The sequence below is a fragment of the Scyliorhinus canicula genome, chromosome 11 (genome assembly GCF_902713615.1).
Source record: "Scyliorhinus canicula chromosome 11, sScyCan1.1, whole genome shotgun sequence".
NCBI lineage: Eukaryota > Metazoa > Chordata > Chondrichthyes > Carcharhiniformes > Scyliorhinidae > Scyliorhinus > Scyliorhinus canicula.
The window spans coordinates 61,414,956-61,487,044 of NC_052156.1; the positions used below are offsets into that span (position 1 = coordinate 61,414,956).

General features: G+C 46.5%; 2 long non-coding RNA genes across 3 annotated transcripts; both read right to left on the minus strand.

The window, feature by feature from the left end:
• Positions 1 to 3,907: 3,907 nt before the first annotated feature.
• On the minus strand, positions 3,908 to 17,302 carry LOC119973110. Of its 2 annotated transcripts, XR_005462236.1 has the most exons (4): positions 16,625 to 17,302; positions 14,598 to 14,684; positions 5,639 to 5,722; positions 3,908 to 4,646 (listed from the first exon to the last, which is right to left on the minus strand). It is a non-coding gene; the product is annotated as an uncharacterized LOC119973110 (long non-coding RNA). The 2 variants fall into 2 exon arrangements; XR_005462237.1 differs by lacking the exon at positions 16,625 to 17,302 and having other exon boundaries at positions 5,639 to 5,688; positions 14,598 to 14,788.
• Positions 17,303 to 23,642: 6,340 nt separating this feature from the next.
• On the minus strand, positions 23,643 to 49,994 carry LOC119973694. The gene is made up of 3 exons (XR_005462377.1): positions 49,914 to 49,994; positions 49,325 to 49,502; positions 23,643 to 24,403 (listed from the first exon to the last, which is right to left on the minus strand). It is a non-coding gene; the product is annotated as an uncharacterized LOC119973694 (long non-coding RNA).
• Between the last annotated feature and the right edge of the window lie 22,095 nt (positions 49,995 to 72,089).

Below are 72,089 nucleotides of genomic sequence, written 5' to 3' on the forward strand. Positions count from 1 at the left end.
GATACTCAGTGACTTGGCCTCCACAGCCTTCTGCGGCAATGAGTTCCACAGATTCACCACCCTCTGGCTGAGGAAATTCCTCCTCATCTCAGTTTTAAAGGATTTTCCCCTCTGTCTGAGGCTATGCCCTTGGGTTCTAGTTTCTCCTACTCTTGGAAATATCTTCTCCACGTTCACACTCACTAGCCATGACCGGTTAACAATATGCTGCCAGACATATGGATGAAGTTGAGTCCATTCTGAAGCAGACATTTGCCCCTTTACAAATGCAAACAAAGGGCCCACTACCTACTTGAGGCTCCCCACTTCAAGACTGATATGTCCTGAGGCAGCCAGCACCACTGCATTCAGTAATACATTTTGTTACTACCTGCAACCTTACAGGAGAAGTTACTAAGCAGTTTGAGGTTGATTAGAAAAATATATTTTGGCCCACTGAAAAATAATTGGAAAAACTAAATTCAACATAAATAAACATACCCATATCTTCCTGGTTCCCCTGGTTCCCCAGTGTCACATTTAGGGGGTACCCTAATGATGCGCTGGGGAATCCCTATTGGAAGCTCCCATGTAAAGATTTACCTGGCAATTGCCCAGAAGTGTTAACTTCCTCTGCACAAGATTGGAAGGGTAATGGAAAAAGTGGTGCAGATTCACTGGGAAACCATCAGAGAGAGGGGTCACGGTTATGAAGAGAGATTTGAGAAATTCAGGTTTCTATTAGATCATAGATCATAGAATTTACAATGCAGCAGGAGGCCATTTGGCCCATCGAGTCTGCACCGCCCCTTACAAAGAGCACCCTACTCAAGCCCACGAATCCACTGATCCCCTCAACCCCCCACCCAACCTTTTTGGACACTAAGGGCAATTTAGCCTGGCTAATCCACCTAACCTGCACATCTTTGGACTGTGGGAGGAAACCGGAGCACCTGGAGGAAACCCACGCAGACATGGGGAGAACGTGCAGACTCCACACAGACAGTGACCCAACCGGGAATTGAACCTGAGACCCTGGAACTGTGAAGCAACTGTGCTAACCACTATGCCGCCGTGCACATTTGTGCTAACTGAGCTGTGAAGGTTATCATTACTAGGGACTATAAAAATGATGGGCTTCCAGGTGGAGATGAATGTCTAGAATTTTATAAAGAATTCCAGCAGCAAATTACTTACAGGAGATTAAAAAAAACTGTTGGAGTGAGTTTCCTCAGGGGTTCTTCCAATCGACGATGGAATCAATGGAAGATGGGCACAAATCCCTGATAAACCATGTAAACAGGAGTTATGCTAATCTTCCACCAAAGTTACAGGGATTAAGAGAACTAATCTTGGAGAAAATTCATGGTTATACTTCAAGATGATGATAGCTGTAAGCTTATGGAACACTGCATGCATGGACGGTCAAGAAAATTGAATCTGGATAGCAGACTGATGCTAGAGAAATAGAGGGAAGTGCGAGAATGGAAAAAAACTGCATGGGGTCCGGCTGGCCCCAACACTAATACTCCTCCATCAGCCATGCCTCAAAAGTCAAACTATTCATGCTGTTAGTCTCCACTCCTTCTTTAAGAAATAAATTCCTCACATTCACCATCTTCGAGATACAGAAGTTGAACCTAAAGTAGCTTTACAACTTCCTTCTTGTAAAAGTTATTGTTTCTTGGTTCAAAGGTTTTCTGTCATTCGCAATCATATTATCGGAGTTTGATTTATCTACTCTTTTGAGAATCTTGATTATATTAGCACTATCCACCCGTACCTTCCTTTTTCCTCGATTGTGTTCGGGAAAATTTTCCACAACATTAACTGTCCAGTCCAACAGGAAATGTTGGACTGGATCACTGTTGGACCGGATTCTTGGAAATGAGTTGGGCCAAGTAAATCAATGCGGCGGGGGGTACATTTAAGAGACAGTAATCAGCGTATCGTAGTGATGATAGGATAGGAGACTAGGGAATGCAGACTAAGAATAATTAACCGGGAGAAATCCAACTTCAATGGGGCAAGACTGGAGCCGGGGCAGATAGACTGGAACAAAAGGTTGGTGAGAAAAACTATAGCTGAACAATGGGCTACCTTTAAAAAAGAAATGGTTCATGCACAGTGAAGGTATATTCGCTCAAAAGGGAAAGGTGGGACAAACACATCCAGAGCTCCTTGGATGAAAATAGAAATAAAATAATTAAGATAAGGAAGAAAAGGTGTTGTTGTGATAGGTGTCTGGTAGGAAATACAGTTGAGAACTAAATTCAATACAGAAGGTTCAGAGGGAAAGTGAAAAAGCACATTAAAGAAGCAAAGAGGGATTATGAGAAAGCATTGGCAGCCAATGTGAAGGGGAATCCCAATGTCTTATATAAATGGTAAATGGGTGGTAAAATGAGGAATAGGGTCGATTATGAACCTAAATGGGAATTTACTTGAAGTTGCGGGCGTGGTTGAGGTGTTAAATGAATACTTTGCATCCATCTTTACCATGGAAGTAGATGCTCCTCACCCAATGGTGTCAAACAAGGAAATTCTGTCTCCAGAGAGTAACTTGCTGGAGTTTTTGAAGAGGTAACAGAAAGGGTCGATGAGGGTAATGCTGTTGATGAGGTAGGCATGGACTTTCAAAAGGCATTCGATACAGTCCCACACAACAGACTTGTGAGAAATAGTTCATGGAATTAAAGGAGCAGTAACAATGTGGATACAAAATTGGCTGGAAAATAGGAACCAGAGAGTAACAGTCAATGGATATTTTTCGGTTTGGAGGAATGTTTGTAGTGGTGTTCCCAAGAGTCAGTATTGGGACCTGTGCTTCCCCTAATATATATTAATAAGGGGGCGATTTCAAATTTTGTGGATAATAGGAAACTCGGAAGTATTGTAAACTGTGAAGAGGCCATGTAGAACATCAAAAGGAATGGATAAGTTTATGGAATGGGCAGATAGGTGGCAGATGAACTTCAATGCAGAGTAGTGTAAGATGATACATTTTGGCAAGAATACAGATGGTACAAAGTGAGGTGTAAAATTCTTAAAGGGGTTTAGGAACGGAGAGACCATGGTGTAAATGTGCAAAGATCATTGAAGATGGCAGGACAGCTGGAGAGAGCAGTTAGTAAAACTGATAGAGGTTGAGACTGTACTCTGTGGAGAGAAGACGATTAAGAGGAGTTTGATAGGAGTTTGAGGGGTCTGAACAGAGTTAACAGGGAGAAACTGTTCCCGTTCGTAAAAGGATCAAGAATGAGAGGACACAGATTTAAAGTGAATTGCAAAAGAAGCAAACGTAATGTGAAAAAACTTTTTTACAAAATGGATTGCACAGTGGCATAATGGCTAACGCTGCTGCCTTACAGCACCAGGGACCCGGGTTTAATTCCAGCCTCAGGTGACTGTCCGTGTGGAGTTTGCACTTTCTCCCCATATCTGTGTGGGTTTCCTCCGGGTACTCCAGTTTCCTCCACAGTCCAAAGATTAGGTGGGATTATGGGGATAGGGTGGGGAGTGAGACGAGGTGGAGTGCTCTTTCGGAGGGTCGGTGCACACTCAACGGGCCAAAAGGCCTTATTCTGCACTGTGGGAATTCTGAGTGGTTCTGATCTGGATTGCATTGCCTGGAAGTGTGATGGAGGCATTAATCGAAGTATTCAGGAGGGCAATAGGCGATTACTTCAATAGAAACAGTATGGAGGGGTACAGGGGAAAGGCAGGGAAACGGCATTAAGTCGTCATTTGGAGAGCCAATGCAGGTACGATAGGTCGAATGGCCTCTTTCTGCGCCATAACTATTCTGTGATTCTGTCAATAATCAGCCCCTCTTTAACTTCTCTGTACATTGCTGAGATGCTTGACTATGAAAGGAAAACTGTCAGATCAAGATAAATACATTTTTAAAAGCCCTCAGTCAGTGGTTTCTGGGCTTGAAATGCTGGATAGAACACATACAGAACATTAAGAGATCTGAAAAAGTAGAGAATCAGCAAAGCCAAAATATGCCATGGTCAGGCTTGAGCAAGCGGCTTAAAGAAATTGTCAGGAACTGTGCCAAGTGTGCAGTGGAGAGAACAAACTCGGTGAAACAATCATCCTACTGTCCTGCCAGCACTCTTGGCAGAAGTTCACTTTATAACATCTCAATTCTTTGCTCTATAGACATCAAATGGTTCTGCAAGAAATGGACATTACGCTGGTCATGTTCCCAAAGCAACAGTTAAAGACATACTCATTGTCCCTCAGATTAAAACTCCACATGACATGGATACAGAAAGCAAAGGAGACGAAAGCTGGATTGGATGCTGCTCTGTAACTCCGAGATAAAAGAAGCCATACAGGATAACAATTAACTTCACCGCTTGAGTGTGACCCTGGCAGAGTGAATCATCCTCCATTACAGAATCCACCTGATTCTTGCTCTCTTGATTTTCCCCTTCCCCTCCTTTCTTTGAAAGCTCAGAAGAAACAAGAGGATGCTGGTTTCATTGATACCTGCATATTTTCTAAATCAGGACAATCACAGCATTTAAATAAATGTTCACTCGCTCAAGAATGTTGCTCCTTTTTTCCAGACAGATATTCTACCAAGTTCCGTCCTAGTAACTATAGGAGTAATTTTCAACACTTGCTTGGGTGAAAACCTCTCAGGTCACGAGTCACTGTAAAAACAAAATGGATACAAACTGGTTTTAGGTGGTGTGTAGTGGGTTCACAGTAACTTCATCGCAGTGTTAATGTAAACCTACTTGTGACACGATTAAAGATTATTATTATTATATTTTCTTGGACTAATTGGAAGGTAGATCACATGGGCCCAGAACTTCGATGGGGTGGCAATCACCTTTGGATTGCCACTCTGTTCCTCTGCAGTGCAGCAGTACCTGGGAAATGAAGTCACACTGATAATAATAATCTTTTATTGTCCCAAGTGTGAAGTTACTGTGAAAAGTCTCTAGTCGCCACATTCTGGCGCCTGTTCGGGTAAGCTAGTACGGTAATTGAACCCGCGCTGCTGGCCTTGTTCTGCATCACAAACCAGCTGTCTAGCCCACCGAGCTAAACCAGCTCTTTTTACAGCACTATCACAGCCACTTTGACAGGAAAGAAGGTAAGGAGGTAGGATGGGCCAGTGGTGTTCAGGAGGGTGCTTTTGATGGCGGGGGGCGACGTGTGGTCAGATGTGGAATCAGCTGGTCATGCGGGTGGGGATTAGAGTGGTTTTGGGTGAGCCTCGCAGTTGATGGAGATGGGTAGCTGGGGAGTCAGTCGGGGGGGTGGGGGAGCTGTGAGATCAGTGGGAGGAGGTGGTTAGTACCATAGTTACTCAGGATTAATTGGTTGTAATCCTTCTAACTTTTTGGGTAACTATTCTGACGTAAGTAACAGAGCCATCCAAAGTCTTTCATTTAAATCAGAGTTCCCGATTTTTTCTCATGCAGGGTAATTGCCCATCGAAAGTTTAAATTTCAAGGGCAACTCCAGTGCGGTCCTTGTCTGAGGATTTCTGGTGGGAGGGGTGGGCTGCACATATTCTTGGATATCTCCCTGAAGAATGGAAGTTCTGGATCATGTTTCATGCATGGGAATCCATTGACACTCCATAAATATGAGCTGCTCTAATTAGCAGGTAAGGTAACAAGATGTCTCTTACCTGTACTTGAATCACATCTCCTGCTGTTAGACACTTGAGTAACAACAATGCTGACAACAGAAATGACAGAAATATAAGGGATGTCTATGAGGAAAAAAGTTCTTTTACTTATCTATCTAGAGTTGGCACATGACACAATCTGCCTCAATCACTGCTCCTTGACATTGTATGTGCATCACAAGATCTTCAGCTAATGTATCTGAGGATTGAGCCTAAATTTTAGTCTTTGTTAAAGGCATGCCATCTTCAAGATACTTTAATAATAATGAATATACATGCATAAATAATGCTCATAACTATCTTTTATGTTACAGACGAATATATTGAAAGAAAATACTCCCGGCTGCAAACTTAATTAAAAAGCAGAATTCATGAGGCAGATTGTTCGTGAAGGAAGTTATTTGATGACTTTACGCATTGTGTATCAATTTATATTCTTACATCTGTAGAACACATACAGGAGTTTAATGTTGGTGCCAAACACAAGTTTACAAAGATTAGTTGAACTTATATGGTGTCCTATAATGTAGAAAGATGCCGCAAAGCACTTCTCAAGAATGTCATTTGACAAAAATTGACACCGTGCCAAAGATGGAGATATGAGGACTTGTGACCAAAGGCTTTGTCAAAGAGGTAGGTTTCAGGGAGCATCTTAAATGAGGATCAAGAGTTGGAGGTCCAGAGGGGTCTAGAGAGGGGGTTCCAGGGTCTAGAACCTCGGGCAGCAAGATTACCCAGTGGTTAGCACTTCTGCCTCATAGCACCAGGGACTCGGGTTCAAGTTCAACCTTGGATCACTGTCTGTGTGAAGTTTGCAATTTCTTCCCGTATCTGTGTGGGTTTCCTCTAGGTGCTCCGGTTTCCTCCCACAGTCCAAAGAAGTGCAGGTTAGGGGGATAGGTCATGCTAAATTGTCCCTTAGTGTCCGGGGATGTGCATCTTAGGTAGGGTTACGGGGATGGGGTGGGCGAGTGGGCCTAGGTAAGATACTCTTTCAGAGGTTCAATTGGCCGAAAGGCCTCCTTCTGCATTGTAAGAATTCTATAGTTCTGGAGGCTGAAGGCACATTTGTCAATGGCATGGTGCTTAAAATCGGGGTACCTGATTGCCCCCTCCCCCAACAATACTCTCAAACCCGACGACTACTCATCACCGACCTGACCCAAATAATCCCCTGATCCAATCTGATTAGACCTGACAACCCCTCCCAAATAAAACCAACTACACCATCCATTTACCTACTCACCAACCTACGCATCTGCCAACCTACCCATCTGTTATCCTACCTCTCCACCCACCTGCCACCCCACTACCCCACTTCCCACCTGCCACCCTACCTCCCCATCCCTTCCACCCTACCACCCCACTGCCCTAACCACAAGCCACCCTACCCCCTGCCACTCTAACCCCGTACTCACCTGTCACCCTACTGCCCTTCCCACTTGCCACCCTATCCACTCGCTGCGCTACTCCACTTCCCACCTGGCACATTTTCCAACTCTCATCGTACCATCCTACCCAATTGCTACCCTACCCATTCACTAATATTTATACTGGACTTCAACACTTACCTTAAGGCAGCTAGTGCAGTGAAAAGAGGACATGTCTCCTGTGCTGCTCTCTGTGTGGACTCGTGCATTGAGGGAGTTTTCTTGGCTGCTGCACCAGAAGTTGGAACCTTCTAAATGTATCAAAGTAAGCGCACACACTGTTTTGTCTGATCAGAATCGGATGTAGCAGCTTTCCAATATTTCCCAAGAATTACTTTTCACTAAAAGAGAAACTATCTTTCTTCCTTTATGTATTCAATTCACCATGCACTCTGATAAAACACTACTCATAAACCTGAATTTATTTGGCCTCAAGGATGCTGAAGGAGCAGAACAAACTCTTTCTTTCTGCAAATTTGAGTTTTTTTTAACTCACCTGCTTTTCTATGACTGACCTCACAAGGCAAAGGAGTTGAATAGAAATGTTAATAACTGTTATCATTTTAAATTGTCTACAATAAGTCACTTTGGTAATGGTAAACTAGAATGTCAGGAATTACTCAGCTCTTTCTGTGTATATCTACATTAGCCTGGAATTTGCGGGCAGACATGAAACACCATTTGCCACTGACCTTGAATAAAGATGCTCACAAAGATCTAGCAATTTCTGGTACATGGATTTCACTTTTCTTCATGTTAACTTGAATCTGATGCCAATTTAAGGGGAACTCCAGGCAGCAGTGAAGTAATCAAACAGGGTAAGCTGCCAATCACACTAAAGTATTCTGACAGACAGCAAACCAGAAATTAAAATGCTCTGAATATCCTTCACTTTTCATATATTTTATGAAGAGCAAAATAAATCATTGCAGCTTGCATACTTGAAGTTGAAATTTAAAATGTTTTAATTACAGGTATGAAATTTTTATAAAAAATTGTTAGTTATCTGGGAACACATTCCTGCTGGTTCTGCATCATGTGATGGGTTGTGATATCAGCAGATTCTTTGCATGGGCTTTGAACAGATCACCATCTTGACTGTATGAGCAACACCCTTAATAAACCTCTCATCGTGTTTTTCCAGAATCCGGAGTGTGGGCATTAGAATTAGAATTAGAATTGTACAGCACTAAACAGGCCCTTCGGCCCTCAATGTTGTGCCGAGCAATGATCACCCTACTCAAGGCCGCGTATCCACCCGATACCAGTAACCCAACAACCCCAATTAACTTTATTATTTTTTAGGACACTAAGGGCAATTTAGCCTGGCCAATCCACCTAACCCGCACATCTTTGGACTGTGGGAGGAAACCGGAGCACCCGGAGGAAACCCACGCAGACACGGGGAGGACGTGCAGACTCCGCACAGACAGTGACCCAGCCGGGAATCGAACCTGGGACCCTGGAGCTGTGAAGCATTTATGCTAACCACCATGCTACCGTGCTGCCCGGCATCTCTATAACTTTTCTCATTGCAGCAAAAAAGAAATATAACAGGAGAGAAAACGGGCAACGAGGATTGAGGCTGAAAAAGTCACTGCAAGGAAGCTCATCGCTGATTAATTGGAAGATGGCATCGGGAACAATGGAAGATTCCCAGGACTGGACTAGCACAGGCATCAGGCAAAGCACTGCCGCTGTTGTGAAGGTATAAAAGTTGTTGACAGCAACTGTGAGTAAGAAGACTGACAATCAGGGAAGACATCTTTGCATTTAAGTGAGTAGGGTCTGGGCTGCAGGTATCGCTTGCACGGCGAAACTACACTGGCTGTGGGAAATGGGAATTTCAAAGTCTGCCCACTCTTCAAGGGCCGTTACTTGGGAGGAAAGTTGAAACACTCAGACATAAAAGTGCAAAGATTTCCTAGTTGTTTGTTCGATGGATTGTTTGTGACACACTTTCCAACACAGGAGGAAGGGAGGTAGTGTAGACTCGAGGAGCCAGGATCCAAAAATGACAGGAAAGATGGACGCCATAGACACATTTGATGAAGATTATAAAACATTGAATTCATATGGAGAAAGATGTTAATTGTTTTTAATGGCTAATCAATCACTGGTGGACCTAAAGGTCGCAATATTTCTCAGCTTAGATTGGCTATAAAATGTTTATGTTGCTCCAGAATTTTGTTCACCCATCTAAACCAGGAGACAAATTCTTTGGTGAATTAATTAAAATTTTATAGTGCCATTTCTCTCCTGAACCATTATTGTTTGCTGAAAGGTTCAGATTCCACCATCATAGTCAGGAAGAAAGTGAAACCATTTTACAGTTCATAGCATCTTTAAGAAGATTAGTTAAATATTGTGAATTTGGTACAACACTTGATGATACTCTTTGTAACAGGCTGGTTTGTGGGTTTTGCAGGAAAGCAATTCAGAGGAAGCTGCTTACTGTAAGTGATTTCATTCTAAAGGCTGCTTCAATGGAGCTTCCTACGAGAGAAACCTCATAGATAGGGGCTAGAGCGAAGAACCACAAAATGGATACCACAAGGAGCAAAGCTGCAAAGGTGCAACCATGTGACCATTTTACACAGGTTGGACACTTGGGGGGGGGGGGAAGCTGGAGTAAATCAAATACGTGCAAACACTGGTAAAAAGGGCTACATTGTGAAAGCGATTTGGGCTCAGAAAACTTCTTCTACACCAAGAAAGTGCAAGGAGAACAATACAAGTAAATAATCTAGTCATGTCTACAACTTAGTGGATGAAGCTCAAGGTCACTCATAAGACAGCGAAACTAAGCTACAGCACGAGCTAAAACAAAGTGTTTTGCCAATTCAGGGAAACCAACTATGTTTTTAGGCATGTCCAAAACCTGAAGGTCATGAAATTAAAATGGAAGTGTATAGGGGTGCAGCAGTATCGCTAATATTGTGCTACATGGGCAGCACGGTAGCACAAGTGGATAGCACTGTGGCTTCACAGCGCCAGGGTCCCAGGTTCGATTCCTCACTAGGTCACTGTCTGTGCGGAGTCTGCACATTCTCCCCGTGTCTGCGTGGGTTTCCTCCGGATGCTCCGGTTTCCTCCCACAGTCCAAAGATGTGCAGGTTAGGAGGATTGGCCATGATAAATTGCCCTTAGTGACCAATAAAAAGGTTAGGTGGGGTTATTGGGTTATGGGGATAGGGTGGACGTGAGGGCTTAGGTGGGTCGGTGCAGACTCGATTGGACCGAATAGCCTCCTTCTGCACTGTATGTTCTGTGTTCTATGTTCTAATACTTGAGACAATTTATCATCAAAAGCTGAGGCACCTGCTTCACAAAAATAAAACAGCCATAGATAAATAAAGAGGTTTGGGACAGCATAAAACTAAAAGAAAGGGCGTACAAAAATGCAAAACACAGTACAGATCTGGATGAATGGGAAAGATACAAAGACCAGCAAAGGGTCACAAAGCAACTTATAAGAGCTACTAAAAGGGATTATGAAAGGAAACATGCAATGGACATCAAAATCAAGAAGAAGAACTGTTATAGATATACAAAGGGAAAGTGGGTTGTCAAGAGCAATGTGGGCCCACTAAAAGCTGCAAATGGAGATTTTGGGAAAAAGTCTCCACCTCGCAATGCTGCAACTTGAACCACACTCGGGCGGAGAATCAGGCATCTGGCCAAAATTGAGATCCAGACCTGCCACTGATTCGGGGGCCATGCTCCAGTCCCTCGCTGGTGGGAATAACGACGTTTGCGCCCCATGCAGCGGCAGCATGCAAGACCGGAATTTGCATGCATTTAAATGATTTGCGTGTTTGATCTGCTATGATCCAGACCTCCACAATGCACCGCCCCTTGCAGACAGAAGTCACGCACGTGCGGTTTACTACAGATATTTACATACGGGACTAAGCTGCTGAGGGGGAGAGATAAGGTAAGCAAAGTTTTAAAAACTGTTAAAAAGTGTACCGTTTGCTGGGGTCGGCTGGCAGGGCCGGGAGAGTAATGCGGGACGACTTGGCTACTCCGCGGATTTGGGGTGCCCCCCTCAGGATCAGGGTGACCTGACTCAAACCGCCATTGGGTCACTGTCTTTGCGGAGTCTGCACGTTCGCCCCGTGTCTGCGTGGGTTTCCTCCGGGTGCTCCGGATTCCTCACACAAATCTCGGAAGACATGCTGGTTAGGTGAATTGGACATTCTGAATTCTCCCTCTGTGTACCTGAACAGGCACCGGAATGTGGGGACTAGGGGATTTTCACAGAAAGCCTATTTGTGACAATAAAGATTATCATTATAAAAAAAACACAGACGTCATGCTGCAGCAATACAAAACCCTGGTTGCACCTCAGTTGAAGTACTTTGATCAGTTCTGGGCACCGCACCTTATGGAGGATATATTGGCCTTGAATGAAAGATGAGTCATAGCCATTTCATTTTAACTGTCCTTTACCATTTCTTTCTTTCTTGTCTTTCTTAATATATATTAACCCCTCCCCCACCACCATCTTATGCACCTTTCCTGACCCTTTCTCCTCTTTCCTTCCCCCTTCCCCTCCCCAAATCTACATCTGTTACAGTTCACCTTCTGATGTTAGTTTCTCTGCTGTCTGGCCTTTCACATCTTTTGTTCTCTATGGGGACTGCCATTAGCACTCTTTCCCCTTGGTTTTTGTGGCCATTAGTACCCGGTTTCCCTGGGTTTCTGTGGCTATGACTCATCTTTCATTCTCCCTCCATAGTATAAATATTTCCCACTTTCTCTGTCTGTTAGCTTTGACAAAGAGTCATTGGACTCGAATCGTTAGCTCTTTTCTCTCCCTACAGATGCTACAAGACCTGCTGAGATTTTCCAGCATTTTCTCTTTTGTTACAGATTCTGCAGTAATTTGCTTTTATCCACTATTAACCCAGTCCTGTTCGTAGATCATTATCCACTGCCCCTTGCTGGGTTTTCTGGAGGACAGATTTCATTAAAATTGATCGTTCATCAGCATATCTGAAAATGAATGTGACTGCAAAATCACAGCCACTTCTCCCCATAGTGATGTACAAAGGTCTGTTCCATTATACACTTCCTTTGGAATCACATCTGCGTCTATCTTTTTCAAAGATCAATGGATCAAATTCGAAGTGGATTGAATGGAGTGCAATGTCATTTAGATGACCTCACCGTTCGGGTGAGCAGGAACACTTGACAAAGTTGGAAGCTACTCTGAAACAGTTACAGAGCCATAACCTGAGAGTTAAGAAGAAAAGGTGTGACTATTTCAAGTCACCCATAAATTACTTTGATCATGTTAAGGACAAAGATGGTTTACGTAAAGAGCCAAAGAAAATGTCAGCAACCTTAGAAGCACCAAGTTCTCAAAATGTGACTCAATTTAGCATTGATCCATTATTATGGTAAATTCTTGCTGAATTTAGCAACACGATTGAACCTTTTACACATGTTGCTTTTAAAAAAATAAATTTAGAGTACCCAATTATTATTTTTCCAATTAAGGCACAATTTAGCGTGGCCAATTCACCTAAACTGCGCTTGGGTTGTGGGGGTGAGACCCACTATGACACAGGGAGAATGTACAAACTCCACACAATCAGTGACCCGGGGCCAGGATCGAACGCAGGTCCTCAGCTCCATAGGCACCGTGCCACCCTTACACACGTTGCTATGTATCTGACAGGCATCACACTGGTCAGAAGAATGTGAAACTGCAAACAATGAAGTGAAGAAACTTTACTGAAGTTTGAGCTGTTGGTTCATTATAATCCCATGTTGAAGTTGCAATTATCTTGCAATGCCTCACCCCATGGGGTTGATGCAGGCTTCTCGTACATTATGCCTTCAGGAGAGGAATGGCCAATAGCATTTACTTCATGTTCTCTTGCTAGCGTAGAAAGGAATTACGCTCAGCTAGAAATAGAAGCTTTAAGCATCATTTACAGTGTATGAAGGTTCCACCCTTACCTTTATGGGCATCGTTTGACCTTTTTGACGGATCATCGACCCTTGATGACAATCTTTGGGCCGCATAAGGGTATACCTTCTTTGGCAGCTAGCAGATTGCAAAGATGGTCATGGATATTCATAGAATCATAGAATCTCTACAGTGCAAAAGGAGGCCATTTGACCCATCGGGTCTTCACCGGTGCTTAGCACCATTTCTAGAAAAACACTCCCACCCTATCCCCGTAACTCCACCTAACCTTTTGGGCACTAAAGGGCAATTTATCATGGCCAATCCATCTAACCTATGCATCTTTGGACTGTGGAAGGAAACCTGAGCACCCAAAGGAAACCCATGCAGACACAGGGAGAACGTATAAACTTCACACAGACACCCAAGGCTGAAACTGAAACCTGGTCCATGGCACTGTGAGGCAGCAGTGCTAACCACTGTGCCACCATGCTGCCCCATATTATCAGCACACACTTACGATATCCTGTATCGCAGGTCAGAGCAGCATGAGGTACAGTTCATCAATATTTTGTATTTCTTGCTCATGGATAATGTACCTGTAACTTCTTCTCAGGTTCAAAGATATATAAGAGTCAATCCAGTGATGGGGAAGGTGATAGATTTGGTCCAACAAGGCACGCTATCAGAAGTTCATCAAAAAAATCCAGACCTCAAACCTTACATCGCCCAAAATTTTGAGTTGACAGTAAAGAACAGAGCTTTACTATGGGGAATATGTGTTATTATTCCTCCGCATATTGTCTAGAGTCCTTGATCAACTGAACCAGGGACATCCTGGTGTGGTGAGGATGAAATAATTAGCACACAGTTATTTTTGGTGGCCAGGAATAGATGCTCAAATTGAAGAGAAAGTTGGGCAATGCCAATCTGGTGCAAAACTAAAGAACACTCCACCATTACTGCCATTAAATTCATGGGAATGCCTGACTCAGCCACAGCAGAGAATACACATTCATTACGCTGGTCCACTCAAGTGTCACGTGTTCTTAGTGATTGTGGACGTGCACTCAAAATGGCCAGAAGCCACAATAATTAAGTCAATGATGATTGAACAGAGAAACTGGATGGAATATTCAAAAGGTTCGAAACACTGGAGCAGATGGTCAGTGATAATGGTTCGCCGTTTATTTCAAAGGAGTTTGAGGACTGCTTGAAGGGAAACAGTATACACTGGAAACAAATCAGCTCCAGATAGTCCAGCAACGAATGGATTGGCTGAACATTTTCCACAATCATTAAAGCTTTCTATCAAAGCATTGAAGGACCAGGGAACATTATTAAGAAGAGCAAACAAATTTCTAATATCTTATCGGAGCATTCTACATTCTATTACTCAACGTTTACCTGCATTGCTGTTGTTCAAGAGGAAACTACAAGCACAGTTTGATTTGTTAACTCCATTGAAATTTCAGAGATTGTCAAATGAGAACAGCAAACAGAAATTGCGAGGAGAAAGAAAGGCGGGATTCTACAACCGCCTCGGCCATGCCAACCGGAGAATCCCGCCCGAGGTCAATGGAGTTCTCCATTACACGTGGCTCACCTGTGGCGTCCTTGCGGCAAGTGGTGCGGGAGAATCCAGCCCAAAACTCTAAAAGATGAATATTTAACGAGGGTGAGAGACCGTTAGCTAGGAGCAAACCAGCAACAAGAAATGGGTATTAGCAATGATCCGATCAAAGACAGGTCCAATACCATGCAACGTACAGATAGACAGCGAAAGAGTTTGGTAACGTCATGCTCATCATAAGAAGTCTTACAACACCAGGTTAAAGTCCAACAGGTTTGTTTCAAACACTAGCTATCGGAGCACTGCTCCTTCCTCATTCCTTTTTCCTTCACCTGAGGAAGCAGTGCTCCGAAAACTAGTGTTTGAAACAAACCTATTGGACTTTAACCTGGTGTTGTAAGACTTCTTACTGTGCCCACCCAGTCCAACGCCGGCATCATGTCATGCTCATCAGTTACTTGCTGCATGAAGTTAAGTTTGCAGGAACTTCTTAAGAGGTTCTGAGTGGGGTTTCATCACTACAGCCATTGAGGAGTGAAGGGATATGAATGGATCAAAGCTGCAAATGTTTTTTACGAGCTGTCAATTTTGGTACAGGGGGAGGGTCAGGGCCGATTTGCGGTGTGGAGGGGGTGGCCAGCCGCAGGACTCCTCTGTCAGGCCGCACACTCAAGGTGGTGACCCAATAGGCCTGATATCGGGATTCCCCCAGGAATCCCTCATCTTCCATGCCATGCATAAATTTGATGGTGTAACACTGAATTGCACCCTGCTTTATGACTGCAAGGGGATCATAAAACTAGTTCAATTCAGCTCCGGTGGGAGAACATAGGGCAGGACTCTACGTTCTACGACGTCGATTTTGTAAATTGCCGATCGGGCGGAGAATCCCTTTTTACAATGGAATCGGGGTGGCGCCGTTTTCACATGCTCCACCCTCTCCAAAACGGCGTCATTGAGGAGCACGCCACGTGCCGCATGCCATTGAGCCGGCCTCAACACATCACCTGAAGGCCCTCCCCCGATACTCAGCCCCCGATGAGCCGCGTTCAAAACTGCGCGGTTGACTCACGGTCTCAGCGATTGGGAATCCCGGCGTGGCAGCTGCGGACTGTGTCCTGCGCTGCCACAGTCTGGTGAAGCCGTGCTGACTGGTCGGTGGGGGGGGGGGGGGGGGGGGGGGGCTTCGGCGAGGGCTGGGGTTACTGTCGGGGAGTGGCCAGGGGGTGGCAAGGGGGTTTCCAGGGGGTCACTATCTGGCAGGATTAGGGCCGCCGAGTTATATGGCGTGAATGCTGCAGGTCGTCGCTGTGTGCATGCACGGCCATGGACACGTTGGAGAATCCAGCTCATAGTCTGAGAAATGGAGAATCCGCTGCTCTATCTTTAGAGCATTTGGAGAGCTATACTTTGGAATGGAGATCAGAGACAGTGACGAGTTCAGATAATGTTTCTGAGGACTTTTCAATCCCTATAGTGACAGATACTGAAATAACTATCCAAGAAGTACCATCTACAAAAAGGAATGAGGACACTTCCAAGATCGCCATTAGCCAAGTTCAAGGCCACTGAATTCCACCAAAATGGAATAGACATCCCCCACAGTCTTATTGAATTGTATATGTGTATAGAAAAAACATATCAGGGGATCTATTGTATAAATGTTAATTATTGTCATTGCAATAATGAAGTAAAGAGGGAGGGGTGTTATCTATCTGGGAATACATTCTTGCTGGTTCTGCGTTATGTGATGTGTAGTGATGTCAGTGTGGGCTTTGGACAGATCACCATCTTGATTGTATGAGCAACATCTTTATAAACCTCTCATTTGTGTTTTACAGGAATCCAAAGTGTGGGCACCTCCATGACGTTTCTCTTTGCGACAACAAAGAAATATAACAAAATGGAAAATAAATTAATAGCGCACAGGCAGGAACTTTGTTTTCCAAGATCAAAGGGCAAGTTCTCATCATTTCAGTGATTTCTAATTAATTGCAGAGTGCAGGACCTCAACAACACATCCCACATGGAGAGGCAAAGGACAGATTTTGATGGCCTACCTGCCGGTGGGATTTTCCAATCCCGTCAAAGTCAATGGACTTTTGAGCTGCTCACTGCCTTTTCCGGCCCACCATAACAGATCTGCAAAACTCTGCCGTTAGAATCACGGACAGCGACTTCCCCATTTCTTCATTTCACTGCACATGCGCAATGTCCAGGAATCACTCAGTTTCAGGGAAGGAATGGCAATGAACACTGGCTGTTTCACACGCATCAGTAGCAGAAAATCTAGGCCAATGTCTCAGGAATTCCTCAAGTCATAAATCTTTTGTTTGAACTTTACTTCTTTAATGAAACTCACTTATCATTTCTCTTCACTATCTATAAACGTACTTAAAACCATTGCACTTATCTTGAGGCATTCATTCTCCATCTTCCACACAGATTTCAGGGAACTGACTACATGCTGATGGATTCAGTGGATGATTACTAAATAACAGTGCATGCAGGCTTTTAGTCAAATATGATGGGAAGAATCCTAACCTGGATGAGCATGTGTGTTTCATGTCTATGTTCAGGGGTTAAATCGAGCAGAAATGCAAACCCACCGGGGAGCTGACTCCAATCCAAACACATCATGTTATTCTAATGTGTTTGGCTGGTTCACGCAATCCCCCCAGGAGAGGCAATTTGATCATTAAAATATGGTAATCCTTCAATTGAAGCAATATTTAAACACTGTTTTAAACTTAAGGTCACATCCATGGCTTCTCGGGTTCCTTGACGCTCCCCAGCAAAATAAGGATGGAAACATAATGGCAACTGAGATGGCTGATTAAACTCATGGAAATAATGACATAAATACGCAAGGTTCAAAGCTGCTTTCTTACTTATGAGTGGGAATCAATTTGTTCACTGTACTTTTGCTGACAGTGCACTGTGCACATTTTTCAGGTGTTCTGAAACAGAAGTGGATGAGTGACACTTTGGTTGTTTTAGATTGGGCTCAGACAACAAGCAATGTGATCAGCAGCAGTAACCAACTGATAGAGGCCTGTAGCTGTAATTATATGTAGTATATCATCTTTGTATGTGTAGTATATCATTGTTGCATATCTGAATGACCAAGCAGAATAATGTGTAATTCCAGCATCCAGTCACTAGATGGAGTAAGAGCACATCTCACAACTCACACGGTGGTCCATGTGATCTAGGAGTGAGATAGTAGAGAAGGTTGGAGACAGTCGTGTTTATCATATGTCTGTGTACTGTAATTATTTGATCTAATACTTAGCGTTTTCAGTATACTTAAGAATTCACAATTTATAGCAAAGGGTAAATAAATAAGCTTTGATTTAGTACAAAGTCTGCATGTTCTTTGTCGCAATATTACAACCTTAATAATATTAATTTAAACAAACAAAGAATGTCACATGGTACCAGGATGTGGATGTCAGAATGAAAGGAGTATTTAGATCTAGCAATTCAACAGAAAACATCGAAGAAAGAAAACGTGAGAACATCAAAAAATCCAAGGACCGACTGCGAAGAAAATAGCATACCAAGTGTCAGATAAAAGATGGAAGGCTTGAAGACTCCACAATAACTCTGCACATCAGGCAACAAAGGTGTGAACTGGCGTGTTTTAGGCAACAGTTCACGCGGTATGTACAGGCTCTTGGCTTACAAGATGCTTCGGCAAGAGAAGAGTTGCACTTTTTCTAACAGTAGCGGGTCCCAGGCAATTGAATTGTTTAACCCTTTTCAATTTGACACGGAGGAGGACAAAAAGAGCAAGAAGATGCTAATAGAGCAATTTTATCGTCATTGTAACCCTCAGACTAATGACACCTGCGAAAGGTATATATTTTGAATGCGTGTGCAGAAAATGGGTGAAACAATAGATAGCTTTGTTATAGATCTGAAGTTAAAAGCGCAGATCTGCAACCTTGCAGAGCTACATGCTTTCTTAGTCAGAGACCAGATCATGTATAGCCTCCAGAGCAATAAACTTTGTGAGTGTCTGTTAAGAGAATCCGAGTTAAAGCTCGCTGATGCGATTAAAACATGCAAAGCAAGTGAAGTAGCATTGAAAAGAATAACAGCGATTCATCTCCATGAAAATGGTGCAGAAATGGCAGCTGCCAGCGATGCCATTGATGCTGTGTCGCAGTTCAACCAAACACGTGTTCCAAGCGGGCAGTTTCGAAAAAATGTTGAAGACAACATTTCATGCAGCAGGTGTGGAAAGACCCGCTACAAAAATGTCCTGCATATGGAAAAATATGTGCCAAGTGTGGCAAAAAGAACCATTTTGTGCAACAATGCATGCCCAGTAAGATGCAGCAAGCGACAAAGGTTAATGAAATCCATAAAATGCAGAAGATAAGAGTGCATCAGTGATAGATAGATTAACTGAAAACAAGCAATATGTTGATGAAAATATGGCTATATTTTCCACACGGACAGTGACCCAGAGCTGGGATCGAACCTGGGACTTCGGCATCGTGAGGCAGCAGTGCTAACCACTGCACCACCGTGCAACCCCCCTTAATAATATTAATTGAAACAAACAACGCTCATCACAGTAGCTGGACAGCAGAGAGGGGTGAAGCAGCCGTTCAGAGGCCTGTAGCTGGACAGCAGATATGGGTGACGCTACCCATGATGCCATATCTACAGGCTGAGGCTGGGTTTCCTTGATGTTTTGGAATAGAATCCTTTAGGAGGCTCATGTTGTCACATTAGCTGATGGCAGAGATGTATAGCCTCCTAGAAGAAGAGTTGCTCCCAGCTGGGACCTAGTGACCATTTGTTAATACCAGCTGTCAGAGTCCTGCTGACCGCCTTCAACTTTTTTTGCCTCCTGAATTGTGGTCAATCATAAACTATAAATTGCACATTAAATGTCAGATACAACTGAGACAGGTCTCATGAATTGGCTCAGCTGTCCATTCTGGATGGACATCAATCTCTGTCACAAAAATCCATCAAAACTCTGTCTTCCTCACAAAGAAATTCTGCCCCTCTCGTTCTTGAAGTTAGTCAGATCTCTAGCCAATAGCAATGCCAACCGTCCTGACTGAATTCCATTGACACAGTCTTCATCAAAAATGGTACATATGGACAAGGAGCAGGAGTCAGCCATTCAGCCCCTCGAGCCTACTCCACCATTTAATAAGAGCATGACTGATCTGATAGTAACTTCAAATCTGCACACTGCCTACTGTTGATCTATCACCTGCTTCCTTACTAAGAATCTACCCTCCTCGGCCTTAAAAATCTTCAAAGACTCTGCTTCCACCACCTTTCTGGGAGAGTGTTCCAAAGACTCACAACTCTCTGAGAGAAAGAATTTTGCTTTATCTCCATTTTAAATGGAGGACCCCTTATTTTTAAATAGGAACTGCTCGTTCTAGATTCGCCCACAAGAGGAAACATCCCCTCCACATCCACCCTGTCAAAACCCCTCAGAATTGTACATGTTTTAAGTCTGCATACGTCTGCAGAATCTCCTCAACTCATTCTGGATGGTATAGATCAACCAATATTATTTTCAAGTAACAGAAACAGTTGCAGCTACTGTGTAAAATGAGCAAAAATGCTGCAGATGCTGGAATCTGAAACAGGAGCAGAGGACACTGGAAAAACTAAACAGGTCTGCAGCATCCATCAGGAGAGAAGCATATTTAACCTTTTGAGTCCATAGACTCTGGTTTCTAATTTCAGTTTCAGTTTTCCTTACAAATTGGGAGGATCAGTTTCTTTTCTCAGTTTCCCTTTTCAAGGAGAGTATGTCTCAAAAAAAATACAAGGGTCGGGATTCTCCCCTACCCGTCGTGACGGGGGGTCCCGGCGTAGGGGAGTGGCGCCAACCACTCCGGGGTCGGGCCTCCCCAAAGGTGGGGAATTCTTCCCACCTTTGGGGGCTAGCCCCGCGCCGGACCGGTTGGCACCAGAAGACTGGTGCAAAAAACCGGCGCCAGCGGCCTTTCAGGCCCGCCGCCCGGCAGCAGGGCTGGCCGAAAGGCTTTCGCCGGTCGGCGCATGCGCCGGCGGTGACGTCAGCGGCCAGCTGCCACTGACGTCCCCACCGGCACATGCGCGATGTGGGTTTCTCTTCCGCTTCCGCCATGGCAGAGGCCGTTGCGGCAGCGGACGAGAAAGAGTGCACCCAGGGCACTGGCCCGGGGCGAAATTCTCCGACCCCCAGCAGGGTCGGAGAATCTCCTGGGGCCGCCGGAAATCCCGCCCCCGCCAATTCCCGGGTGGCGGAGAATCTCTGCCACGGCGGGGGCGAGATTTTCGGCAGCCCCAGGCATTTCTCCGACCCTGCTGGGGGTCGGAGAATTTCGCCCAAGGTTTCATCACAATAGGAGCATACCATCATTCTCCATGGTTTTAGCTCGACCACTGGCCACAGCTGTATCTGTGACGCATCAGTGGTCCGCTCAATGGGGGTTAGGACCTGCAGCTGTCCATGTCTCCCTCTGATCAGGTCTGCTGCACCTGGCGGTGCGTCATCCTGCCTGCAAGAGAGGGGAAAGTGTAACAATGAGTATGATGCAATGGATGTAATTGTCCCAAAAGCTTTCGAAGCGTGTTCCCAGTGGGAACACGGAACGATTCCCACCAGGTGGGACGACACGATTCAGATCACAATCCATCACAATCCATCCACACTTACACAGTTTTTTGGAGGTTGGGGCAATTTTCATCGTGAATGAATTGTGCCGGACCTAAAGACGCTGGCAAAACGGGAACCTCAGAGACTGGGGCACCCTTTATCTCAAGTCAACCCTCCAGAATACGCCTCTCCCCCTCCACAATTTCCAGCAAAGAAATCCCTGCCCAATCGCTGTCACCAGGCACCACCACCACCCTCCCACCCCCTCCATTGAGGGACACCCTGCTATGGGGTCACCAAAGCCCTCTCTCATTCCCCCCTTCAGGCCCATCCCCCCATGGTAATGCCAATCAGGTGCAGTGCCAGGGCACTTTCAAGCCATGTCCCTGACCACCCAGGGACTTCAATGGTCTTCGAGCCTTCTGGCATTGTCATCACATCTGGTCTCTGTGGAGACTAGTCATGATTGCAAACGGCTTCATGTTGCGTCAGCCGGTAGGAGAACTGAAGAGACCTGGTGAATTTGGCTTAAAGCTGAATCTGAACATGTTAATGAATATTTAAATATGCTAATCTGGTTCATGCTCTTGCTGGACCAGATTACGTAGTGTGCCAGGGGTTGGGAGAATCTCAAAATGATAACAATCGCTTCATCCCTTACCTGAATGAGGGCGGCTGTCACTTTCTCACTGATGGCGGACACCATTTTGTTATGGAATTCCCTCATAACGCCAGGCGGCGGGCCTTTGCTTATTACTTACCACACTGCAGTACCTTGAATTTTTCTTCATCTTGTCAACTAAACAATCAAAACAAACTTTTGAAATTCAGATCATTGCAACACATTGAAAACAAATATATTATAGAAATGTATCACTTGCTGAGGGCAAGTTCCTGGGGGCAAATTGGATACCAAGAAAATGGGATGGAAGAAATTGCTGAGTGAGGAAAAAAAATGGCACTTAGAAGGAAGAGAGGAAAAGTCTGGAACATCATAATTAGACACTTCCTCGCCAACACTGCCTTCTGGTAATCTCCTGGGAGTGGCAAAAAAACAAATCACAGGAGCACAAATAAGGAGAAAAAAAAAATTGAAATTTTCTTTCCAACCTCACCTTAGGCAAAATGATAATTAAAAAAGTAGAACAGTCAGGTAATCGAATGTTTAACAATTCAGTAAGCAAGAGATAATGGAAACTAGTAAGGTCATAGAAAAAAGCTCCTAAATAAAGTACAATTGATATCATAAAAATGTATAACCTGTATTTTAATCACAATTGATACTTCAAAGGTCCCTATGCTTCACCAGTTATCCAATGCCAGTTTTCTACCAGACCTTGCAAAGCCACAAATGCTGAAACAAAGCAGTAATTGGACAAACCCAGATGCTGGAGTCACAATTGTTGCCACCAGAGCAAGCTCCTGCTGTTGGTATGTCAGTTCTGCCCTGTACTCAACACACAGTCCAGATTGTCACTTCCACACTTCACAATGCACATTTGGAGGGTGGCAGCTGCTATTCTGTCGAGTTGGCTCCAGAGATGTCACGGGTGCCACTAGCAGCTCACAGCTCCAGATGTCCTGGGCAACAATAGCTCACGTCATCTCATTTTTGTGAACTTTGTTTTGAACCAAATGGAGAAATGGATGAAAAATGGAGATGACAGAATTTAAAGTGTTGTCTGGTACCAACATTTATATCAACAGATGGAGGCTTAGGAGATGATTGGGGACAGCCAAATGCTAAGTCGTTGTCAAAAGTGCACAAGCTTGTCATGAAATCGCCTAATATTTGGATGATTTTTGGATAGTTTTCACATTGCAGTCACAGAGACAAAGTAGACAATAATTTCTCACACCCCATGACAGTGCCTGTCTCATTTGCATCTAGCCATTGAGCGCAATGCATAAATAAAACTGCAGTTTTCTGGTATACTCGCATCGCTCAATCCTGCCTTTTGTTCCTGCATCGGCATCATTGTAGTGGGTCTCTGCATCAGTCTGTGGCCTTCTCGATAGGCGTCATCAGCCACGATCGCAGTGGATAACCCCTGTCGCCAATTAGCCAACCCTTCACCCGGGGATGCACCTCAAAGGTATCAGGAACTGTCGAGTGTGTCAGGATGAAGGCATTGTGCACACTGCCCAGATATCGGGCGCAGACGTGCATAATGTGCGGCTCATGGTCACACATCAGTTGCACGTTCATTGAGTGAAACCCCTTTTGCTTTGTGAAGACCGACCTGTCATGGCTGTTGTTTGTAGGGGGACGTGTATCCCGTCGATCACTCCCTGGACCTGAGGCATCCCGGCGATGATGGCGAACTATAGTGATATGTATAATCTAAGGAGAGTAAAGGGTCGATGAGATGATGTTCATGTATATCAACATGGCTGCGTCTCTAGGCATTCTGGGAGAAGCTGATGAAGAAGGATAGTGTGAAGTTGAGTTTGAGTGTTGATTGTATTGGAGAGAGATAATTAATTACTGTATCATAGATTCAATACTATTATTTTATTAGCTGTTACTCAGTAAAGTGTGCAAACCAATTTAAGTCATGTAAAATAAACTAGTTTTGATTTAAATATCTAACTTTATGTTCTTTGTCAACACTACAACTTTGGCTATCTTGGAGAACAAGACAAGGAACATAACAGCGAATCTCAGAGCTCAGTCAACCTTGGTGGGTTCGGTCTACATTGAATTTGATATATTGTTCCAACTGGACATACAGGGTCTCCGTGACGATACTGATGCACTTGTGCACCGACGGCTGCAAGATCCCAGACAGGTCCGACTCAGCACCTGGCGTAAAAGTTCAGGGCGACCATCACCTTGACAGTCACCAGGAGCTGGTGTCCTCCGCCATACCACTGCGGTTCCAGGTGCGCCATGATCCTGCAGCTATGAGTGTGGTCCCTCTCCTCAGCTGGTGTCTTCGACGACATACCCGTTCCGGCAGGTCCCCGAATAACAGGTGTTGCCAGTACACATGAGGCCTCATGCGGCGCCTCCTTCCCATCTCCTCTTCGGCCTGTTATGCGGCCGGCCCAGAATCCTCACCAGCTGGATCATGTTCCTCTGGGGCAGGCTCTGCCGCTGCAGGGTTCTCCTTGAACAGCTCCTGCTCGTACAGCCTCAGTGCATCCTCCAGACTGTGGCGACCAGGATGAAGGCCACCATTCGTGGTTGGATTCCGATAGCCATTGTCTGCAGGGGTGAAAGATAGACATGTTAGCATGTTGCATACCCCCGTACCCAAGTAGGTCCACCAGGTTACACGGTGGGCCCAGCCTGCATTGCATGTTCCCTCCCCTATCACCACGCCCACCACCGGCCATTCCCCCAGCACTCTGCTCTCCACCCTGCACCCCTGGCCTTGTCAGTGCCCGTCAGGTCTACCAGTGGCTGGCCCTACCCATTCTAGCAGTACGCTCCACGGGCCCCATCCGGCGCCCTCCTGAAGGGGCTGTGGCCATTGTCCTTGGGTGGGCCATGTAATGCCCTGCCGGTGGGTGTTGCCAAATCTGGGGGGGGGGGGGGGGGGAGTGGAGTGCGGGGGAGGTTGGATGAGGGCACCCAAAAGACCACAAGTGAAACTCACTGCCGGTAATTCCTCCTGGCGGAGGTGGAGCATCGCGGAGGCCCCAGAGAATACCGAGTCAGGCCCGCTAATGATATGCCAACGCTGTTTACTGTACTTGTGTAGTCAGCACCGGTGCTTATTTGGGTACACAGAGTGGGAATTCAGAATGTCCAATTTAACTGACAAGCACGTCTTTCGGGATTTGTGGGAGGAAACCTGAGCACCCGGAGGAAACCCACGCAGACATGGGGAGAACGTGCAGACTCCGCACAGACTCAAGCCAGGAATCGAACCCAGGACCCTGGCGCTGTGAAGCAACTGTGCTGACCACTGTGCTACAGTGCTGCCCATGTAGCACCGGAGCAAGGCATTCCATTGGGCGCCCGGCGCCGGCCATCGTTTCTGCCTAACACATGATTCTCTGCCCAAGCCTGTTTCTGGCATCGCTGGACGGAGAATCCCACCCATTGTCTTCAGTCCCTTCTATTAAATCCACCCATCTCCCTGGCAACTGTTGGTCTGAGGCTGAAGTAGATTGTTCACAATCTTGATTTCATATCTGACCCCGAGATGAGCTTCTGACCATAATGTTTTTAACATATTTGTTTGCAGGATGTGGGCGTCGTTCGCTGGCCCTGCCTTTATTGTCCATCCCTAACTGCCTTCCATTGAAACTGGAGTCACATATAGGCCAGACCTGGTAAAGATGGCAGATTTCCTTCCCTAAAAGACATTAGTGAACCAGATGGGTTTTTGCGACAAACATTAATGGTTTCATGGTCATCATTAGACTTTCAATTCCAGATTCAAATTCTACCTTCTGCTGTGGTAAGATTTGTATACAGTTCCCCAGATCTTGCCCTGGGTCTCTGGATTACTAGTCCAATGACAATGCCACTACACCACCCAAACATAACTAAGACTACCTATTTCCACCTCAATAACTTGGCACAGGTCTGCCACTATCTCAGCCCATCTGATGCTCAAACACTCATCCACATCTTTGTCACCTCTGGACTTGATTCTTTTAATGCATTCTTAGCTGCCATCCCCCATTCTATCTCCAATACATTTGGAGGTCATCCAAAACTCTTCTGCACATGTCTTACTCACACAAGGTTCTATTCATCATTGGGGTGAAGTCTCCACCGGTGAGGTTCTCTGTTCCGCCAGCATCTCACTCCTGCCTGCGGGTTTGCAGGCGGTGTGTGGTGGCCACAGTGGGAAATCCAATTAGCCAGCAGCGGGAACTGAGAATCATGCTGCCGGCGACGGCGTGCCATCGAGGAACCTGTGGCTGAGGAGGTGGAGAAGTCACCCCATCAACTTTAAAATTCTCATCCTTGTTTTCAAATTCCTCCACAGCTTCAACTTTCCAATTCCCAGCCCAAAAATATCTGAGATGTCTGTGCTCATCTAATTCAGACTTTGAAGCATTCCTGATTTTCAATGCTTCACCATTCATTATTGTGGCCGCAATTCACCTGAAAAATTTCAGAGCTCAGTTTCGGGCGGGTTTGGCGGAATGTTTCTCAGCGGCTGCAGCGCCGAGAATGTGACCGCTATTCCATACTGGAGATATTTCCTGTACTGGGAAGCTGAGCTTGCCAGCAGGACCGGCTCCTCCGAGATCGGGGCGCCATGTTGAATGGCTGTCGTGATCTCTACAGCTCCCCCTTTCAGGACCCTCACCTCACCACGCCAACCTTTCCTTGGCCTCTCAGAACCCCCACCCCCCCCACACCCCCTTTCATGGGCATGGCCCCCTACCCTTAGCAGTGCCAACCTGGCACCTTGGCGCTGCCACCCTAGAAGTGCCCCTGGCACCTTGGCAGTGTCAGTTTGGCAGTACCCAACCCTGTCCCCGATGTTGAAGCCTCGCAGGCACAGCTGTTGACTACAGATTGCGCCGGGCTTAGCGAGTTGGGTGCAACGCGTTCGCTGAATTGTGTCCCATACTTTCAGCTCCTTAAGCCTGAAACTCTGGAATTTATTTCTTAAACCTCTCAGCATATTTACTTCTCTTATCTCTATGCTACTTAAGACCTCTCTGGCGAAGCTCTGGCCAATCTGATCCAATATCACTTTACGTGGATCAGCATCAAATTTTACTTCATCATGCTCCTGTGAAAAGTGCCTTGGGATGTTTTATTATATTAAAGGCGCCATATAAATACATGTTGTTGTATTGCTTGATTAGTTGAAGGTATCACTACATGAGGCTGCTCTGCCTTACTTATTGGTACTAGATACATTCTTTTTTGAACTAAGGTACGAAAATAAATTGGCCATTAAAATAACATGTAGACTGGAATATTTTTTTGGACACTAAGGGCAATTTATCATGTCCAATCTACCTAACCTGCATGTCTTTGGACTGTGGGAGGAAACTGGAGCACGTAGAGGAAACCCATGCAGACACGGAGAGAACGTGCAGACTCTGCACAGAGAGTAACCCAAGCCGGGAATTAAACCTGGGACCCTGGCGCTGTGAAGCTACATTGCTAACCACTATGCTACCGTGCTGCTTCTGAATGGATCAACGTCCATGAAGCAATGGAAACTTGAAGGCAGTAATAACATTACACTTCAGTCAAAGAATTTTGCTGTATTATAAAGCAAATCCAAAGCTTAAATAGTTTACAGAGGTTAGTAGAACATAGAGATTGAATTACAGCATTTGTCCCCATTCCAACTTCTGTTATTTGATGTAATATATTGCTTTGGACTGTTGAAATCTTTCCATTTGTGCTCGGTTATGCTTCTTGAGTTCATCATTTATCTAATTCTATTACTGACAGTTAAAGGGTAATCCCAATTGAAGACATCAAATGACTATGTGCTGAGGCCACAATACAGAGAACAAGCAGATGATGGGATATAATGCTTATCCTCTGCAATAAATACCAAATTAAGGAATACAGATTTATACATAGTAACACATAACTTGTGTATTGCTGGTAAATGACACATATATCGAAGTTTTTCATCTGAGACTCATCAGGACAGAATTGCAAGAATACTAAATCTCAAAGTCAACAACAATTTATACTTTATGAGAAGCGAGTCTGTTTGGCTAGCAAGTTAAATCTGATTGGTAGAGGTGTTGGTCATGGAGAATGCATCAATGAACCGGCAGCTGCCAAGCTTTATCAATCCTGGCCCTAAGTCACTGTCCATGTAGAGTTTTCACATTCTCCCCATGTCTGCATGAGTCTTACCCCCACAACCCAAAGAGATGTGTAGTGTAGCTGAATTAGCCATGCTAAATTGCACCTTAATTGGGAAAAAAAAGAATGGGGTATTCTAAATTTATTTTAAAACAAAATGCCAAGCTTCGATTTAAATTCAAACCAGGAACATTGGGCAGAAATCTCCGACTCCCCGCCGGGTCGGAGAATCGGTGGCGGGCCGCATGAATCGCGCCACGCCGCCCCGATGCTGGGACGCGATTCTCTGCAGATCGGCGCCACTGGGGCTGGCGTGGTCAGCATGGCATGGGTCGGGGTATGCAGCAACTCTCCGGCCCGGGCCGGCACGCTGATTCTCCGGCCCTAATGGGCCGAGCAGCTGTCACAAAAAGCTGAGTCCCCTTAGCGCCGTTCTAACATCCTCTGAGCTGGCGAGACCTCGGCGTTGAAGGGTCCAGCGGCGGCCTGGGGGAGGAGGGGTATCTGACCCTGGTGGGGGGCCTCCCTAGTGGCTTGGCCCGCAATCGGTGGGCCCGGTCTCTGTCGGGGGAGTCTCCTTTCCTCCACGCCGGCTCCTGTAGCCCTGCGCCATTTGGCATCGGGGCTGGCACAGGGAAGAAGGCCACCACGCATGTGCTAGTTGGCGCCGGCCCAACTGTGAATGCGTGGACCCCGCAGTGCTGGTCCACGCCGGGATTGGCAGCTGGAGCAGCGTGAGCCACACTGTGGCCCTGAGAAGCGGGCCTTGGAACGGGCGCAGTCGCTGGACTAATACACCCCCGTTTTTACGGCGTCGGCACTTAGCTGCCCAATGGGAGAATCGCGCCCATTGACTCTGATTTTTCGAGGCATAGTTCTGAGTAATGGACCAGAGAATGGCTGTCCCCAAAGCTTTATTTGGATGTCAATGATGCATTGCTTAGTCATGTTCTTCCAGCTTGCAAAGGTCATGGGCGAAATTCTCCCAAAACGGGAGAAATCGTAAAACTGCCGTAAAACACGGGCGGGTTTTACGGCAGCGCGCCCCTTCCCGACGGGGGACCGATTCTGGTCCCCCGTCGGGGCTAGCAGCCCGACGTCGGAGGCTCCGACAAGTCGGGCTTAACGAAAATCGTTAAGCCCGCTTGCCGGAGTTAGCGCCGGCTGACGCGTCATATGACGTCAGCCGCGCATGCGCAGGTGGGAAGACTCCACCCGCGCATGCGCGGGTGACGTCATCGCGTCTTTGCGCGAAACCCGCGCATGCGCGGGCCGGGTTGCCCCTCAGCCGCCCCGCGTATTGATACTGCGGGGCGGCGGAAGGACAAATAGTGCGCGGGCATCGGGCCCGCTGCCCGCGATCGGTGCCCATCGATCGCGGGCCCATGGCACCCTTGGCACGGCCGTGGTACTGCCGTGCCAATCGGTGCCATGGTTATTTTTTGCGAGTTTGTCACGACGTTTTTACGAACGGCAGGACTAGGTGTGTTTGCCGTTCGTAAAAAGGTCGTAAAGGGCTGGGACTTCGGCCCTTCTAACAGCTGAGAATCGCTGCCGGCCGTAAAAAAACGGCGGCAGCGATTCTTGTCGGGATTTCGGCGGGGGGGGGGGGAGAATAGCGGGAGGGCGTCAAAAAAGTCGGGAAGGCCCTCCCCCTATTCTCCCACCCGTCGTGGGGGGGGGAGAATTTCGCCCCATATATGTGAATATATGCAACTTCTAACACGCGTAAGTGTCCGGTATCTTCTGGTATCTGTTTTCTAATCTGCAGATATGCAATCAAAATTGTCTTGAGCTTGTGAGTTGAATTAGGATAGGGATGGAGGGAAATGCATACAACAGAAAGGTGTAGATAGGCAGGCCAGTGTACATACACAGATCGTGGGATAGTCAGCACAACCTACAGAGGAAAAGAAAGAAAAACAACATGCATTGAAATCAAGGGACAAATATGAACAAAGGAATAGAAACACACATAAAATAAGTGGCATGGTGGCCTAGTGGTTAGCACAACCGCCTCACGGCGCTCAGGTCCCAGATTCGATCCCGGCTCTGGGTCACTGTCTGTGTGGAGTTTGCACATTCTCCCCGTGTCTGTGTGGGTTTCGCCCCCACAACCCAAAAATGTGCAGAGTAGGTGGATTGGCCACGCTAAATTGCCCCTTAATTGGAAAAAATAATTGGCTAATCTAAATTTTTTTTTTAAATTAAAAAAATAAAATAAGTGGCACATTATAGAATGAGATATGTCAACAGATACAGAAAAACTTACTGATGCTGCCATTAGTTGTTGAACAACTTCAGTGAGGTTACTGTGGTGCAGCTGTCATCTCGAAAAATGTCAGCAACCACTGAGAATGCTGGCTTCCTTGATTTGCCTGAGCAACAGTATCAACTAGGCACAACATGAATTCTGCCTCCAGGGTTTCCCTGTTGAAAATCTATGTGTTACCTATGTTTGCCTTCTTTAGACCGTGAATTCTTAATTTGCTTAAAATTCCCCAACAACCATTCAAAATTCGAATGCCTCTCATTTAGAAATGCGGCACTAATTTATGGCCACAACATCTGGGTTTTCCTTCAGCTTTGATGTACTTTTTTTATTTTCTCTCCTCTCAGGCAATTGAAAGGGTGTTGTACACTCTGACAGGTAAAGCTACAAAGCTCATTCAATTACTTGTTTTCTTACGTCAGTGCCATTCTAGAATTGTCAGTTTGTGTGTGTTTGATATGTAAGACTGCCTCATGACTTGCCACTGCAAGAACTCTGATACAAACAACACAGGATTGCTGTCACTTCCTACAAACTGCTCAAATATTCCACATTGAAATCACCACTTAACACCGAAATAACTCCACAACATCATTTTTGTAATGTTCTTGTTGGGTGGTCCAATTTATATTACAAGAACACTTGTAGCTAAAGCTATAAATGATTTATTAACATTAACTGTGGGTCAACTACATACAAAATAACAGATGAATAACAGTATTAACATGCACAAGCAACCTCTCTCCCAGCTCTGCAGTCAGTCTGAGGTCACCTGACTCTAACATTCACTTATATACTAATGAGACTCCTCATGATCAGTTGGTGAATTACAACACAAGCATGTTATCACTACATCCCCTTTCCTTTGAAGGAATAAATTAATACATTATCATTAGTATATTTACATGTGATGTCATGAGTCTATGAGTCTAACAGTGTTATTTTTATTTCTTTAACATTTTTAAAACTGGTTTAACATATATATATACATATATATATATATATATATATATATATATATTCACACAAGAACAGCAAGCATAGTATGTACAAGTAGTCCAAATCTACAAATTGAGTCAATCAGGTTTTCTTCTGACTCTGGTTGATCTTCTCAAAGTTTGACCTTGCTGCTCAGAACTTGTAGATTCAATGTTCACCATGACATTCTCATGCTCAGGAACTGCTGAACTATCTAACTCTGCAGCTGGCGTTGATTCTGACGTAGATTCATCATCCATCACGTTGTTGTGAAATCTTCTCTGGTTTTCAAGAGTGCACAACGATTTCTTCTGAAACCCAGCCCTTCCTCTGTCTGTACATTGTAGGAATGAGAGGCTACTTCTTCAAGTACAATGGCTTTTCTCGGCCAATTGCCCAAATCTTCCACTCTCACAATGTCATCGCTACTCAAGAGATGGTAAAGTTCCAGACACTATATCATAGAACTGCTTTTGTTTTGCTTTAATGTTTTGCATTTTTTGCAGTACCACCGCATTCTCCTCCTTTGCCAAGTATGGAAGTGTGGTACGCAACCGTCTATTCATGAGGAACTCTGCTGGCTAGCTACCATGTAACAATGGTGACGCTCTGTAACTCAACAGTGTGAGATATGGATCAGATTGGCTGTCCATTGCTTTCTTCAACAATTGTTGAACAGTATATATCCCTTTTTTGGCTTTTCCTTTGGCTTGAGCTTACAACGGACTAGATGTGTTGTGATTGAAATCATACGTGACTGCGAAGTGTTGCCACACTTTACAGCTAACATAAGGACCGCTGTCATTCACGACGACTTGAGGAATTTGGTGTCTAGCAAAAACTAAATTGGTATGCAGTATTACACTGCTTGCCGTTACGCTTGACAATAGAGCCATTTTGGGATAGTGTGAAAAATAGTCTATGATCATTAAATAATCTTTTCCTCGTAGGTGAAAGAGATCCAGAGCTACTTTCTGCCATGGTGCCATAGGTAAATCAGAAATTTGCATTGGTTCTCTTGTTTGAGTGCAACTATGCCTCTGGCATGTGTTACAGCAACTGACCATCCTGTCAATATCCTGGTTTATACGTAGCCAGTAAACAGAGTCACGAGCTCTTCATTTACATTTTTCAATCCCGAGATGTCCTTCATGCATCCTCTTTAGTGCATCCTTGTGAAGAGATTGAGGTATAACTATCGTTTTCAAATGAAGTACCACTCCATTAATGATACTGAGTTCAGATCTTATATTGTAGAACTCCATACATTGACCTTTGGGCCAGTGTGAATTGATGTTCCTCATCACCTCTTGAAGAGTTTGATCCTTCCTGGTCTCTTAGATCTCACGTAGGTTTGTATCTGATACCTGTAGTAGTGTGGAAGTACGTTTGGCATGCAGATCTACATCTGCAGCAATTTCACTGCTAATATTCTGTATCTGCGTTCTCGATAATGTATCTGCTAAGAGCAAATATTTGCCTGGCGTGTAGATGAGATTGAAGTCATAGCGTTGTAACTTCATCGTCAACTTCTGAATGCATGAAAAACATCTGGTTGAGATTTTTTTTGATGACGTTAACCAAAGGATGATGATCTGTCTCAACTGTGAAAGTTGGAAGCCCATAGACGTAGTAATGGAATTTCTCCAAGCCTGCAACTAAACCTAGTCATTCTTTTTCAATTTGAGTGTACCTCTGCTCTGTTGTCATCATGGAGCGTGATGCATATGCAACTGGTTTCCAATCGTCATGCTCGAGTTGCAGAAGAACTGCCCCGAGACCATCTTTGGACACGTCTGTTGGCACTTTAATCTGCTTAGATGGGTCAAAAAATGTGAGAACTGGCGGTGTGGTGAGTGAAGTCTTGACCTTCTTCCACTCTTGCTCATGTTGCTCAGTCCAAGTGAAATCCATTATCTTGTGCAGGAGATCATATAGATATGTTGTTTTTGCTGTCAGGTTTGGAATGAATTTCCTGATACAATTGATGGACCTACCCATCCCCTTTAAGATGGCATTCATGTGGTTATGGCATGTTGCGAATTGCTTGGATTTTGTCCTTGTCAGGTTCAATGCCAGGAGGTAACAGCTTGTCATCTAGTATTGTGACCTCAGTTACTCCAAATTGGCACTTTTGCTTGTTGAGCTTCAGCCCATTTCTGCTGATGCTCGTTGGAACTTTAAGCAAACTCGTGTTGTCCTCTCCTATGGTTGAACCCAAAACAATGATATCATCCACATAAACGTGTACACATTCGATGCCTTCGATTATGTGATCCATGGCATGGTGAAAAATTTCTGATGCTGAAATTATGTCAAACGGCATTCTCAGAAAACAGTACGGTCCAAATGGCGTATTAAAAGTGCAGTATTTTATACTTTGTTCCTCCAGATTTAGTTGCCAGAAACCTTGAGATGCGACTCAAGTTTTGTAAAGAATTGTGCACCAACCATCTTAGATGTGATTTCCTGATCCTTTGGCATTTGGTAATATTCTCTTTCAATATTCTCATTAAGATCTTGAGTATATGCGAATATCGCCATTCTTTTTCTTTACACAAACCATGGAGTTTACCCAGTCGGTCAGTTCTTCTATCTTTCCGATTACTTTTAATTTTATCATTCTGTCTCGCTCTTTTTTGAGGCGATCCTGAAGAGGTGCAGGTACTTTTCTTGATGCCTGTATCACAGGTTTTGCATCCTCTTTGAGTTGTATCTTATAGGTGAATGGTAGTGTGCCAAACGCTGTGTACACATCACTAAAGTTGCTGATAATAGAACATAGAACATAGAACAGTACAGCACAGAACAGGCCCTTCGGCCCTCAATGTTGTGCTGAGCCATGATCACCCTACTCAAACCCACGTATCCACCCTATACCCGTAACCCAACAACCCCCCCTTAACCTTACTTTTATTAGGACACTACGGGCAATTTAGCATGGCCAATCCACCTAACCCGCACATCTTTGGACTGTGGGAGGAAACCGGAGCACCCGGAGGAAACCCACGCACACAGGGGGAGGACGTGCAGACTCCACACAGACAGTGACCCAGCCGGGAATCGAATCTGGGACCCTGGAGCTGTGAAGCATTTATGCTAACCACCATGCTACCCTGCTGCCCCCAAATGTTCTCAGAAGCATCGGAGTATTGATCCAATCCTCTGTGATGCTACATACTAACTGCACTAGACCTAATACTTCACAGGACTGATCCCCTAATAATGATTCCAAGCCCTTGTATACAATACAGAATGGGACGGAATAACTTTGTTCTTCACTACCACACTCAGGTCACAAGCAGCATAACATTTAACACTTGAACCATTATAAAAAATATTCTTCTGTGTCATTCCTCCAAAAAACAATGATGTTTCATCATAGGAGACTGTCTTCCATTGTGCTGACTGACCTGGGGTTGAGATTAGAGTGATAATTCTGAGAAAAGTGATTTTTTTTTCTTTGCATCTGGAACAGAACTTGCCAAACACTGGGCACTGCCTTAATTTGTACCGTTGACCACATCTTTTACACAGAAATACTTTCTCCTGATCTTTAATCTGTTTTTTGGTGTGTGAGGAGCTGCAGGAACTTTCCTGCCTTTTTTCAGAAGTTTCCCGCCTTTTTTCAAAAAAGGCGTCAACCGGAGTGCTTTCCTCCAATAAGACGCCACCATTACTGAGAAACATTTCAGATGCTGTACTGCTCGCTCGTGAGCCTGACAAACCTTAACTGTTTGTTTCAAAGAGAGCTCCGATTCCCTCAGCAACCGTTTACTCAGCTTATTTTTATTCACACCAAACACAATCTGGTCCCGAATCATGGAAGATTCCACCACAGAAAAATTACAGGTTTGAGCTTTTAACTTTAAATCAGTGATGAAATTATCTGTGGACCCGTCTGCCTTCTGTAAACGTGATCTAAACACAAAGCTTCATAAATTTCACTTTTTCTGGGGGTGCAATTTTCGTCAAATCTTCAAATTACTTCGTTAAAATTTTTGTTATCTTCATCCTTTGCAAATTTAAACATATCAAACACAGCAATTGCTTTGGGCCCTGACGCTGTTAGGAGCATCACTACCGTACGCAAATCTGAATGATCTCCTAAAAATTTACTGCAATAAGAAACAATTAAATTGTTGTTTAAACACATGCCAGTTGCTATCCACATTACCATGAAATCTGAGACTCATTGGTGGCATCAACGACTCTGTGTGGTCTATTCGTACAGTCTGCAAAACTTCAAATCTCTGTGAACCGCGGGCAGGCTGATTGTTTTTTTCTCAGTGTTTAATGCCAACCTCTCCTGGTACCATGTAATGTTCTGATTTATATTCCAAGAACACTTGTAGCTAAAGCTATAAATGATTTATTAACATTAACTATGGGTTAACTATATACAAAACAACAGATGAATGCCAGTGTTAACATGCACAAGCAACCTCTCGCTTCCAGCTCTGCAATCAGTCAGAAGTCACCTGACTCATACATTCATTTATATACGAATGAGACTCCTAGTGGTCAGTCAGTGAATTACAGCACGGCCATGACATCACTACAATTTTGAGTGTAAAATAATTGTGATCAACCTAAATAGAATTATGTTCTGCACATTAAGGCTTTGGGCTATACTATTGCAGCTAAAATAAGGCAGCTTAATACCTATGTGTACAGTAACATTTGCCTGAATTATTCTGATTAAATACTAGTCTGAACCTTGGCTGGGTTAATGAGCACATCAAATATTATTGACTTCCAGGTTAGCCGATAAGTCTATAATAATTTGGGGCTTGCATGGAGCTGAACTGAAGAATTTCACTTACATTGAAACTAATGCGTCAACATTAAATGGGCAGTATTGTCCTGCTGGGAATAGAAGGAGGAGAATAATTACAGAAATACTGTTAGCTGATTATAACAGCAACTATTTTGTCCAAAATGGTACAATAAGTGTAAAACAATTGTTTGTTGAAGCAATGGCATGTATGTATTCATTATCATTGTAATTACAGATGTTGGGTAGATCTGAGAATTTAAAGAAATAATATAATGTTTATATAATGCCACACTGCCAACTTCCCATTCATGAGTCAGTCCATAGAACCATAGGGTGGCACATTAGGACAGTGGTTACCACAATTGCTTCACAGAGCCAGGGACCCAGGTACGATTCCCAGCTTGGGTCACTGAGTGCTGAGTCTGCACATTCTCCTCATGTCTGCGTGGGTTTCCTCTGGGTGCTCTGGTTTCCTCCCACAAATCCCGAAAGAAATGGAAAAAATGAAAATGAAAATCGCTTATTGTCACAAGTAGGCTTCAATGAAGTTACTGTGAAAAGCCCCTAGTCGCCACATTCCGGCGCCTGTCCGGGGAGGCCGGTACGGGAATCAAACCGTGCTGCTGACCTGCTTGGTCTGCTTTAAAAGCCAGCGATTTAGCCGAGTGAGCTAAACCAACCAAAGACGTGTTTGTTAGGAAAATTGGACATTCAGAATTCTCCCTCAGTATACCCAAACAGGCGCCGAAGTGTGGTGACTAGGGGATTTTCACAGTAACGTCATTGCTGTGTTAATGTAAGCCTACTCGTGAAACTAATAAAGATTATTATTATAGAATTGCTAGGGTGCAGAAGGAGGCCATTTGAAAGAGCACCTAACATAAGCCCACCCACCCTATCCATCCCCATAACCTCACTTAACCAGCACAACCCTGGACACTAAGGGGCAATTTAATATGGCCAATCCACCTATCCTGCAAATCTTTGTAAGCCAATGAAAAGAGATCATTCATACTATATCCTAATAATAGAAGACAAACTACCAGAATGAGGGATAAATCCATAGAATCCACAGAATCCCTGCAGTGCAGAAGCAGGCCATTCAGCTCCTTGTGTCTGCATAGACTCTCTGAAAGAGCACCTTACAGAGGCCCACTCCCCCACCCTACCCCATAACCCTGTTACCCCACCAAACCAACACATCCTTGAATACGGAGGGGCAATTGTAGCATGGCCAATCCTTGGACTTTGGGAGGAAACTAACCAGACCAGCCAGAAGAAACCCATGCAGACACGGGGAGAATTTGTAAACCCCACACAGTCACCTAAGCTGGAATTCAACCCAAATCCCTTGTGCTGAGAGGCAGCAGTACTAACCACTGTTCCACCATGCCGCCCATTTGAAAGAATGGTCAAGGAAGGTACACGGTGTGGTGGAGTGGCGAGGCGTGTGGGGTGGGGAAAGGAGGAGTCATGGGAAACCCGGGGCAGTAGCATCAGGTGGAAATGTCTGGGAGCAGAGTTTCATCACCTTCTCAACTCCCCCTCGGGGGGGAAAGAAAGTCGAGGGTGGCCTTCACATCTTCACACCAATTGAGAATTAATCACCATTTAAACACATAACTACGTACAAACATACAAATTAGGAGCAGAAGTAGGTCATTCAGGTCCTTGAACCTTTGCTGCCATTTGACAAGACTATGACTGACCTGATGATGATCTCAACTCCACTTTCCTGTCTATCCCCAGGGCACAAGTCAGGAGTTTGATGGAGTACTTTTCACTTGCCTTGCTGAGTGCAGCTCCAAAACACTTTAAGAAGCTTGTCATCATCCAAGACAAAGCACTCTGCATTATTGGCACCTCATCAACAAACATTGCCTCCCTCCATTACCAATGCACAGTAGTAGCAGGAATTCACCAAAGCTCCTAAGATAACACCTGCCAATCCCACTAATGCTGCCATCTGGAAGGACAATGGAAGCAGACACATGGGAACATCACCACCTGGATGTTCCCCTGCAAGCCACACACCATTTTGACTTAGAAATATGCTGCCATTCCTTCACTATCGGTGGGTCAAAATCTTGGAAATCCTTCCCTAATAGCACTGTAGGGTCATTCAGCTTCCGACTCATTGCTGCTTTGGTCCAACATAGATAAAAAAGCTGAACTCAAAAGTTGAAGTGAAATTGACTGCCCTTGATGAAAAGACAGCACTTGACTGAGTGTGGCATCAAGGAGCCCTAGCAAAACTGGAGTCAATGGGAATCAGGGGAAAACTCTGGTGTCATACCTAGTAGAAAGGAAGGTGATTTTGGTTATTGGAGGCCATTCATCTCAGTCCTGAGTCATTACTGCTGGAATTGCTCATGGTAGTGTCCTAGACCCACCTATCTTCAGCTACTTCAGCAATGACCTTCCCTCCAGCATAAGGTGAGAGTTTGGATCTTCATTGATGCTTGCAAAGTGTTCTGTGCCAGTCGCAACACCTCAGATAATGAAGCAATCATTGTCCATATGCAGCAAACCCTCGATAACATTCAGGAGAGAATCCAAACACCTTTTCCTCTTGAGATTCAACAGCATTACCATAAACGTTCTAGGAGTTTCAACAGAAGTCCCCTTCTGACTGCGGAACCCTTCCCTTAAGGTCCAGTGACCTTTGGACCTCCTCCCCTCCACTCGACTAGCCTTTCCTCTGGGTCTCTAATCGCCCTTGGCAACCCTCCCCGCAGGTCGTCCATACCCTTCCTGCCCTGGGACCGCTTACATTTACCTTGTCCTCCAGCTCCAGCACTTAGTTTGAGTCAGGTTAGTGTTCCTCAACGCAGTTGGCACTGCAGAGACTGGAGAACTGCCGGCCAATCAGATGGGCCTGACAGCTCTCAAAGGCAGGACTTCCTCCCAGGCGAGGGGCAGATGTCCCGCTTGCAGCCAATCAATGCCCATCGGAGTGTAAATTCGCTGCCAGACAGTCAGAGATGGCAGGGATGTGTTCCAAACCCCTTAATCTGAAAAATTCAGGCTTACATGCTTAAGGATAGAACATAAAACGTTTAATCTTTTTTTTCTTATAAATCCACCTAACCTGCACATCTTCGCGTTGTGGGGGCGAAACCCATGAAAAACGGGGAGAATGTGCAAACTCCACACGGACAGTGACCCAGAGCCGGGATCGAACCTGGATTGGCCAAGCTAAATTGCCCCTTAATTGGAAAATATTAATTGGGTACTCTAAATTTATAAGAAAAAAGAGATTAAACATTTTATGTCCTATCCTTCAGTACGTAAACCTGAAGTTTTCGGATTAAGGGGTTTGGAACACATCGCTGCCCACTCTGACTGTCTGGCAGCGATTTTACACTCCGCTGGGCATTGATTGGCTGCAGGTGGGACATCCTGTCTGCCCCATAAAATATTTAACCTAGAGGTGCAATACAGTGTAATACTCTAGTTTACTCATCTGGTTTGTTTGTATAAACTCAATCTTGCATATGCCTTAAAGAGATTCCAAAAAATTAGCCTGTTACACCAGAGAAACCTAGTAGATGGTGTAACTGCAAGAGCCCCATTCAGAAAACCCCAACATAGTTGAGAATTAAATTATAAATTAGTTTTGCTATCATAATTTTGTCATAATGTGTATAAATTTGATGTGTATTTTGCAAATGTCAGTATTTAGTGCTAATTCCCCATACTATTTCTTAGTGATGAACTGTCAAAGAAAGCATTTTCAGGTCATTGATTTTTCAAATGATGATGATGGCATAATCATATGGCGATGCCAGATTAGGTTGTTGGGTCTTTGTCGGTAATACTTCGTACAACCATTGGGGAGAATATTGATCGTTACCATTCTTGCCATCATTTCTTTTTAACGACCCGGGGGTAGATTTTCCAACTGCCATCTAACTGTAAAACTCACTTTATGGATTGCGTGCCAATTATAGAACCACTCAATTTTCACATTCATTGGCCTAAATTCTTCCAGCTGCCTGGAAGCAACATTGGAGACAGGGACGCGGGGGAAATCAGAAAGGAACGCTCTCCAGCATGTTCTTCACTCCATGTACTTATTCCCTGAAGTGGGCTCTCAGCTGCCATGGTTATCCATCCAGCAGTGGCAGGTAGCCAATTAGGGTGCTTCAGACTTCAGTTCATCCTTATTTGACTAGTGCAGTGACATTTTATGAATCGTACAGATTCCATGCTGTGTCAGGAGCTCATGTGCTCCAAAGAGTCGAAACCACAAGTGGCAGTCATCATTACCATGAACTGAGAGTTCAGGTTAACAAGGGGTGAAATGATAAGATCAGGTCAAGGCCACATTGATCAGCAAATTAATCAGAACCAAAAAGTGGAATCATAATAAATATAATCCCCCAGTGAGGAAGATAACAGAGTTCACTGGGATGAATATAGAACATATAGAAACAGCAAAGGATGAACACAGGTTCAAAGAAGGACCTGTAAAAATTATCACTGGAGATATAAAACATAACAGCAAGTTATAATGCAATAGTACAAAGATAGGTGAATAGATGTAAACAAAGCAGAATCTAAGGGTGAGCCTAAGACAGTATAATAAATTATTCCTTTCCTTGTGAATACTACGAGAAAATAATGAGAACCACACTCTCCCTCAGTTGTGATAGTCCAACTTGAACCAACTTCAACACGAATCAGCCGTAAGTCTAAGACAGACCATGAGGGCTCAAAATAAGTGAATCGCCGTGGTTACATCATTTCTACAAATGCGGTGAGGCAGCCAACAAAGCAGGTTTGTGAAGCATTGACGGTCATTTTTAAGAGAGTCAATCATTTTTGGAGTGAAGGACACATTGTACTAGCCCCTTCAAACACAGCACTATCAGTGGATCTGCTGGCCTGACCTTTCACCCGCCACCCTGAATTGGACAGTGAACATGTAGGTGGCTGCTACTTGGACACCTGTGATAAGACCATGCTGGGTCGGTGGGGCGAGGGGGAGTGACCCAGGACTAGTTTGTTCAAATGTCTGAGAATTTAGTCAGTCTGGAAGATACTGGTCATTGTATCTACAACACCAGGGGTGAGTTTCGGCCGGCGAATGTCCGTTTCCAACTAAACTGGAGGTGGCGCCACTTTTGCGATGCTCCGCCCCCTCCAAAGCGGCATACTCTGGGAATAAGCTGCACGCTGTATCGACGGCCTCAGGTCGTTGCCTCTGGCCCACCCCCCGATGCTCCGCCCCCGGCCGGCCGAGTTCCCGACGGCGTGGTTCTCTCATGGTATTGCCTGTCGGGAACTCGGTGTGGCGGCTGCTGACTATATAAACTTTGACCTGGACCAAGCACAGCAAGATGCCCAGGCAGCAGGGCTCTCCACCATTGCCAGGATGCCCCAGGTCCAGGGGATAATTGATGGCATGTATGTCACCTTGCACGCACCGGGAGGTTGGAGAATGCCCTTCATTAACAGGAAGTGGTTCCCACTTCCGAAACATCCAACTCATGTGCGACCATCACCTGAAGATCATGCACGTGTGTGTATGTTTCCCCGGGTGCGTGCACGACAATTACATCCTCGGGCAGTTGGAGATCCCCGGCATCTTTGACTGATACCCCAGGATAACCAGTTGGCTCTTGGGGGATATGTTCACTTAGGGCCTGGCTAATGACACCAGTATGGAAGCCGGAGACCGATGCGGAGACTCAACATAACTAGGCCCATGCAGCTACCCGGGCTGTCATTGAGTGGTGCATCGGGCTGCTTAAAATGTTGTTCCAGTGCCTTGACCGCTTAGGTGGTGCACTGCAGAACACCGCCCAGACGGTCACCCAGTTTGTGGTGGTCTACTGTGCCCTCCACAACTTGGCACAGCAGCAGCACAATGTGCTGGAGGTGGAGCAGGGGAACATGCGGCCACCTCTGAACACGAGACTGAGGAGGAACCAGACTGCGGAGGGTTGGAGGACGCACCCGGGAGGACCCATAAAAGCAGCTGGAGGATAAGGGACAGGCAGCGGTAAGGGTCCGGCATACTTGGAGGACCAGGGAGGTGCTCGTCCTCACCAGGGTCTGTATTACATCACTCCAGCTGCATGCTTTGTGGCTGGGGGGGGCAGGGCAGGGAATAGGCATGGGCACCACTGCCAGGCATGGGTGGGGTGTTCTGATGGGTGCCAGGATGTCCTGAGAAATGGGCATGGTATTGTGCTGAGGGCAGGGGTGCAAGCGCAGGAACATGGAGCCAATACCAACTCACCCGTGCAGCCCGGTAGAGTGTTTTTAGCTTTTTGTGGCACCGGGTGGTTCTCCTACTGGTGACACTCCCCACTGCCATTGCCTCCCAGGCGGCACTGGCTGACCTGTGGCTGACCCTCCAACCCCCTTTGGGGAATAGGCTATCCCATTGGACCTCACCACATCCATCAGTCTGGCCAGGTCAGCACCTTGTGGAGCGGGTCTGCGCGGTGGCATGGCATCTAGCGTTTGCTCAGTGCGATCGGTTGAAGAACTGCTCCCTCATTAGGGAGGAGCTGCCGAGCACAGTCCCAACAAATCAGCTGCCAGGACATGAAGCCTGTGGGGCATCATTAAGTGCCCTAATTAACGTTAGGTACTGGTGAAGGCCTCGCCCTGGCGGCGGTCGGGAAATAGTCGTCAGTTCCCGCTCACTACCACACTTTTACGTTAGATCTCGCACTTTCTTTTTTAAAACACAACTGTGTTTGGTCAGTCGGGGGGATGGGAAAAGCAGAAACCATCCGACCAGCTCTCCCATGTCTTTAACATTACCTAAACTATAAAAATAAAACGTGAAAAATAAATTTAAATGGAGTTTTGTTTTTCAATTTGTTAATACTTTGCAGTCTTTTTTCTTTTTTTTCTCACTGTCCTATTTGGAAACATAGTAAATAGGAGCAGGAGGAGGCCATTTGGCTCTTTGAGCCTGATCCGCCATTAATTATGTCCATGGCTGATCATCCAATTCAGTAACCTGTTCCCACTTTCCCCCATATCCTTTGATCCCTTTAGTCCCAAGAGTTATATCTAACTACTTCTTGAAAACATACAATGTTTTGGCCTCAACTGCTTTCCACAGGCTGGCCACTCTCTGGGTGAAGATATTTCTCTTCGTCTCAGTCCCACATGGTTTATTCCACATCCTCAGACTGTGACCCCGATTCTGGACTGCCCAGCCATCGGGAATATCCTTACTGTATCTCCCCTGTCTAGTACTGTTAGAATTTTATAGGTTTCTACGTTGTGGTGATATGCCTGTGCACAGTTCTGTAGATAGTTAGCAATGCGACATCCAACCAGCTGGCGGTGTCAGAGATATATCACGTGATTTGAGGTACTGGCAGTAAGATGTACGAGAGGATAATCGCAGTTAGAGTAGCTCCAGGAGAATTGATGGAATTCATCTAGTAACCTTTGTCTGTATAATAATTCCTGTGTTATCTTTCCATGTTTTGTTAATAAATCATATTTCTAGTGAAACAACTAGATGTTCTGTGTACATCATTGCAACGGCCATAGTACAGAACACAACATATGCGATCCCGCTTCATTATTCTAAACTCCAGTGAACATAGTCCTTACCTACTCACTTGTCAGTCCTGCCATCCCAGCAATCAGACTGGTAAACCTTCGCTGCACTCCCTCGATAGCAAGAACATCCTTCCTCAGATAAGGAGACCAAATAAGGTGTGGTCTCACCAGCCTCTGTATAATTGCAGCAAGACATGCCTGCTCCTGTACTCAAATCATTTTGCTATGAAGGCCAACATACCATTTGCGTTCTTTACCACCTACTGCACCTGCATGCTTACCTTCAGTGACTTGTGTGCGAGGACACCCAGGTCCCATTGTACACTCCCCTCTCTCAATCTATAGCCATTTATTTCCATTATAATTTGTATTCCTTAAATCGTGCTTTCATTCTATCTAAGGTTCGATTTCCAAAGCTCAATTTCTCTTATAAAGAAATTGTTTGGGAGAAAAATTGGATATGGCTTGAGGGTATAATCTTCATGCAACATGATAATTTAAATAATAATACTGTGCATCCCAGCACTAAATATGCTGCTGAGTGGCTGTACAGCTCCGCAGCCTGCCCAAGTTCATGTGGTGTTAGCATCACTTAAAGCGAGTCTGCACTATCTAAAGTCAGCTCGCACCTCTTTTTGTCTGCAGCAGGCACTGGATATTGTTAGGGGAGAGTTTCTGACCTGCAAGAAGACTGAGTGGAGAATGCACTCTCAGATTCTCTGACGCAGCACTGGAGACTGTGATACAGGCAGGAGGTGGACAAGAGGAGAGCAATCCTCTATTCACAGGCCAAACAGACAGAGCAGAGTGGGATCAGATAGCCATTGGTGTCAATGCAAGCAGGGGAGCTCCGAGAACCTGGATGCAATGCAAGAAGATTAATGATCTAAGAAGTAGTCAGTGAATGCAACTTCAAATTCCAGATCCTTACAGATGAACCATTAGCCACACACTGCTCCGTTCTCTCCTAGCCCCTTCACTCACCTACCAAATGTGGCTCACAGTTCACATTCATAGCTTCCCCCCACCCTCATATACTTAGCACTGCTGCAAGTCTCATTCCTGCGTCTTCCAGCAGGTACACACTGAAGCTTTCAATTACGACAGGAACATCACTCAAACTGATTGAATCATCTTCGCTGACACACACTTCAATCGCTCTTGCAGGACAAAGTGGTGCACAACCAGAGGCAACATATAACCAGCAGTCACCAAACATGAATTACTGCCACACACCAAAGGCAGGAACTATGCAGTCCATCGTGGCAGTGTCATTCCTAATTGAAATAGATTATTTTGACTTTACTCTAAATTTTATTCCAGGTTAAAGTAATTTGTTTCAATTTGCTAGTTGGAGAATATCATATGACATTTCAGACCAAACATTATGGGGATTTATTGAACATTATTGGAAAGGGTGGCACGGTAGCACAATGGCTAGCCCTGTTGTTTCACAACGCCAGGGTCCCAGATTCGATTCCCGGCTTGGGTCACTGTCTGTGCGTTGTCTGCACATTCTCAGTGTCTCTGCATGGGTTTCCTCCGAGTGATCTGGTTTCCTCCCACAAGCCCCAAAAGACGTGTTGTTAGGTGATTTGGACATTCTGAATTCTCCCTCTGTGTACGAGAACAGGTGCCGAAATGTGGCGACTCGGGGCTTTTCACAGTAATTTCATTTCAGTGTTAATGTAAGCCTACTTGTGACAAGAAAGGTTATTATTATTATTAACAGGCATGAACCTAGGACTTGGACTTAAATCTCTAAGTCAATTTAAAAAGTTACACAGAGGGTAAAGATCCAGGCCTGGGTAATATTGATCCAATAAGGTTATTAGACAATGATATTAAGCTGAAGTATGCAAGCACAAATCCATAAAGGCTGAAGATCAAAATAAATTCTCTCTCTCACTCCTCCCCCAAAGCAATGGGTATGTAGGGTGGCCATAGTAACATAATATATTGGGCAGCATGGTAGCATTGTGGATAGCATAATTGCTTCACAGCTCCAGGGTCCCAGGTTCGATTCCGGCTTGGGTCACTGTCTATGCGGAGTCTGCACATCCTCCCCATGTGTGTGTGGGTTTCCTCCCACAGTCCAAAGATGTGCAGGTTAGGTAGATTGGCCATGATAAATTGCCCTTAGTGTCCAAAATTGCCCTTAGTGTTGGGTGGGGTTACTGGGTTATGGGGATAGGGTGGAGGTGTTGACCTTGGGTAGGGTGCTCTTTCCAAGAGCCAGTGCAGACTCGATGGGCCAAATGGCCTCCTTCTGCACTGTAAATTCTATGATAATAAATTCTATGATAATATTATCAATTTCAGTTAAACCATTTATACATCGAGATGACCTATCCAGCTGTACTAACATATAGCTAAATCTGAAAACCCTAAATTGAATTTACTGACAGGAGCTTTACTATTTGAAACCAGTCATAGTGTCTTCTTCCATCGTCTTTGTTGGTAATTAGTACCACATGTTTATCATATTTTTATTGAAAGATTGCTTGGATTTCCTATTATGTTTGTCATCCTGAATTTGAAATGTTGTCACTTCGTTCTAACATTACCCAGATGTCAAAAATGGTATTCAAAATCACATTCTCCAAACTGCTTAAAATTGATTACATTTGGAGAGTTGCAAAATGAACAGGTGACTCACCATCACCCATTTTAAACTATCGCACAAATCCAGAATTACACCATAATATTTTGTTCAGATCGCAAGAAGCCCTGTATTTACACCCTGCCTGAGGCTACCAGGTACTTACACGTTGGACATCACGGACACACCTTAATATAAACTGCTTGGACCACCCTTAAACGCGAGAGAAATCTAAGGCATGCCTGTCATTTCTAATACCATGCAAGCACTGCAGATGCTTCTGTCACATTCCTGTCTCTGCAATTTTAGGGGATGTGTTAAATCGGATAATGCCACTGTTAACATAGGATAAAAAGGAATTTCAAATCAGCGCTGAAACGGTCAAATGGTTCAAGTAATCTCTAAGCTGAAGTTTTAAAAAATATTAAAATAATAGTTTCAACTATTTTATTCCCTAATGTCCTGTCATTTTTCTCATATTTTAAAATATTTTAAAAAATCAGCTGAATGGGAATGATTCAATGTCATATATTTGAGGCTCTTGTGTCAAATAATTCCACAAGAGGATAGAGACCACACGGTCATAGAAAGATCAAAAGAAGTTGAAGTGTAATTTAAAAATAACAAATGTGAGCATTTCTGCAATCATTATGCAACATGCATTTATTACTCTTGCGCTCTGCACAGCCTGGAAATCTATTCTATTAATTGCCTTTTTGCAAATGCATGGAGTCATTATGCCCTCCAACCACAGAGGTTGTTGGCACGCCATCATGATTTGCTGTAGATTCCCTCTCTTACTGCCAGCAGCAAAGAACCTATAATTTAATTATGATTTCTGGGTTCAGATTTAGAATATTCCAGATCCTCAACTGAACGTGAATTGATCCCTGATGCACTAAATCCTAACTCAGAAAATGCACTTACCTCCAGCCCTTTGAACGGCTCTTCCTAAATTGTTGTTTTATGCTATCAAATCAGCTGTGTTATCCAACACATAGTTCTGTTCAATCTAGCACTATTTTCTTTTGATAACTATAATGATGCCCTTATTTCAGAGCTGTGCATCTGAATTTGTTGACATTATTTTCATTGAAGCCAAAATTGTATGTTAATGAATCGGAAATTTCCCAAATTGTCAATTTACTTATGGTGACTTAATATATTATTGAAATATGTGCCTCTCGAGAATGTAAATGAATGATCTACATTACTGAATAATAACAAAGAACAAAAGAACAAAGAAAATTACAGCACAGGAACAGGCCCTTCGGCCCTCCCAGCCTGCGCCAATCCAGATCATTTATCTAAACCTGTCTCCTATTTTCCAAGGTCAAATTCCCGCCCATTCATATACCTGTCTAGATGCTTCTTAAATGATGCTATCGTGCCCGCCTCTACCCCCTCTGCTGGTAAAGCGTTCCAGGCACCCACCACCCTCTGCGTAAAAACCTTTCCACGCACATCTCCCTTAAACTTTCCCCCTCTCACCTTGAAATCGTGACCCCTTGTAACTGACACCCCCACTCTTGGGAAAAGCTTGTTGCTATCCACCCTGTCCATACCTCTCATAATTTTGTAGACCTCAATCAGGTCCCCCCTCAACTTCCGTCATTCCAACGAAAACAATCCTAATCTACTCAACCTTTCTTCATAGCTAGCACCCTCCATACCAGGTAACATCCTGGTGAACTTCCTCTGCACCCTCTCCAAGGCATCCACATCCTTCTGGTAATTTGGCGACCAGAACTGCACGCAGTATTCCAAATGTGGCCGAACCAAAGTTCTATACAACTGTAACATGACCTGCCAACTCTTGTACTCAATACCCCGTCCGATGAAGGCAAGCATGCTGTATGCCTTCTTGACCACTCTATCAACCTGCGTTGCCACCTTCAGGGTACAATGGACCTGAACTCCCAGATCTCTCTGCACATCAATTTTCCCCAAGACCCTTCCATTGACCATATAGTCCGCTCTTGAATTTGATCTTCCAAAATGCATCACCTCGCATTTGCCTGGATTGAACTCCATCTGCCATTTCTCTGCCCAACTCTCCAATCTATCTATATTTTGTTGTATTCTCTGACAGTCCTCCTCGCTATCTGCAACTCCACCAATCTTAGCATCATCTGCAAACTTGCTAATCAAACCACCTATACCTTCCTCCAGGTCATTTATGTAGATCACAAACAACAGTGGTCCGAGCACGGATCCCTGTGGAACACCACTAGTCACCCTTCTCCATTTTGAGACACTCCCTTCCACCACTATTCTCTGTCTCCTGTTGCCCAGCCAGTTCTTTATCCATCTAGCTAGTACACCCTGAACCCCATACGACTTCACTTTTTCCATCAACCTGCCATGGGAAACCTTATCAAACGCCTTACTAAAGTCCATGTATACAACATCTACAGCCCTTCCCTCATCAATTAACTTTGTCACTTCCTCAAAGAATTCTATTAGGTTTGTAAGATATGACTTTCCCTGCACAAAACCATGCTGCTTATCACTGATAAGTCTATTTCCTTCCAGATGTGAATAGATCCTATCACTCAGTATCTTCTCCAACAGTTTGCCTACCACTGACGTCAAGCTCACAGGTCTATAATTCCCTGGATTATCCTTGCTACCCTTCTTAAACAAAGGGACAACATTAGCAATTCTCCAGTCCTCCGGGACCTCACCCGTGCTCAAGGATGCTGCAAAGATATCTGTTAAGGCCCCAGCAATTACGGCCCTCACTTCCCTCAGTATATCCCATCCGATCCTGGGGACATGTCCACCTTAATGTCTTTTAGAATACCCAAAACGTCCCCCTTCCGTATGACAACTTGACCGAGAGTATTTAAACATCCATCCCTAGCCTCAACATCCGTCTTGTCCCTCTCCTTTATGAATACCGATGCAAAGTACTCATTAAGAATCTCACCCATTTCCTCTGAGTCCACGCATAAATTCCCTCTTTTGTCTTTAAGTGGGCCAATCCTTTCTCTAGTTACCCTCTTGCTCCTTACATACGAATAAAATTCTTTGGGGTTTTCCTTAACCCTGTTAGCCAAAGATATTTCATGAACCCTTTTAGACCTCTTTATTGCACGTTACTTCTCCAGGGACTGGGCTCCACAATTGGGAATTTTGGAATAGACATCAAACATTTTTAATACCCATTGGATAATTTGCTGGGATTATCCACTGTACCTTTTCATTATGATTCCACAAAGGTTGCACTCCTGTCAATCACCCTGTCTTCAGTTGGAAATAATCCACCATAAAATGCTTTGCTGCTACGCAGTTGTTGAAAGGACCTCTGTAAGCTTCTTGATGGACGTATTAGTGTGTCTCTCTGAATGCATAGTTTTATTTCGGAGGACATTTTCTTATACCATGAAAAAAGAAAACAATCAAAAGATAATTGTGAAAATAGGTAAAAACCATGCAGTTTAAAATACACAATGATCTGATGAAAGTGTTATCTGGCTGCGTTCAAAGTATTCAATTTGCTATGTTCAGAAAACCATGCTAATATGACATTAATATGGAGGGACAGCTCAAGCTAATGTAGCCTACAGCCTCGAAGGATTGTCAGCCTGAAATAAATGTAATGTATCATGTGATCTCCCACTCCACCCCCCCTCCCCCCCACACCGCCATGTTTGAGTTATCAAAATAGGTTACATCAAAGGTGGTAGGGGCTGGTGTTTCTCGGCTTTAGAATACAGTTACAGCTAGTAAACTACGTAGATTTAGTAAAGCATACAGCTGTTAATGTGTGGAAATACGTAAATACCTTGTACGCCTAAAAATATCAACTGTAAAAGGCATCAATGGTGGAACAATATTCTCACAGAGATTATCTTCCGTGCTCCACATTCAACAAAAGCAGCATCAAAAGGGCACCAGTACCTTGAGGGGAAAAGATTGGCTTAGGAAAAGTTATTTCTTTTCTTTGATGAGCGAGGAGAGCAACTCTTTCTTATAACTGACACACTAATATACTTGAGCAAAGCATATACTGTCACACTGTGATAATTATAACTTGAAAAGAATAATGTTTGCCAACAATGTTGTATAAAGGTAGAAAATAAAACAGTAAGGTCTCAAAACACCATGAATACCAACCACTGCCCTGACTACTTGCATGTGCTTTTAATCATCCAAATTTAATGCACAAACTACACAAATTCTAATTCTTGTCGCATAGAACTTAAAGCACAACATTTTAATCCTGACCCAAAGTTGTAGATAGCAATAGCAATCAGCCACCGCTTCCTCCAGTAAATTCAAAAAGAGTAGCATCTGAAATACCTCTGTGAAAAGTATAAGGATGACCATGAAACTGTTGCCGATTGTCATAAAAGCCCATCTGGTTCACTAATGTCCTTTCGGGAAGGAAATCTGCCATCCTTACCTGGTCTGGCCGACATGTAACTACAGACCCACAGCAATATGGTTGACTCTTAAATGCCCTCAGGTATGGGCAATAAATAGTGCCCCAGCTAGCAACACCCACATCCCATGATCAAATAAAGAAAAAAAAATGATCACTACTTTTGCATTGTCAATGGCCATCTTAATAAGGAAGGAATTCTTGTCTACAAACATCACTTTTGTTTTCAAACTTTTCAGTAATTTTCTCTCCAGTCCCTAGTCTTTGGAGAGTAGGTTGGTTCTGTGAATACCATTCTTATTCCACAAGTGGAAGAGACAGGACACAGGAACAATAATGTCACAAATCTTACAACTGCCCTTAAAAATTGGATTAAAAGTTGACATGTTTACCATCACAGTTATCTGATCCAGTTGTGTGACTTTAATTTGATTTCATTCAAAATTCTAAAAAACATGTTAGATTTAAACAATGATGTTTAGTATGTTGGACCTGCTGTGGTGATGCATTTTATTTTATATCTCTGTCACTGGAGGTTGGAGTGATAATTTTGCAGTGTACAACTACAATGTAAGCTCGAGAATGATCTTTGGGTTTGGTAGCAGTGTTCAACTATTGATCCAGTACACTACACATGTTAAATAAATAGGACATTGATCCAGGAGATGGTCTGCTCCATCCCTCTCAGCTCATCACCTCTTATTGTGGGTAGAAGAGCCATGATATTGTGCAGATGCTCCAACACTGTACTGTTCATTATATGCTCTTGGCTTTTACTCCAGAGCTTTGAACTTGCGACAGCCAGGTCAGGGGGGAAGGTTGGAACCGGTGCCAGCCAGCCAGCAGCACACCCACCCCGCCCCCATCCCTTTGGGGGGGGGTGAAGTTGTATACAGACTCTGCTGCAGAGGACTCAGTTGAGGATACCAGTGGAGTGGGGTATAGAAAAAGGCTGACGGGAATGCACACAGAAACATATGGTGCATTGATAGATCCAGTAGAAAGTCTACAGTCACTTTAAGGAACGTGAATTTTAATGCAGCGATTGGAACCCACCTTATCCAGTTTGGATGTGGTGGCCAACTCTTGGAGAACAGTTAATAGACCGAATATGGATGCAACACCTGATGTCTCAGCTTCCACCGCAGTTGAAGCGGCAGACACCTAACATCGATGTATGAGAGTGGAAGTTCAGACTGAGGTCTGAAACCTGTGCATTGCAGTCTCAAACTGCTGCCATCAATGATGCAGATATCAGTGATCAAATGGGCCCTCAGGCCATCACAGTAATCCAGCAGTCAGTTCTCCAGGGTGAAGACAATGAACTCCCTTTGGCTAATGTATAGAGGGCGCGATTCTCCCAAAACGGGAGAAATCGTAAGGCTGACGAATCTCGCTGATACCTAAGAAAGACAAAGACTCAACGGAATGTGGGTCATACAGGCGCGCGGGACCCTGTACGAACACGGAGACAAACCCGCCCGGGTTTGACGCCAGCGCGCCCCTTCCCGACCGGGAACCGATTCTGGTCCCCAGTCGGGGCTAGCAGCCCGACGCCGCAAGCTCCGGCATCACGGGCTTAACGAATTTCGTTAAGCCCGCTTGCCGGAGTTAGCGCCGGCTGACGCGTCATATGACGTCAGCCGCGCATGCGCGGATTGGAAGACTCCAACCCGCGCATGCGCGAATGACGTCATCGCGTATTTGCGTGAAACCCGCGCATGCGCGGGCCGGGATGCCCCTCAGCCGCCCCGCGAATGGATACTGCGGGGCGGCGGAAGGACAAATAGTGCGCGGGCATCGGGCCCGCTGCCCGCGATCGGTGGGCACCGATCGCGGGCCCATGGCACCCTTGGCACGGCCGTGGTACTGCCTTGCCAATCGGTGCCATGGTTATAAAAAGCGAGTTGTTCCCACCGTTTTTACGAACGGCCAGACCAGGTCTGTTTGCCGTTCGTAAAAACAGCGTAAAGGGCTGGGACTTCGGCCCATCGAACAGCTGTGAATCGCTGCCGGCCGTAAAAAAACGGCGGCAGAGGAGGTATCATCCTCCACGTTCTGGGAAGCGCTTAAGGCCGTACTAAGAGGGGAAATCATTGCCTTCAAAGCGCAAAGAGATAGGGAGGAAAGGGTGGCTGGGCAGAAGCTGGTTGACTCCATACTGGAGGTAGACCGTAAATACTCCGAGGCCCCGACCGTAGAGCTCCTGGCGGAGAGAAAAGAACTACAAAGGAACTTTGACCTGCTCTCCATCAGGAAAGCAGTGCACCAACTCCGCCAGGCGCGCGGGACCCTGTACGAACACGGAGACAAAGCCAGCCGCCTGTTGGCACACCAGCTGAGAAAGCAGGCAGCCACCAGAGAAATTGGGCAAATCAGGGGTACCAGAGGCATGTTGGAAACAGAACCAGAGAGGATTAACAAAACCTTCAAGGCCTTCTACCAAGAGCTGTACACCTCAGAGCCCCCAGCGGGGAAGGCTGGGATGAACCGGTTCCTTGATGGACTGGTCATACCAGTCGTGGGAGAGGGCAGGAAACGGGACCTGGAAGCACCACTAGCACTGGGAGAGATCATGGACAGTATCAGCTCCATGCTGATGGGGAAGGCGCCGGGACCGGACGGATTCCCGGCGGACTTCTACAAAAAATTTGCGACAGCGCTGGCCCCGCACCTGCGGGAGATGTTCACAGACTCGCTAGCTAGGGGCACACTGCCACCCACGTTAGCACAGGCCTCAATCTCGCTGATACCTAAGAAAGACAAAGACCCAACGGAATGTGGGTCATACAGACCCATATCTCTGCTGAACGCAGACGCCAAAATACTGGCCAAAATCCTAGCCAAAAGGCTAGAAGACTGTGTACCTGAGGTGGTCACAGAGGACCAGACGGGCTTCGTCAAAGGTAGACAGCTCACCTTGAACATCAGGCGCCAGCTGAACGTGGTAATGACCCCCTCCGGGGAGAGAACACAAGAGGTGATCGTCTCCCTGGACGCAGAAAAGGCCTTCGACAGAGTCGAATGGAAATACCTCATAGAGGTACTGGAGCGGTTCGGGCTTGGAACAGGGTTCACCGCGAGGGTAAAACTCCTATACAACGCCCCCATGGCGAGTGTACGGACCAACAATACCAACTCCCAATACTTCCAGCTGCACAGGGGCACCAGACAAGGATGCCCACTGTCCCCACTGCTGTTCGCACTAGCAATCGAACCGCTAGCAATTGCGCTCAGGGCAGCAAAAAATTGGAGGGGGATCCGAAGGGGAGGCAGAGAGCACAGAGTCTCACTCTATGCAGACGATCTGCTCCTCTACATCTCGGACCCACAAAGCAGCATGGACGGAATCATCGCGCTCCTGAAAGAGTTTGGAGCCTTCTCGGGCTACAAACTCAACATGAGCAAAAGCGAGATCTTCCCAGTACACCAGCAGTGGGGAAGGGGGGGGGGGGGGGGGGGGGGAGGAACTAAAGGGGCTGCCGTTCAAACAAGCCCGACATAAATTCCGCTACCTGGGGATCCAAATAGCCCATGACTGGAAAGGGATCCACAAATGGAACCTCACCAGCCTGGCGGAGGAAGTAAAAAAGGACCTGCAAAGATGGAACACACTCCCACTCTCCCTCGCATAGAGTCCAGACGATCAAAATGAACGTATTGCCCAGGTTCCTCTTCCTGTTTAGATCCATTCCGATCTACATCCCCAAGGCCTTCTTCATAGCGCTGGACAAACTTATCATGGCGTTCGTATGGGGGGGTAAAAATGCTAGGATCCCAAAGAAGGTCCTACAGAAAACAAAATCCAGGGGGGGGCTAGCCCTCCCGAATCTACAATTCTACCACTGGGCGGCAACAGCCGAGCGAGTAAGGGGATGGATCCAGGAGCCAGAAGCCGAGTGGGTGCGTGCGGAGGAGGCCTCCTGCATGGGGACCTCCCTCCGGGCCCTCGCCACGGCAGCACTCCCATCCCCACCCAAAAAACACTCCAGCAGCCCAGTGGTGACAGCCACCCTCCAATCCTGGAACCAACTGCGGCAGCAATTTGGCCTGAACAAAATGTCGGACAAGGCTCCCATCTGCAACAACCATAGGTTCAAACCAGCACTGACTGACGCCACCTTCAAAAGGTGGAGACAGGACGGGGGGACACTGACAGTCAGGGACCTATACACGGACGACAGGATCGCAACACTGGACGAACTGACAGAGAAATTTCAGCTAGCTGGGGGGAACGAGCTACGGTACCTGCAGCTCAAAAACTTCCTACGAAAGGAGACAAGGACGTACCCACAACCGCCACGACAGACACTACTGGAAGACCTACTGGACGCAAGTATCCTAGAGAAAGGGAACTGTAGTGACATGTATGGCCGACTGGTAGATAGGGACGACACCGTACTGGACGCAACAAGAAGGAAATGGGAGGACGACCTGGGGATGGAGATAGGGTGGGGACTCTGGAGCGAAGCACTGCATAGGGTTAACTCCACCTCCACGTGCGCAAGGCTCAGCCTGACGCAACTAAAAGTGGTACATAGAGCCCACTTAACGAGAAACCGTATGAGTAGGTTCTTCCCGGAGGTGGAGGACAGATGTGAGCGGTGCCAAAGAGGCCCGGCCAACCACGCCCACATGTTCTGGTCTTGCCCCAGACTTGTGGAGTACTGGACAGCCTTCTTCGAGGCTATGTCCAAAGTGGTGGGGGTGAGGGTGGAGCCATGCCCGATAGTGGCGGTCTTCGGGGTTTCAGACCAGCCAGATCTATTCCTGGGGAGGAGGGCGGACGCCCTTGCCTTTGCCTCCCTGATCGCCCGCCGTAGAATCCTGTTTGGCTGGCGGTCAGCAGCACCGCCCAGAGCTGCAGACTGGCTGTCCGACCTCTCGGAATCTCTCCAAATGGAGAAAATCAAATTCGCCATCCGAGGGTCGGACGACGGCTTCCACAGAACGTGGGAGCCATTCATGCAATTGTTCCGGGACCTGTTTGTGGCCAATGTTCAAGAGGAAGAATAGTCGGGGGAAGGTAGCCACCGGGGCGGGGGGGGGGGGGGGAGGGGGGGGGGGGGGCTACGGGCTCGTTACGGGGGTTTGATGGCTAGCTAAGGCCCAAAACCAAACTAAATAAATGCCAATAAACATGTTGGGGAATGTAAAATATGTATGCCGGCGAAAAGGGGGAGGCCACAGTTATTACTACGAAGATGCTCACCTGTAAATATATATGTTAATTTTTGCGTGTTCTTTTTTTTTTCTCTCTCTCTAACAATTTGTAATTTGTTCAATATAAAACATGAAAACTGAATAAAAAACATTTATAAAAAAAAACGGCGGCAGCGATTCGTGTCGGGAGTTGGGCGGGGGGGGGGGAGAATAGCGGGAGGACGGGAAAAATGTCGGGAAGGCCCTCCCGCTATTCTCCGACCCGTCGTGGGGGTCGGAAAATTTCGCCCTGAGTTTTTGTCATTTCTGTGATGCAGCAGTAGATGGCGAGCTGGGGGATGTTACATATGTTACATGTTCCAGCTGAAGGATTCCAATGCAAAGAAATTCAGGCCTGTGGCCTCCTTCACAGCCACGTACCGACAGCATTGTCCTTGCTCTGCTCCGAGGTTGCCGTTTTGGTTGCAAGAGGTAGCAGAAATCTGTGAGCACCTTCTTCATAAAGAACTGTGTCACAATATCCACTCATGTATATAATGAGATGCAGACAGGCAGTGATTGACACAGGATGACCAATGAACACACAACACAGAACAACCAATCACCAGACAGGACACCACCACAATAAAGCCCACAGGCATTAAGACACTCCCTCTCTCAGGACCGAGCTACTGAGACAGTCAGAGTGCACAAGTTAGTGGGCACTATTACCATGCGGTAGCTAGTAAGTCTGGTCAAGCCAGTAAGAGGTCATCAGTTGGATTAGTAGGGTGCCAACCCACAGCTGAACATGTACAGCAGTCCACTAGTTAAATAAAACAGTGTTGGATCATCTCCTGTGTCAGACGTTTGTTTCTAGCTTCCCTGCATCCAGTTGCAGTCAACGTCGAACCAACCTGCCTAACACATCAAATTGGTGACGCACTTGGTTGAGATGGTGGTAAGAAATGTGTTCCCGGAAGATGCAGGGTTGATAATGCCTTCTGCTGAGAAGCTATTTCCCTTCATGCTCCCTCCCTCTGCAATCTACTTGTTCCCCTTTGTGTCGACTCTGTTTAATCTCCCTGTCATGTAGCATAGGATAGATACTACAGTGCCCGTGGCAGGGAGAGAGTTGTCAGAACAGAACCTTTGAATTGAGAATCAAGGCCTACATCATGCAGACTTTGTAAACTTTAATAAGAGTATCATAGAATCAGTACAAAACATTAAATTAATAGTTCCCAAACTGTGAGTCACAGAAACAACGAATGAGGTCGGTGGCTCCCTCTCTTCTATGTCTGCCCCCACCAGCACTGAGGTTCATGCAACATTGGCCTTGTCCTGCTCATCTCTTGTTTTTTTCTCCCCCTGGGCCATAGACTCTTGCCCATGGCCACTTCTCTGTATCTCAAGCCCGGCCCCAAAAACGAAGCCAATGGCTATACCACCAGCAGCCTGTTTGAGCCTAACCTTGTCATCCTGATGCTGCAGAATAAGGTGGGCTGCAACTTCAGCTATTTCAAGACCCTCAAACTGCACCTTTGCTGCTTCCTCACCAAGACCCATGAGCTGGAGTGGCTCAGATGAAGTAATGGACTGTTGAGTACATAAAGTAATAACATTTAACAAAGTACTTTTAAAAACAGACTTTCATATATATATATAGGATGTGTTATATTGATCTATAATACGCAAACTTTATATTGAATGTTATTAGGCTACTTTATTGCTGTTTTGTTTTTGTTGGTTTCTGGGGTTGCATTAATTTTCAAGTGTTAAAATAGGATCATATTGGAAAATGGCTTGCGCAGTGCTGCAGTAAACGTTATTAACTCAGAAATTAATAGAAATCAATCAGCAACTAACCTGCAAGTTGTTGATCATTCTTTGACGCTGGTGTGGTGGATATTATGTATTATAGTTGGTGTTTTTTATGTTGGGATAGTGTCCCTGTAAGAGGTGAGTCATGTGAGGACTGTGACATCATCAGTCTTTTGGCCCAGTTTTATATTTAAGCCTGTGAGAGTGCACGGCACAAAATAACTGTGGTGGTATGATTAGCATAGCTGCTTGCCATTGGTGCAGAACACCGGCTTACCATTGGCCCTGGTCGGTCATGTGTCTCTCAACCGGTTGGCTGAGACCAGTCATGTGACGGCTCCCCAATTGGTCGAGAGGCTCAGTTAACCCTGCCTCCAGAGCGGGGTATAAATACCCAGTACTCCCGGCGGTCGTCCTTCTACTGTAATCGACCGCAGGGCTAACATCTAGTAGATTAAAGCCATACTTTTGTTCAGCAACTCGTCTCGCATTCAATTGATGGTACATCAATAACAAAAACCTACCTGATGAGTTACAGCAGTTTGTTCTTTGTTCCGACTGCAGACTAGTAAATGGCCCAATACAGAACAACTGGCAACGAGGGGGATTTTTGGAGGTCATCGTGGGAGAGAATTAAAAAAAACATTTACTTGCCAACTCACCCTGACATTGGACCAACAGGAGAGGAACGGCATCCGACTTCAAGACCCAGTAAGAAAGAGCAAGGCGGAGGGATGGCAGATTGCTTTACTTCCAAATGACAAGAAAAAATGGCGGGTCAATTTGGGACCATCAGATCTTTGGAAGAAGAATTGGAAAACTAGAAGGTTGATGCTGGAAGATTCAACTGTTATATTATGGCAAATAAAATAGTCGATGAATTAGTAGTACCCGTGTCCCTCAAAAATCTTTAATTTGCTCAGAAGCCTGGTCCAGCCGGCAAAACCTGGAGACAAAACATACCAGGAATTAGTTGGTATTTGGAGAACCATTATGCCGCAAAATCCTTGCTAATCACAGCGATTCAGATTTCCTTAGAGGAATCAAGTGGAAAGGGAATCTGTGGCTCAATTCATTGTGACCCTTAAGCACCTCACAGAATGTTGCGAGTTTGGAAATATTTTAGTTGATGCCTTAAGAGACAGGCTTGTATGCGGTCTACTAAATGAGGCTATTCAACAAAGGCTGCTGACGGTGAGAAATCTAAATTTTAAAACCGCATGGGACATTGCTGTCTATGGAATAGCAGCCAAAGAAGGTGCACCGCTAGTGTCCAGCACCCGAGTGCATAAAATGGTGGCCACACAAAAGAAACCCATGCAGCAACAGGGGTGCCACAGGGATGACAGATCTGGATAGTATGAAACTGACTGCTGGTACAAGGAGGCCCAGTGCAAGAACTGTAAGTGAGTAGGCCACATTGCTAAGCCCTGCTGAAGGAAGCAGAGCGGTCCAGAAAAATCTCTGGCAAAGAAAAATTAATAAAGCCTGAGGAGGAAAATCCATGCTGTGAATGCAGCTAGTGGATCAAACACCTCCGATGAAGAATTTACACTGAACATCCTGCCAGTCCAGAATGAAGGGCACAGATTTTGGATTCTGCCTAAATTGGATGGGCAACCCATTGAAATAGAGGTGGACACCGAGGCGGCTGTTCCACTTATTCCTGAAATAATGAGGAATAAGCTTGTTTGTGGAAAAGAAAATGGCCACATAAAGGAAGCTGTTGGCGGAGCCCATGTTTGATTGAAACGGAACATCAAGCTGTCACTATTCCATGAAAATGCAGAGAAAGCGTAGCAAGAACTCCAGGGATCCATGGACTATGGTGTCCAAAGTTTGGTTCGCTCTCCGTATCAGACTCCGACCATATCATGGGGCAATACCGGAATGGCTAGATCACCTCCCAAGAGGCAACCCATGGCACAATTCCACAGTCAGGTCCAATAAGCGGGAGCCACTGCAGACCTGTGGGATACCTCCCTCGAGGACTAAGGGGAGGGCCAGCCACATTGCTAGATGCGTTAGCGGAGGGCGCTTGATGAATAGCGCCGCCTGATCCGGCGAAGAGAAGGCCGTCAGGCCAAGATTGCCATGAGCCAGAGCCTTCCACGTGCCTCTCCAGAAGAAGACAAATGTATGATGCAACTGAACTGCATCATGACTCCAAAGATGGCATCGGTCACGGCCACATTGCAAGTGAACGGGTATCCTATGATAATGGAAATGCCCATGGGAGCTGCCATCTCCATTGTGGATCAACAGACCTTTTGCCAGCTTCTTACTACTGATATTGCGAGGCACCATGACAAGGTTGGCAACCTACACCGGCATGCTGCTGTGCACCGTGGGGACCACTGTGACTCCAGTGACTCGCGGACAGCAATCGATCAGGCTTCCTTTTGTTGTGCTACAGTGTCCGGGATAGAATCTGCTAGGGCGTGACTAGTTCCGAGTGTTCCGTTTTAACTAGTAACATATTTTCCAGATGGGCACCGAAAATATATATGACGTCCTGGGCAAATACCCTGAAGTGTTCCAGGAGGATCAGGATAAATGGGGCCAAAGCCTGTATTTATGTGGACCCAGAGGCTCAACCCAGATACTTTAATGGGAGGCCTGTTCCCTATGCCTCCCTGGCAAAGTTGATACGGAACATATAAGGCTTGGCGGCGATATTTGGAGTCAAGAAATTCCAGCAACATGTTTGCTGGTGGCACTTCTCCATTGTGACGGAGAGTTTGAAAAATGACAACAGGATTCCTACCACTGCTTTAGCCACAATTCAACATTGGGTGCTTCTTCTCACTGCATACAACTATTGTTTCAACACCATCCGGGTATGTAGAAAGCCCATGCTGACGCCCTTAATTGTTTCTCATTCTCCATCCCCGCCAATGAAGTGATGGCAACCTTCTATTCATCCTTCTGAATGTCCAGGATGTCCATTGGTGAGACTGCAAGCAGACATTCAGGGTCCATTTTCCTCATTATCATGCACATCCACTCAAAATGGCCTCTTCGACTGTAGAGAAGCTGAAGTGCCTGTTTATTACCCATGGGATCCCTGACATCTTGCTGACGGACAACAGTGCATGTTTTTGCCACATTCTTAAAATGGAATGGCATGCGCACATCAGAACCACCCCGTAACATCCCTCATCTAATGGCCTGGGGGAAAGGCCGATTCAAACATTCAAAAGGAGCATAAAAAGCAGACCATGGGCTCTATAGACACGTGACTGGCATGGTTCCTTTTTAGCTACTGGATGACGCAGCACGTGACTACAGGGGCATCACGAGCAGAACTGCTGATGAGCTGCAGGCTTAGGGCCCAGTTAAACCTGACTTTCCCGAACCTAGGCGGGAAATAGAGGTGCTGCAAGAAGGACAGAGGTGGCACCATGACCGGTGGGCGATAGGGCGGAAGTTTCAATTGGGGAACACAGTCTATGCCAGCAAGTTTGGAGTCAGGGCACTCTAGATTGGCAGGAACCATGCTCGAGAGAATGGGGCAGGTCTTCTATGAAGTTAAGATTCAAGGGAACGTCCAACGGAAATATGTGGACATGGCCATTAAATCGTGCTCACCGTCTCCTGACAGAGCTGCTGAAGGAGTCATAAAATGATGTTACAAGATGGTTCTGACCTGGTCGTAAGATTAAAAAGGTGCCCCCAGGCCGTTTTGCTTTTAGTTGTCACTGTCCTTCAAACATCTGATTTTTTTTTTAAATTGTGTTTATCATTATTATATTTCTTCCTTGCTCACCTCAATTATCTTATTCATTTATAATGATCTCAAAATTGTATGTTGTGTCCTGATGTTTCAATAAGACATTTGTAGAAGCTTGTAAGGTTAATGGAAAACAGTTACTAACAAAAATATGATATCATGGTAACATTTAACTTAATGTTTAATATTAGTAGCTGCTGTATGACATTTTGTTTAATAACTGCCTCAACATTTCCAAATTTCTTGCAATAAAATATATTTTTTTACTTTAACACAACGATCAATAAAATATAGTTATATTACCGGAAGACAATGGTTCTGTTGTCATTTTGTAAATGGGGTGGGAGGGAGGGGAGGGAGGTAAGGGGAGTTGGGGAGGGGAGAGGGGGGTGGGGGCGGAGTGAGGGCCCAATATCCAGAAGTAGCAGTTGTCAGGTGAATTTGAACTGCCCTTGCATCACCTGGAGCCTGGGCTTGCAGACCTGCACCAGGAGCCTCAAAAGAACTTCAATGATTTTAAGAAGCCAAGCTAAAAGTGTGATGCCCCAGCGAAGGTGGAGCAAGTCTCTGTATTTTTAAAAGTTGTCAGATAGCTCACTTTAGCTTACAGGAGGCTTGTTCACATCAACTAAGGTATTAAACTTTCCGAAAGCATTTGAAGTAATCATTGAAGCTTGTTAGGATTAACATTGCATCAGGGAGATTCTTAAACAATACATTGTAAAATCCAATGTACTTTAGCTTATTACATGCACTCCAAACCCACTCTATCCATTATAGTTCTTTTAATGGAATGAACAGCCTCATGACAAACATCAACAGCCTCATGATAAAGAAATATATATATAAATACATATGTATATATATAGATAAAATATAATTTGTTTTTTACTTGCTGTACATTTTAAACATCTTGGGCGGAATTCTCTACTCCCGCGATGAATCGGAAAGGCCGTCGTGAACTCGGCCAAGTTTCACGACGGCCTCGGAGGCCGCTCCTCGCACCTTATTCACCCCCACCCGGGGGACTAGGAGCGGTGCTCCGTAAATCTCGGCCGCCGAGAATGACATGACGGCGGAGCCTATGTGACGTCAGCTGCGCATGCGCAGGTTGGCTGGCTCCAACCCGCGCATGCGCGGCTGACGACACGACGACTCCAACCCGCGCATGCGCGGTTGCCGTCTTCCCCTCCGCTGCCCCACAAGACGTGGCGCCTTGATCTTGCGGGGCGGCGGAGGGGAAAGAGTGCGTCACTTGGAGACGCCGGCCTGACGATCGGTGGGCACCGATCGTGGGCCAGTCCCCTCCCGAGCACGGCCATGGTGCTTACTCCCCTCTCTGCCCCCCACAAGCCACAAACGGCACTTTGGCGCCCATGTTCACAACGGCAGCGACCAGGTGTGGTTGCCGCCATCGTGAACCGGTCGGGAACGGCAGGCCTCTCGGCCCATCTGGGCTGGAGAATCCGAGCGGGGGGTGGGAGAATCGCGGGGAGGCGGGGCAACATGTCGTGAGTCGCCCGGCCCTCCCGCAATTCTCCCAACCGCCGTGGGGAGCGGAGAATCGCGCCCCTTATAAACACTATTTTAAAAGATTAACCCACCGAAAAAATGCTCTCCGAAGTCTCCTGCCTCTGATTGCTGACTGTTGTCAAGAGAAAAAGGTGCAAATTAACAAGTTTAAATATTTATTTAACATGGGGGTCAGCAGGCCAAGTTTTTTTATTAATTTTTAGAAAATTAAAATTTTTTAAAAACCTTTTCCAAATTAAGGGCAATTCAGTGTGGCCAATCCACCTACCCGCCACATTTTTGGGTTGTGGGGACGAAACCCATGAAAATACGGGGCGAATGTGCAAACTCCACACAGACAGTGACCCAGAATCGAACCTGGGACCTCAGGGCCGTAAGGCCGCAGTGCTAACCACTGTGCCACCGTGCTGCCTCCAGCAGGCCAAGTTAGTGCTGTCCTGTGATATCGCATTCAGCTGTTCAGCACAACGCTTGCAGCAAAAGACTTTCAAAGAACCAGGGCGGGATTCTCCATTGGCTGATTCCGAAATCGGGAAACGCAGTTGGGCGGAGAATCAGTTTGGATGCCGAAATAGTGGCGGGCGCCGATTTGATGCCAAATTGCAATTCTCCGTTGCTTCGACAGCGACACCAATGCGGTCTGGAACACACATACAGTAAACAGCTTTTGCCTATCATTAGTGGGTCTGAAATTCTCCAGGGCCTCCACGATTCTCGTCCTCCGATTGCCGAGTTCTCCACGGTGCGGTTCACTTATGATTTTAATAATCGTGAAAACGACGTTGTGGCAATGAGGGAGAGAGGAGGTAGGACACAGAGAGGCTTGACCATGGGCTACCAGGCCGGACACTGGCCGGTCTGGCTGGGGAAAGGCAGGGGGAGCCCTGCTAGGGCCGGGGAGGGGGGGGGGGGTGACCACTCACTGGACTGGGGCAATGCCCAGGCACAGATTGCCATTGCCATGGCCTGAAAGGCAGCCATCTTGCTGCGTACCCGACTGACCACTGACCTTAGCCCATGGTTCTGCAGAGTGACGGGGGCCATATGGGTGTCCCACCCCCGCACTCCTCCCTCCACCAAATCTCCCCCACACGGCCCGTATGGCGGGGCATCAGGCAGCCGACTCAAGGGCTACACCCACTGTAGTCCCTACGGGGGGTGCACAGCAGGGGCCACGGAGCATACTGCTGGCAAGGGCAACGCCAGCCTTCGGCACCCCTGGCATCAGGGGCAGGTACCAGAGCTGGAGGCCCCCATGGTGCCGGGTACAATTTGACGCTGAGAGGGCTACAGCATCGTGGCGGCCTTCTACGTCCTCCACACATTGTGCAGCAGAGAGGTGACGTGCTGGAGGTTCCGGATGAATCCCAGGCCTCTTCCAATGAGGAGGATGCAGAGAAGGGTGAGCAAGGGCAGGACACAGGGCCTAGGCAAGCATGGGAGACCCATCGTGCAAGGGACACTCTCTGCACCTCCAGGTTAACCGACAAGGGAGAGGTAGGGGGAAACTGGCCAGGGGCACAGATACCGCATTCCACCTACACATCCCCCCAAACCCCTCCGTGATACATGCCTGCCGCACGACAAGGTGTGGGCCCTGGCTGTGAGTTGGCAGTAACGCTGGGTCCGGTCTATGGAATGGAGGATGACGACAACCCACTCTGCAATAAGCTCTGCTGCTGCCCATCGTATGACAACGTCTGAATCTTGCCCATGCAAGTACTTTTCACCGTCCGCTTGCGCCATCTCCCTGTGGGACTTGGCCACTTCCCTCTGTTACTGCGCCATGTAGGCCAGCACCTGGGTAATGCTGCCGACATTCTCAGCCATCGCCCACTGTGAGACGCTGCCTATGAGGCAGCAACCCTGTCCTGGGCCTCAGCCAGTGCCTGCACATAATGCTCCAGGCCTTTGACATGTTCATCCATAGCTGCAACCCTCACCCCTAATGCCTCCACAGCAGAAGCCACCCATATTGGCCTCAGTGGCATGCATTGTCAGCACCATCTCCTGATCCTGCACGTGGTTAGACTCCTCCAGCTGTGCCTGCAGGTGCTGGATGCTCGCCGACAACCTTCATGTAGTCCCTGGCTCTGCAACTGCATCTCCACAATTGATGGGACTGTCCGTTCCAGAAGCCTGAAACCCATGTGGATGGTAGCTAGGCCCTGGGGTTGGCCAGTCCTCCCATCGTCCGCCCCTCGGGTGTTCCTACCTGCCCGGCTCACGGAGGAGTTCCGGCTGTGGCACTGACTGGGGTGGGGGGACACTGGATGGAACCTTCCCATCACCAGTAAGTCCTGCAAGACACAATTAGACCGCGGGCTGGAGGTTGTGTGATGGTGAGGGTTGTGTGGAAGGTTTGTGTGGGGGGGGGAGGGGGCTGGGGGGTTGGTACAAGCATCACGGGGAACTGCAACTCAGCAGGGTTTCAGTTCCTTGCCCAAGGCCGATCTCCATCCCAATGACCTCCCTTTCCTCCGGGCCGCTGATCATGTCTCGGGCATACTGCTCTGTCACGGTGAGGAGACGCAGGTCTAGCGGTTTCCCCTCCAGTTTTCTCCCACTCCGGAGGTTATGGATGGCTTTCTCCTGCTGTCTTGCTGGCTGGTCCGGATGGTATTGCTGGTGACACTGACCTCCTCTGCCACCTGCTCCCAGGCACGGCGAATGGTGAGGGCTGGCAGCCTCCTTCCCGGTCCGGGGTACAGGGTCACTGCCTCTCCTCCACTGCATCCAGGAGTGACTCCAGCTCGGTGTCGGTGAATCTTGGGGCCACTCTCCTCTCTGCCATCTAGTTGGCTAGGATGGTGTGTGTGGCAATGGAACTCCACATATCCTGCGCCTGCATCAACACTTAGTCTCAGGAACAGAGAATTCCGCCACAGGTCAGAAATTTGAACTTGTCATGCTTTCAGCGCGCATGTCCATGCGTCAGGACTTCCGCATAGTCCCAACTTCCATGTGGGGAGTGCCCTTTCCAAACGGCAGAAGATTTAAGAGAAGTTATGGGCCATTGTTACATGTTAGTGACAATGGTTCTCATTTCATGACGTAGAAATTCACGGATTGCGTGGAACGGAACGACATTCGGCATACTACGTTGGCACATTATCGTCCCTCAACCAACGGTCTTGCAGAAAGATTTGTGCAATCATTGAAGCACTCATTAAAAGCTTCAATGGGGGAGACGTCACTTATTCAATACGTCAATAGCTTTCTGGTCATGTACCGAAACACATCCCATGTCACTAACGAGAACTCGCCGGCATAAATGCAGTTAAAAAGGAAGCTACGAACCATGTTTGACCTCTCGCTGCCTGAAGAAACTCACAAGATTGTCGAGTGAACCAATTAGACCAGATATCCGAAGGGAAATATCTTCAAGAGGCATTCTTTCCGTATGGAGAGCAAGTACTGGCCCAGAGCTAAAACACGATTGGCAAGTGGGTACCTGCCACTGTACTGACCCAGACAGGTCCCATATCCTGCGTGGCCCAGACCAGGGAGGAGATCATGCGGCGAGGGCATGCCGACCAGCTTTTAGTGGCACATGACCAAGTTTGGAACCACCCATCACCACAGGACCTCAAGAAAGTGTCTCGGCCTTACTGCCCAAAGTCTACACAACTCTTAAAAGCCGGCCCGGATTGGGACCGGCATGATCGTCAGTCCCAGTTGGGACCTTAGTGCTGTATGCCGCATTGCGGCCTTTTCTCGAGGACAAAAATGAATTGTTTTTTGGATTTAGCTCCTCAGGTCTCCTGAGCTTTTATACTCTAGATAGTTTCAACCTCTGGACATTACAGAGTAAGACATTGTGGTGAAACACTGTGCACCTGTATTAGAGGATGTACAGTAGGACCTGCATTACAGGTTCACCGGTAGCCCCTACCGGCTAGCTCCGCCCACAAGGAGCCGTATAAATATGTGTGACCTCCTCCTGACCAGCCATTTCGCCAGCTGCAGCAGGAGGCCACGCATCTGACTGTAATAAAGCCACAGTTGTACCAAACTGAGTCTTTCGTGCAATTGATCGTGCATCAATTTATTACAGTCAGATTTTTCTACATTATGGACATCAGGAACAAACCAGATCGCCTGCATTTGGATTCCCACTCGCCAGACGCCAGAAAGGACTTTAATCACTGGCTGGCTTGTTTTGAGGCCTACATCAACGCTGCGACCCCCACGGCGGTGGAAGCTCAGAAGATCCAAGTTCTATACTCCAGGTTGAGCTGCAGCGTGTTCCCGTTGACCCAGGACGCCCCAAGTTACACGGAAGTGATGGCACTCCTAAAAGAGAACTACGCTCAGAAGACAAACACACTCTTGGCAAGGCATGTACTCGCCACTCGCGTACAACTGCCTGGTGAGTCGATCAAAGACTTCTGGCGGGCTCTTATCCCACTCGTACGGGACTGTGACTGTCAGGCCATCATGGCCACTGAACAATCCAGTCTCCTCATGCGTAGCGGGGATTGCGTCAGACCCCATCCGACAATGACTGCTGGAAGAGGCCATGCTCGACCTAACGGAGACGAAAACTTTAGCGCTCTCCATGATGGTCGCATCTCGAAACGTCCAAGCCTACCCCTCGCGGCCCACCCCTCCTGACCCTCCTGGACCTCGCAAACGACCCCCCCAGCTGGGGCCCCTCCTAATCAATACACCTGCGCCACCCACCATGCCACGCACCCTGGGGGTCCCCGCTGCTACTTCTGCGGACAGCAGAAGCACCGCCCCTTGCAAATCCTGCGGTAAAACGGGCCACTTCGCAGCTGTGTGCCAGGACCGCGCAGTTGCTGCTATTGCGCCCGCAATCGCCCCCTCCCCCCAGCCGAACGCACAATGGGCGCCGGTATCTTCTCCCCCCAGGGCCACGTGTGACCAGTGGGCGCCGGCATCTTCTTCCCCCAGGTCCACGTTCGGCCCATGGGCGCCGCCATCTTGCCCCGCCCCCACAACGTGCGCTCCATAGACGCCTCCGTCTTGTTCCCAACAGGACCTCCGGACGCCGCCATTTTGTCTCCCCCACGGGACTGGAACGCTGGATCCGGGTCGCCGACGCTCCCCATCTGAATCCTCGGACGACCACCCGCAGCTCGCCTCGATGACACTGGACCAGTCCCGTCCTCACAACCTGGCCACTGCTTTGATGACAGTGAAAATCAACCTCTTGCCTACTGGACTCCGGGAGCACTGAAAGCTTCATTCACCCAGACACGGTAAGGCGCTGCTCCCTTGAGGTCCACCCCGCCAACCAATGGGTCTCCCTGGCCTCCGGATCCCACTCTGTCTCGATCCGAGGGTTCTGTGTGGTCAATCTCACTGTCCAGGGCGTAGAATTCAGTGGTTTCCGCCTCTACATCCTCCCCAACCTCTGCGCTGCACTATTGCTGGGTCTGGATTTTCAGTGTAATCTCCAGAGCCTCACCCTCAAATTCGGTGGACCCCTACCTCCACTCAGCGTTTGCTGCCTCACGACCCTCATGGTTGACCCCCCCCCCTCTCTCTTTGCCAATCTAACTGCAGATTGAAAGCCCGTCGCCACCAGGAGCAGACGTTACAGCGCCCAGGACAAGGCCTTCATCAGGTCCGAGGTCCAGCGGCTGCTTTGGGAGGGTATCATCGAGGCCAGCAATAGCCCCTGGAGAGCCCAAATGGTAGTGGTTAAAACTGGGGAGAAACACAGAATGGTCGTGGACTACAGCCAGACCATCAATCGGTACACGCAGCTCGACGTGTCCCCCCTCCCACGCATATCTGATTTGGTCAATCGGATTGCGCAGTACCGGGTCTTCTCAACAATTGACCTGAAATCTGCCTACCAGCAGCTCCCCATCCATAAATCGGACCGCCCATACACTGCCTTCGAGGCGGACGGTCGCCTCTATCAATTCCTTAGGGTTCCCTTCGGCGTCACTAACAGGGTCTTGGTCTTCCAAAGGGAGATGGAGCGAATGGTCGACCGGTACGGTCTGTGGGCCACGTTTCCATACCTGGACAACGTCACCATCTGCGGCCATGACCAGCAGGACCACGACTTCAACCTCTCTAAATTTCTCCGCACCGCCACTCTCCTCAATCTGACATACAACAAGGAGAAGTGTGTGTTCGGCACGACCCGTCTAGTCATCCTCGGCTATGTCGTCCAAAATGGACTCCTGGGGCCCGATCCTGACCGCATGTGCCCCCTCATGGAGCTCCCCCTCCCCCACTGCCTCAAGGCCCTCAAACGCTGCCTTGGGTTCTTCTCCTACTACGCCCAGTGGGTCCCAAACTACGTGGATAAGGCCCGCCCACTCATACAATCCACCCAATTTCCCCTCACGGCCGAGGCACAACATGCATTCACCCGTATTAGAGCAGACATAGCCAAGGCCGGGTTGCAAGCAGTAGATGAGGCACTACCCTTTCAAGTAGAAAGCGACGCTTCAGATGTCGCCCTCGCCGCCACTCTAAACCAGGCAGGCAGACCCGTGGCATTCTTTTCTCGCACCCTTCATGCATCTGAAATTCGGCACTCATCTGTTGAAAAAGAGGCCCAGGCTATCGTTGAAGCTGTTCGGCATTGGAGGCATTACCTGGCCGGCAGGAGATTCACTCTCCTCACTGACCAACGGTCAGTAGCCTTCATGTTTAACACCATGCAGCGGGGCAAGATCAAAAATGATAAAATCTTGCGGTGGAGAATCGAGCTCTCCACCTATAATTACGAGATTTTGTATCGCCCCGGCAAGCTCAACGAGCCCCCAGACACCCTCTCCCGAGGTACATGTGCCACCCCCGCCAGACCCATTTTTAACAGGGGGTGAATGTGGTGAACCACTGTGTGTACCTGTATTAAGGGATGTACGGTAGGACCTGCACTACAGGTTCGCCGGTAGCCCCTGCCGATTAGCTCCGCCCACAAGGAGCCGTATAAATATGCGTGCCCTCCATTGATCTGCCTTTTCGCCAGCTGCAGTAGGAGGCCACGCATCTGACTGTAATAAAGCCACAGTTGTACCAATCTGAGTCTTTCGTGCAATTGATCGTGCATCAGACATCCTAGAGGAAGACAATCTGCCTGAGGATTGACCATCATACCTCTTATCCCAGCACAAACTGCACATTAACTGAGAGGCCTTCCTTTTTATGAATGCTGCTTGCTGGTGTCCTGGCACTCTGGCAACAGGAGGGAAGCCAGGCACTGCGGCTATTTCCTCAAGCTCTCTCGTGTAGGCTGTTGAATTCAATGGGGAAGATGATATACAGAATATCAAAGGCCTACTTAATGCAACTGTGTGCTGCTGACCAGGAGATATGGGATTGTTTCCCTGTAGCAAACTGGAAAGAAGCAGTCGCAGATATACAAAAGACTTTGGTGATTCTGACAATCATTTGAAAAGCCCCTTCCAAGAGGCTGCAGAGACCTGTAACTGCGTGCCTGATGGATTGTTCTTCGGATTGTTCCAAGAAACTGCTTCTAGGTCAGTGCACCTTGTGAACAATTCCCCATACTGCTCTCCCACCACTGCGGTCCACTGATTGACTCGTGCTGGTGGCTGAAGCTGCTGCTTCTCTTCCCTTGACTGTATGTCCACCCAAGCGAATCCGACAACAATAGTACCACATTAAATATGTAGAAACATAGAAAACAGGAACAGGATTTGGCCATTCGGCCCTTTGAGCCTGCTCCGCCATTCAAAATTATCATGGCTGATCCTCTATCTCACCACTGTACGCCTATGCTCTCCAAATACCCTTTGTCACTTTTACAGTCTAGAAATATACCTATTTCCATCTTAAATCCATTCAGTGATGTGGCCTCCATAGCCTTCTGTGGTAGAGAATTCCACAGGTACATCAGCCTCTGAGTGAAGATATTCCTCCTCATCTCTGTCCTAAATGGCCTACCCCGTATCTTGAATCTAGGACCTTATGTTTTAGACCCCTCTCAGCCAGAGAAACCATCATCCCTACATCCAGTCTGCCCAATCCTCTCAAGTTTAAACATTTCAGTTAGATCTCAATCTTCTAAATTCCAGTGAATACGGCCTAGTCGCCCAAATTAGAGCTTACAAAAGGGAAAATAAATTATTTTAAAGTGTGGTGGCTCGAGTCAAGTAACAGCAAAGGGGTTTATAAACAATAGGAAAAGATGACTATGTACAGGCACAGTGGAGTGATGACCAGGCCGTACTCATCTGGCTCCAGGGTCCACACTGTCTGGCCCCAGCTCCCAGGGCCCTGCGCTTTCTCTCCATTGGTCGGGGTTCACGCACTCCAGAGCCAGTTAAGTGGACCACAAAGGCTCACCCCTTAAAGGGGCCAGGTTACCACATCCTTTCATCCCCAAAGTTCCTTAATTATGTTTTATAAAACAAGCTATATACAAGTTTTATATACACTTGAAAAGGTCAAGAGACATAAGGGAAAAGAGTTCACTCCATGCGCTCTGGTCCATGGATGACCAAGCCACTCCCAGGGGTGAATGTCGGCAAAGATTATTGTGTCTGACAGGGGATTCCACATTTTCAATTTCTATTCCCAGTGTTATGACACCCTGGGCTAGCGCTAAGTCAATTCCAGCTCCACTTGACCCGGAGTTGCAACATGGTTGAAACTAACTTTTATTTTTAAAATACCCGAGATCTTTAGCTGCCCAATAACCACAGTCACCAAGTTTGTAAATTTAAACACGATTATCTTTTTATTATTAACAGTAACTATAATTGAAATGCAACAAATACAACTGGTTAACTACTATCTAATATCTAACCCCTCCCCTTTTAACTCACCCCACCCTCTGTGCACACACACAGACAAGAAATCAGAGGGGAAAGAGGGGTGTAAAATAATGATGAACGTAGAAGGATAAGAGTCTTTCAGTCTTCCAGTTAATTTCGTTCTTCCATCTAGTCTTTCAGATGGATGTTATCCTTTCATTTAGCTTGTAACGATTTTCACTGTAAACTCACAGAAATAGTAGGTAACCAGCATTCGAGAGACAAGAGAGAGCCAGCTTCTCTTTCAGGGTCTGGAAGCTTCTGCCTTCAGACGGTGGGCAGCAGAGCAGACAGAGAGAGCTGTTTCCATCTTGAGACTTCTCGCAGGTTCTCTTCGGAAAACCCCATCTGCCAGGAACCAATAGCTGTTGGTTGCCGGGCAGAATACTGTATCTGGACAATCCATTAGCCATCAGCCAACCAATTGAAACAAACCCCCCAAATCTTTTGGGTACCGTAATGTCTGCCTTCTTCTGCCCAAAATACAGAACTTTATAACAGTGTACTTTTTTGCTACCTTGAGTTTCTTCCTTCCTCTGCTTGATTTAAAGGCAAGTCTGCTTTAACAAT